Genomic DNA, 72,089 nt, shown 5'->3' with positions numbered 1-72,089 from the left:
GTGTAATTTCACTTCTTTTATTTAATAGCTCTTGCTATCTATGCCAGAAGTCCAGCAGCATCTCGTGCTGTTCGAGACCTAGGCATCCTGCAAGTACCGTGCATCAAATATCTTCAACGTATCATTAGCAAAAATGCTGATGGGCCTGGGATCCATGAAGACTACATTGCTCATCAAAGGAAAGAATATGAAAATTTCTCCAAAATACAGGTTGATACAGGAAAGAAAAGACCATTGGGCATTGGTGTCCTGGTTTTTGATGAGACAAAGGCTAGTAAAAGCAACCATAATAAAGTCTTAATATAAGTATAAATAAATTAACAAATATAGCTGCTGGTTCATGTATTTTTGGGTCTTTTTCTTTTGTTCTTTCTTATAATTATATCAGGCTTTATTTAAAGAAAAATTTTATACGGTAGAAAATCTTTACACTTGTAAAGGTCAGCTAAGTAAGTGCGGAAAATTAAAACTATGAATTTCTGGATTTCCAAATTGGCAAAAGTTAAACACAGGACAGAACAAAAAATTAAGTCATTGCTTTAGTGCAATCATCTTTAGTTCAAGCAATTTAACAGTTACTTCAACAATGTTGCAATAATTAATTTAGTTGATTTTACCTGGAAGCATTTACTTTACTTGAAATACAAGTGCAGTCAAAGATTGTTTGGAATTCAAGGAATGGGACCATTAGGGGCTATGCTATGAGTCCAGAGGAATTGCCTTCGCTACATGATGTTTATATGAGTGTTGGAGGGGATTATGATCAACAGAAACTCTTATATATCCTTCAATTCTTATGGAGAGATTAAACGTCAAAGTTTCATGTTATTGGTCCTTATTTCACCTTATTTCATCTTACTCAGTTCGTCTGGTATACGATCCTTTTGGCATCGCTGGTTTAAAAGCAGTTTTCCCTTTCTGGTAACCTTAGACAGTCAACTGTTGGTGGCCGTCAAGGAAGTAATGCATATACCCTTATTGCTTCGCTGTTTGGCTTTCAGTTTGGCAAACATGGTCTGCACCCTACCAAGTCAGTGGTTTGAAGTACTGGCAATGTTGGAAGGAAATGCTCTGCATGATCTGCTGTTTGATGGAGAGGCTAGAAATCTTGACATAGAAGATGCTGTGGAGAGCTGTGGAGATGATTTTCATATTTCAAGTTCTGATCAAGCCATTGGGTTTGATTTGCAATCAGGAGATTTTTCACCTCTGATTACCACTTTGCAAGCTAGGGCAAGCCGTCCCTTATAAGTTTGTTTTCTTAAGCCCTCAAAATTTCTCTAACCTTAAAGTATGTTTTGTCCTGACCTGTGTGATCACATAATGTCTCCGAGTTCCATACTTCTTACATGAAAATTAATAGAGTCTACCTTTTTTTAGTAATACTAAATGTCTTTAGGTTGTCTCTCAGTGACTGACCAGCTTCAACAACTTTACCAGATTTGGCCAACTCCTTCTCAAATTTTCCTCTAAAGAACTCTTTTGTTCTTGTTTTACATAGTTTGTGAAGTATATCACGGTATATGTTATTAATTACAGAAAAAGGATAAGTTGTAGTTAATGCTCCACATTTTCCTATTGACCATTTGAAAGATTTTAACAATTGCTCATCATTATACACATTAAAGTGAACTACTTTCAAAACATTGTTTTTGTGCTTGTTTAGTTTCCTCTCATTCACGTATTCTCTGATTGTCAAATCAGCATCCCTAACAAAGTTAAGAAAATCCTTCTTCAAAAAAGTCAAATTACCCTCATCAAGCAGTTTTAGAGCCTGAGAAAGACTGTTTTTGTCAGATTCTTTAAGTTTCTCCAAAATATCCAGTTCAAGCTCCATGTCAATCCTGCTTTGCGAAGTGACCTTTCTCTTGCCTTTCTTTTCTGACAGGGTATCTTTTCTTAGTTTAATCATTTGACAGAGAGCTGCCCCTGACATTCTGTACAAAGTAACATCATCCTCTGGTAAAATGCTCTGCTGAACCTGATCTACAGGCTTAGCAAGATTGTACGATTCGGACTGGGCGAAGTCGTAAACAAGAGAGTGCACAATTCCTGTCACGGCCCGAATTGTAGCGGATGAATGGTTAATGGACAAGTCGGTAAACACTGGAGCACATACCTCTGAATTTTTTGATGAACCTTGCAAATAGCTTGTTAGAGTGTTGATCCAGCGCAATGTCAAATGAAGTTTGCGGTCTTTCTTTTCTTCCTCTGCAACTGCAGATACATATTCCATGTAAACCGAAAACATGTGATTCACCAGACTTCGCAGCTCGTTGTAGCGAGCCTCGAGTATTTCCTCGATAAGCTTTCGATGGGTTTCAAAATGTTTCATGACTGGTTGTTTACAAAGCTGTTCCAATAAGAAATTCCAGCACATGGGACGTTTACCCTCTAGTTTCATGATAACTTCGTCTAGTTCCTTTTTTGTCAGCGTCTTTGTTGCTTTCTTTTTTTGATTCCCGCGGCGACTTGGTTGATACTTTTTAGTGTTTTTGTTTTTGTTGGAATTATTGGTCGTGCTTCACTAGTACGGGGAACGACTTTCGGCTCCCTCGACTTTTTTGCGCGACGATTAATATTCCCCGCTCTCTGTTGCCTTTTCGCTTTAGGTTTCTTTCTTCCACCTTTATTTGGTGCCAAAGGTCCTGCACCGAAATCACTGTCGTCGCTGTTATCGTGCGTAGCGCTTGTTGAAGTTGAAAGTTCGCTATCAGCATCGCTGTCCGCGCCGGACCTCAGTTCTTCCTCAAAGTCTGATATTTCATCGAGCGAATCATTCAACTCCAAGGAAATCGTGAAATCAACCTCCCAATATAGATTATCGGCATCATCTTTTAAGATAAAACCCTTCCCGTGGATAAGAAAATCGCTCTCATCGATAAATCTCACCTCCACGCGCTACGCAATTTTTTTCTCACATCTTTTCTTGGGTGACTCTTGACATCACCGATTAAAGTTTGCGGACCTCTCGGAAAACCAACTTCCTATAAATGCAAGGGTCTAAATAACTTTAGTGAAATTCACATATCCCAAGGGCCTGACTGGGTGTTTCCGTCTCTGTCCCAATTATGTAGAGAGAGAGAGAGAGAGAGAGAGAGAGAGAGAGAGAGAGAGAGAGAGAGAGAGAGAGAGAGAGAGAGAGAGAGAGAGAGAGAGAGAGAGAGAGAGATTCGCTACGGTAGCAAATACCCACTTCTGCGTATTTGCTACAGTAGCAAATACTCAGTACAATATCAAATAGTTTTACTATGATAGGACCTTAATTAGTTCTGTTTGCTGTCCATGCCTAATTCAGTATTAAATGTGATTATAGCTCAGTTAGGATGTGAGCTTACTTTTGTATGCAGTGTACTCCCAATTCAGTTTGAAATTCGTGCATAAGTCAGTTCCAATATAGGCTCAGTTTCAGGCTTTAGTCCAGTTTCCACAACACCCAGTTTCAGATGGGCACGTATAGTTCACGAGTTTTTTTTTCCTGTATGACTGCAACACTTAAAAATAACGTACTGCTTGATTCATAATTGCTTGTTTTTCGCCTGATGCTCGATTTATTCACTCTTTACATTTCGTTTTCGTCTTTATTTGCTACGTAGTATACTTTATTTAGATAGCATTTTGCAAGTGCAGAGAAACAAGGCCACAGATAGACGTATCTAACGAGTTTGTTTCCTTTAAGATACATTAAGCAATAAAGTATTAAGAAAAGATGGACGTAGGAAGCTTATATTTTAGGGCTGATTTTACAGGCTGATAGTAATGGAAGCGTCCCTTTTTTAAATGATAAACATCAACCATTCCCTTAATTATAGCGACAAACGAACGCAGTCTTCAACCAACATGGGTATTGGGCACATATCTTCCTAGGTAAGGGTATTCCCAAGCTGGGCAAGGGGGCCACAACAACAACAAGAGGGCTACAACAACAACAACACAAGTAACAATATATTTGTTACTTTACGTCATGCAAATTGATATATCATTTTGATTAAAAACAATCGATTTTTGAAACGAAATTCAAGTTGAAATCTAAGAATAGATTTGAAATTATCTCAAGAAAACATTTCAGTCCTTTAACTCTAAGTCAAATATTATAACACGTAATCACTATACTTCTTATCCCTTTCACTTATAGTTTTTCCCGTTTTTTGTGAACTTCTACTTCCTTTACCAGTGTGAAAAGATGATTTCTTAACAGAATCGATAGAATATTGCAACTATACATATATGGACTAGAACGACTAAATCAATCATTTTACTAAAAATCCACTAGAAGTTCAAACGTTAATAACAACAACAATATTTAGATCTTCTTAAAAAAAAACAACTTCAAAAACCGTGGAGCGCCATTTAGTTGGAATAAGGAGCGTAGTTATATCCAAATTCAGTAAGAGCGGAAATGTAGCTTAAACTTATACCTGACTTTCTGCAGGGTGACCACATATGTCACCCACCTAGCCTCGTAGTAATTTTTTTTCTTATCACGTTATCGCTAAAATAAGAATCCATAAATTAAAGTAAAACTACTTTTCCTACGAAAAAAAGTTATTTTAGTTTTGGCGTCAAATGTACAGTAACATTTAACAGTTTTGAACAGTTCAGTGTATTGTTGTTCAGTACACTGCAGCCCACTGCATAGTAAGATTTAGCAGTTCCAATAGTTCAGTGTAGTGTTCTTGAGTGCAATGCAAAAGACTGCATTGTAACATTTAATCTTTACTATGCAGTGCACTTCACTTCACTGTACCGAACAACACTACACTGAATTGTTCATTGCAGCGCCCTGTATAATAATATTTAAGAGTTTTTCCCAGTTCAGTGTTTTTGCTCAGTTCAGATGTTCTGTAAGTGCCGTTAGTACAGTACCGTGCACTGCTGAGTAATGTTTGATAGTTCTGAACAGTTCAGCATACAATGCATTGCACTGCTTAGAACATACTTAAGCATTTTTTTGGTTGCAACGCAACCTGTGTAAGTCTTCGTCCTTGGGAAATTATTTGTTTATCTCCATTGCAATTTCTCCGTTCTGACAGTCACGTTTAAGATTTCTTGCGTACTGTTTTACTTCAACCATATATCACCTTTGCGCTTTGACATGACAATGCGGACGGTTTATTATGGCACGAACTAATTTTGTACGATTCTCACTATTTTGCTCATTGAAATGTATCAGAAAAATTGCTCGTTCTTCAGCTTCGCATCTTCATTCGTTTTCTAAGGCCCGTGCTAAACGTTCCAACATTGATTCAACATTGTTAGAGCATTTAGCATACATGCTTGTCCGACATTTTTTTTAGGACTAATGTTTGAGAACTTATGGAAAGTTTGGTTAGATACAATGAATATATGAAGTTCATATATTTTGAACTGCGGTATTAGATAGGTATGATGCACGATCCTCGCAGTAGAGAGCGCTATTTATGCAATAGCGAAAATCAGACCTGCAAAAAAATCAGGCCTGTACGGGATTCGAACCACTGACTTCTTCGATACTAGTGCAGCGCTCTACCAATTGAGCTAACAAACAAACTGGGAACAGGCCGTTAAGTTGAAAAGTTTGTCCAACAAAAAATGTTCAACAAACATAGATACCTAACGCCTCAACAATGCCAGATCAACAAATGTTATCTAAGAAAGTTGGAACGTTTAACCCCGGCTTGATACTTCTCCACTCGTGCAAAATCATCTAACGCACGCCTTTTCCAAGGATTAACCTCTAGTTGACATTCTTTAACAGTGCAGAGTATTTTTGTGTAGTGGAGTGCATTTCAGAGCAAAATAAGACTCCGAGTCACACCTTTGAAATGTGCACGTTGTCAACCTTTTCATTAAACTTTCATGTTTCTAGTAGCTTATTGTTAAATCGTGCGTTTACAACCGAAAAAGATATAACACTCTCAGTTGAACTAAAAAGTAGAACGTATACAATGGACATGGATACAGGGGCACCGAGAAAAGGAAAAAATATCTATTTAAAAAAGAAATACGATAAAACGATGTAGATGTGTGTTTTTCAGGTATTGAGTGGTTTGGTAGTAGTTAAAATTTAGTTTGAATATTTGCTACCGTCGCAAATAATCAATATTTCAGTTCATTTAAATAGCTGTTTAAGAGTTGAATAGCGCTTTCCTGGAGACCGTACGCTTTAAGCTTGCATAGAAGTAGTGGTGGGTACAACGAGTCAAATGCCTTTGACATACCGTAAATGCTCGAATTAGCGCCCAGCCTCAAATAAGCGCCCCGCTTCAAATTAGCGCCCCTCCTAAGGTTCAAAATTTGTACTAAGCGCCCCCCTTCAAATAAGCGCCCCCCCCCCTCCCCCGAGAAAAAATGAGTTTCGGTACTCGGTACGATATACCAGACGTCTACGGTCTTATATGGTTCTTTTAATAAAATTGTTCTATTGCAGAAATAAAATACACTTTTTGACGAAAAAGTCTTAAGAACGTTTCGAGTTCGCAAAAAGTAGTTTTCTATAAGGTTTTTGAATTTTTTAATGTTGCAGTTTTGTCTAAAATAGAAATAAAGATAGTGTCATTTTGAGGCTAAAAATTGATAAACGAAATAAGCGCCCAGCTTCAAATAAGCGACCCCTTCGAATTAGCGCCCCCCTCTTGCCTTAGAAAATTAAACGCATTCTTTTCACAGGTGCCACCTCGTCCAGTGCGTCGTTCATAAGTGCATTCGAGTCTCTGGAGGAGGAAATCATGAATTTTACTTTTAAAATTGTATTTTGATAGCCAGCGCACTTCACAAGACAAGCTATTCCAGATTCTAACACCATTTCTTGAAAATGCCCTCTTTTATATATCTAATCTTGAACTTTTAACAAAATAATCACCTCTTGAAGACGATCTTGTCTTATGGGAATGAATATTAGCTTGATAAGTGAATAAGTTAGATATGTTAGAAGTTGACAAATTATTGGATATCGTGCATCAAGATGGCAACTGATTTAAAGTAAAGCATATCCAAAGGAAGAAAACGAGAAGAAACAAAAAGCGGGATTGCATGAGATTTGTAAGCTTAAAAAAGCATTAATCAGTTAACCTTACCTTAAAACAGCTTAAAAAGAGAAAGGCTTCTACCCCTACATGAACACACAAGTTTGATTGGCCTCAAAACTTTGATCGGCCTTTAAATTTGGCTGACTTGAACGGAGCGACAAACGAGCTTAAAAACTAATTTGAACTCAGAGCAGACAATTTGAATGGAAGCTCGTCATGCATGCACTAAATTTGGTTCAGAATTGCTTCATCACAAGGCTGAAAATTATTTTTTCGCTGAGTGAATTCAGAGTTGTTCTGTTGTTGGTGTCGGAATAATGTCTACCACTGAGTCTGAAATTGTTTTTGCCGCTGGCTTTAGAGTTTGGATGTCCACCCTGTATTCGCAATCATCCCTAGACTGTGCAGAGTTGTTTTGTCCGCGCAGGGTTGCACCGGCTGGTTCATTCAAAAATATTTCTGTCGCCACTTTCAAAGTTTCATAGTTTCTGCTGGGTTCGTAGTCGTCGTTGTCACTGAAACGGACTTTTCAGTCGAGTTAAAAGTATTTGTTTCAATTATTGCAAATCATGATTTTGCTCTTGGAAACTGAGGAGTTGTCTTCACGCGCTGGTTTCAAATAAATTAAATTTAAAACCAAAAAAAAAAAAAAGAAAAATTCCGTTTTCTAATAGCTTCGAAAGTTATCAAAACAGTTAAGACCATTAAATTGTATTGCAACTAAGGGAGGGTTTCTTTAAGACTCAAAATCAACCTGTTTCCAAATCTGAAGTCAAATGAGCATAATTTTTCTACTTATAGGCACATTAGGTAGAGCCACAACCACCTTACGTGTCCTTCCTTAAAAAGTAAAGAGCCCCAATTGCATCAGGTCGATTACTGGAACTGAAGTTGGTGCAGGCCTCGTAGGCGTTGCAGACATTCGACCACTCTGTCAGACACCTGGTGATATTTTGTCGACCCCTGCGGTTTCTTGCCATTTTCTGTTTAATCTCGACTTCGAAGGGGTAATGGAGACAAGGGTTGATCACAATAAAAAGAAGCGTACCGTAGGCCCAAATATAAATCAGATCCTTTGAAGTCTTCCAGTGAAGCTCCTCTTGCTAAAATACTTTCGCTAGCAAGGGTGCTATGAAAGGAACTGTTCCTCTATGAATGTCAGTTTCCAGTTCTCGACTGACGCAAAGTATTGGTCTGGATTAGTTTGGAGCAACTCTCGCCAAAATCAGTCAATTTACAAATGACTGGCTCCACGTTCCACGCAATTACAATCTGATCTCTTTCATTTTCCTCACGATAATGATGGTTGCTGGCAAGGACATTTTTGCTAGTCTCAAATCCCAATGAACTATTTCATTTCTATGAAGGTATTTCAACCTACTAATCACATCACTTGCAATTTTTTCCATAAAAGTCGCCCCAACCCCTGGCAGTCGTTCTGATCGAGGCAACTAAGGAAGTTTTTCAATGAGCTTACATTTCTGTCACCTCCGAAAGTCTCAAGGTACACATACTCTAACGTCATTGCCACAGGCTCCTTACAAATGGCCTTGAAGGATACTATGTTCTTGTGATGTAAGTCGTTCAATATTTTTGCCTTCTTTACGAACGTTACCGTAAACTCCTTAGTTACCGCAACTTAGGGAGAATTTGGCTTTTTCATAGGTTGTGGTGCTTCTATTTATACAGTGGACATATTTTTTCCCATAATTTTTTGGGTGAAAGCTAATGTATGAAAATTCCTTTAACACAACCGACAATAAAGTGAAACCAATTGAAATTAGGAACAAAAAGGATCATAACTAATATTAGACATAAGGAATCTTTTAACTTTACATTCTCCCAACCGTTGGATGTCATTGAACCTATGCTCGTTTATAAATACCATCATGTATTCCCACCCATCTCACCGTCCCTGGATCGTAGGTCTACAGTACTCTATACGATATTGAGTTAACTGGCGATCAAATTTGCCATTAAAGAAAACTTCAACCTTGAGGTGGGATTTCCATTGTTGCGTAGTTTTACCTGTGTCAACAGTCGAGAATTTTGACGGATTCACTTGCATAAAATTGAAAAAAAGAGCAACTTTTCCTTGACCGCTTGTTCATTTGGTCGATTTCATTTCACGCTTCTTAAGATTCCTCATTTCAACGATTCCTAGTTTTAAAGATTCCCGCTTTTAAAGATTCTTCATTTTAACTGATTCCCCCGTTTTAAAGATTCCCCCGTTTTAAAGATTCCCCCATTTTAAAGATTCCCCCGTTTTAAAGATTCCCGCTTTTAAAGATTCCTCGTTTTAAGGATTCTCGCTTTTAAAGATTCCTCATTTTAAAGATTTCCCGTTGCCCGTTGCCCGTTGCCCGTTGCCCGTTGCCCGTTGCCCGTTGCCCGTTGCCCGTTGCCCGTTGCCCGTTGCCCGTTCCCAGTTCCCCGTTCCCAGTTCCCCGTTTCCAGTTCCTCGTTCCCAGTTCCCCGTTCCCAGTTCCCCGTTCCCAGTTTCCCGTTCCCCGTTCCTCCTTTCCCGTTTCCCGTTCCCCGTTCCCCGTTCCTCATTCTCCGTTCCTCATTCTCCGTTCCTCATTCTCCGTTCCTCGTTCTCCGTTCCTCATTCTCCGTTTCCCGTTTCCCGTTTCCCGTTCCCCATTCTCCGTTTCCCGTTTCCCATCCATTCCTGATTTTCCCGTTCCCCCAGTCCCAATTCCTTGTGCTTCCATTTTTTATTTTAAAGATAGCCACATGATAAATTCAAATTTTCATGTAACTTCAACGGATAAAACGCAATAAACAGATGATAGCATGATTCATGCCAAAGACATATCTTTTAAAAGTTATCGTGAGGTTGAAAATTATATTGAACATATTTCTTTCATAATGTTCTTTCAATCCTACTTTTTTTATTTTACGATTTGATCCCCACTCTGAACCAAGATCCGGTCCGTGATTCATTTGTGATCCAGTCCGTGATCCAGTCCGAGTTGTGTCGACGCCGACACGGATGCTTTTTTATGGCATGATTATCAAAAATGAATGCAACGGTAGCTTTTTGCGCATTTGAATGAAGAGGTAAGGAGCAAAGGAGATCTGAAGATAATGCGGTGTCAACAGGTAATGATAAAACACAAAATAGATTTATAATTAGCTTTAGCAGTAAGTTGAAATTAATTTGTAATTAACTGAAAACTGTTTAAACAAACTGCTTTTAGTTGAGAATCACGTAATGCTTTACCAAATGGCTGCGTCTGAGCCCTCAATGTTCTTGTCTTCTTATTGGCTTGCTTCGAAATAAAATTGTAGACATTTGAGGGAAAACGTAATTGGATTCTGAAATACATAGTTTTATGCAAAATACTTGTCATCTTCCTCCTCTTTGTTGTTCTTGTCATCGCGGAACGAAGTTTTATGTTTAGCGACCCTCTAATTTGCTTGGAAAGATTCGATTTATTGGCAGAGGGAAAAATTGAAAAAGGTATTATTATCATTATTTTTTTTGTTCTGGTAATCTTTCGTATCACTGAAACATGCTTCATCCTTGTATAATTCAGGTGTTAAATTGTTGATAACGTGCTGTTTATAATTAGTCTTCGCTGATGATCATCATCCATTTTATTTCGATTCTGAGCTGTTCTTCTTCCCTTCTTGTACTTCTTCTTTTCATTTATCGATGATTCTTTTAAAACTTATTCTGATAACACGAGAGGCATTATTTATTCAGTGTCATAACAGTTTATTTTCTAATTCTGGTCTGGAAATGGCTTCGCCGGATAAACTTTAGATTATGATTGTGATGATACAATCTTCACTGTATAAGCACCTTTAGCACAACCCTCTTAAGAACCTAGCCTTTGTATACCTTGTGATTAATGCTTGATAAATTAGCGCTACTCTCTAAGTTAGATCTTAGTGATTGTCAGAGTTAAATTGTTTTGGCGTTTTTGCGTGTTTCACGGAAGTATTTCCTCGTAAACTAATACATTAAAAGAAAAAAAATGTCGCGCCAGCAAAAAAAAAAAAAAAAAAGGATTAAAAATCTCTAGATAAACAGGATATATCCTGCAATTTTGTGGCGTTACCTTTTTTTGTCAAGAGACTGAAACTCACTTAGTATATGCAACTATTAAAAAGACCATGTTGGGGGTGTTTTCTTTCAGCACCTGCCGATTGAATTCTCTATGATGCATTTCATTAGTTTTCATCCGAATCGAAAAAGGAAAAAAACAAAACAAAACAACGAGGTAGAGTATTCTAACAAATGCGCTATTTTAGGATTACAGTTTCCTTTGAGACTTAAGCATTTCGAACAGGACTGAGATGTTCAAAGCTGGGTTAAGATAACCCAGGGTTAATGTGAAATCTGATTTAAGATATAAAAGCTTTAAACGAAAATTTAGTACAAATATTATTGTCTCTTGTCTCCATTTGATGATGGGATGCTCTCAAAAGAATAGGGACAATTACCTGGATTAAAATTTAACACTGGGTTAGTGCTAATCGGCCTTCAAACAACTGGGCCCAGTTTAATATTTCGTTTCTTTTTGTTCTGTCTTGTTTTGCTTTTCCCTTTTCTTTTCTTTTTTTAATCTTTTGTTTGCTTTTGTTTTGTTTTTGTGAATGTATCGATTTTTATTGTGTTATTCCATTCAAAATGTTTAGAAGTTATCGGCAATCGAGAAGCGTTTACCTATTTTCAGAGGCTAGCAGCAAATGAAATTAAAAAGCTTACAATAACTGTCGTAGGCTTGATATGAATCAAAAGCAGGTTGACTAAGTTGTAGCGAGAGGTGAACAAGTAATGGCCTTTGATATAAATCGAACGTAAATGGCATTACAAATTCAGACTCCTTTAAGGTTATTTATTCTGTTCTTTGTTTTTATAATTTGTTGCACCCGTCTGCCCCTTGGCGACGTAGACACCGGATAAATGTTATCAATCACACTCTCACGCTACTAAAGAAGAGATGGTTTAATATCAATGACTCTTTTTTTCAAAATATTCGTATCAAGGTAGCGTAGTTGCTTAGTTAAAACGTCCTTTTTGCTGTAGCGATAATCTCATTATTCCCTTATTCGTATCGCCCATGATAAAATTTGTTTGCTTAAAAAATGTTGTAAAACATACTTTGATATAACTAGAAGGACTCGAAATTGCAATGGAAGTCAAAACAAACTTTGTGCAAATTTTTTCGGGGCAAACAAAGACGTGAGATTTAAGTGACGCAATCCTTTGCAACCGTCCACTGGCGCCGCACAACCTCTAGGTTCATGGTCACTCGCACAGACGGTACTAAAATGAGGCAGCAGGTTAATGTCGGACTCCCTTTCATGATTCAATCGGTTGACTGTGTTTTTTTTGTTGTTGTTGTTATTGTTTTTTCATTCCCTATCATTTCCTATCAGATCTCACATAGCAATTAATTAAACCGATGACACTGCGAGATTTAGAGGAAGTGCCAGCACATCGTTTTCACTAGCGTTCATTCTAAATAAAAAAAATATGAAACAAGAAACATTCTGGCTCGTCCCAAATCGCTTTTATGAGAGAGGGATATCTTTTGGTCGTTTGAATTAGGTTTAATCCTTGCAAAATCATTAACTTTCATTCCTTTTCCACCACAAATCTCTTTTTCGCGAAAAGTTCACGCCAGCTGTCGATTTAGGCGAAAATTGAGCTCGCATCTCTGGGAAAACGTCCTAATAATCGTTACAACCGCGTCTTCCTCATGGAAGCTGGAGGGCCGCGCAGCTTCTTTAAATGTATCATCGTCACAAGAGCATAATTCATGCAGCTAGTAACGTCACGATATGTCACTCGAAAGATCATGCATGGAACATCGCACTTGTTTTCATCGAAATATCACTTGCGGTATGCGCTGGAAAAATCGATGCTTCTGATGAACTGAGCCGCTCGTAAACCGCCCGTAATCAGTGTTAATATTGTATTTGCTAATTATGTTTGACACCTAAGCTGTTATAAACATGGGATTTTAAAGGATGAATTGTTAATCGTAAAACCAGGCATCAAGGGCCTCGAGAACCGCTGAGACACGAATTTATAAGCCTCAGCATTTTTAAACTTTGAAACAATACTGGGCTTTGTGTGAGTCTGCATACCCAAACACTCGGAAGAACTTCTTTAAACAGAAACTTACTCAAGATAAGCTAAAGGATGTCCAAGATAAATGTTGACTTGTTTAAATAGACAATCTTTGGTATATTTATAAAACCATGTTTCTGCCCTCCTCGGTATGTAATCAACATACTCTGTGGTTATTGTCATGTCAATATCACTGAAATGAGGAACAGTTGCAGAGAAGGGCTCTTAAGACCGGAAAGCAAAGTCAGACGATATCGGATTATCGGTTATAATTGAACGCAGGAGAAAGCAAAATTTATTGTTTGTTATCTAAGCGGTGGTGACTATTTGGATAAGGAAGAGTGAAAAATCCTAGAGATCAGTGTCGCAGCATCTGGAGAAATTGTTGACTGAAATACGAAGCCGAACATTCGAAACTATGATCCCGAAAAAAAAAAGCAAGAAAGAGTGATTGATTTGACCAAACGACCCCAGCTATCTATTGGCAATCAAATTTTCAGGGACGTCACACTGATGTAACTCATATAAATAAGCCACGCAAACTTGCCGACTTTTCGAGGATAATTAGTGCCAAGAAAGAGAGTGTGCCCTGATTATGATGAAATCATTTGCTCGTCGTTCCTCTCCATTTGCCAAACGTGATGACGAAGCCGCGCCGTTCGCAAGTGAACTAAAGAAACAACGGCCCCAACAACATGCATCTCCTCAAGAGAAAAACTTCGCGAAGATGAGATCTGGGGACTGCTCATTGTCTCCTGCGGTGGAGGAAAACAGATTAAAGCGCAAGTTCGAAGCCATTGATGTACTGCTCCAGATTTTACTTCATCAAGACGAACTTACTCTGAAAGAATACACTATTAACGATAGCAAGATTAAAGTGCTCGTCATAGAAGATACTGAGTTCTGAATCCGCTTTGGGCGCAGCTTAGGAACAGCTGACAAACCCCGAAGTTCTTTTGAAATTCTTCGAAGCCAAAAAAAGAGCAACAGATTTAATACCTATAAGTGATAGTTGAAGGCAGTTTATAGTATTTAGTCACACGTGGCGTCTCAAGTCTCACGTGTTAACACGAAACACGGATTTCTAAGTCTCTGCTTGACGAGACAAAAGTAACGCTTCCTTTTCTTGTGAGGTGAAAACTTGCGTCATTGAGCGTATTTGTGGCAGATTCGATGAAGAAATATGAGGAACTTAAATTCGCAGCCTGTGCTAAGCATTCAATTACTATTGTATAGCGATATGGCCGCTCTTTCTTTTGTGTCCAGCTTTTTTGCTGGTGCAGTGTTGTCACCTGGAAATACGTAGCTGTCGTGTTTCGGACATACAGTCAAATACTCTGTAAGGAGCTTACCTCTAAATAAGGTTATTTTAACTTCTTAGCGAAGTGAGACAAAACAATAAGAAAATTTAGAATCGTTAAAACAGTTTTGTCATTTGAAACGTTTCAAGGTAATCATCACACCGTCTGTTATTCACATTTGTATTTCACAACATTGTCTGTTAACAGCTACTCCGACTGAGGTGAATATTTGAGAAGTAAAAATATCCTGATAGGAATGACAGGCTTATTTATTGGATTTGTTTTCCAAATTATCCGAATGGTACCAGATGTGTAGCCGGTATCGTTGATAAGAAGTCTAAGCGAAACGCTATATGTGCCATCTCAAATGACGTGCGTGCTAATGACAGCCCCAGTATGTACTAAACATGTAATGCCAGACTTCTATGAAGACAGGAAACAATGTGCAGCTCTTTCAGTGGTTTATGTCAAATCGAATCAGGTTGAATATTTTTTTTCTTTCATCTCATTTTCATTTAGCGGCTGAAATTTGAGTCTATTGAATACGATATTGGAATACTTTACTTTAAAAACATGCGACACACTTGAGAATGAGATAGCCTTTGATGACTTTTTATTAATTACTACCTCAGTGTTAGACGCAGCTGATTTTTTATCACGCTTTTCGCTCTCTCACGCGGTATAAATTTGATGCGTTATTGGTGCAATAGGGGAGCTCTTGGTCTCTAGACGAGACCAAACAACGACACCGAGGAAGAATCAGACTATTCCACCTGCTTAAAAAAAATCACATCTACCTTGATAAGTAATGAAAGTAGCCTGAGTATATAAACAGCATCACCTTCGATGTGATCTATATTTGAGGATATCAGTCTTGCAACCACGAAAAAGGTCACCGCTTCCAGGAGCTTAGGAAGCAAACACTGACCTTGCTGCGGGATCAACAGAATGACGTGCCTTGTAGCGAGTTAAATTTTAATTGGAGGAGGAGGAGGTGTGGAGGCGAGGAGTGGGGCAAATCATTTTAACTACTCCGCCCAATCCTCAATTACTTGCTCTATCACACGTTGCTTACTAGCTAAACGCCTGCAACATGGTCGCAAAATGGGAAACAATGAAAGAAAACTGTTCCATTTCGTGACCCAGTGACAACACACGTACCAGGCTTTTAACTTGTATTTTTTATCGTATTGTTAGAATTGAGTTGCCTATATTTATTCAGTGGTGCGCGCTGACGGAATTTGGTCTCGTGCCACACGACGGCGTTACACTCATACCTGAGATATATAAATTAGGTTTCCTACAACTGTTTGTAATGTTCGCAGTTTGAAAGGTTCTGGCGGTTTGTTCCGTACAGCTTTCAACTCACCTCCACAACACAAATCAGACCCAATACTTTTTTATACTTAAACATTTCTTTTTATGATGCAATCCACAAGAGTGATTTTTCCGATTTTCGAAGGATTCACACTCAACTTGGCGTAAGATACAAGCACGCGTACTAGAGTTCTGTATCTTCAAGAACCTCAACTGTAATCGTATGTCCTGCCAGGCTATAAACTGCCTTTGTGTTGATTATTTGCTCGTGCAGAATACGGTGAAGAACGACCAGATACTCCTCTTGGCTAGCAGCACTCGAATTTGGGGGTCATTCACTTTTTCGTTCTTTCCAATTTCAGAATCTGTTGATGTGTTTGGCAAATCTCTTTCTTCATCGTCATCTGTGGGTTGTTTTACGTTTGCGGAAGACTTTCTTCCTTTAAAGGAGGCACTCAGTCTGTTGACTTGGGAATTCCTTTTAACACCGAGCCTCGTCGTTATAGTATGTTTTAACTTTCGCTAACCACAGGGTATGTTTTAAGCGAACAAGCATCAGTAATGCTTAGAGAGATGTTCTCCGTGATAAGTTAACTCTGATATGCTTGACAGAAACAAAGCATTTAGTAGTGTGTTCCCCTAATTCCTAAATTGCTGAAGGAAACTTGCTTTGTGTCTGTTAGGAATCTGTCTTAATTTCGTTTGTCGTATACGTAACTCAGAAATCTGGGAGAAAGGAAAGCCGTCAAAAATAGCCAAATTGCTGTTACTCTCACATGAAAGCGTAGGAGTTTAAGTTAATACGATTTTCAGTCATCGTATAACCACGATGAATAACAAAAATTTTCTAAAACATCGTATAATTTCTCAGAAAAATTTTATACAAAATGGTGCGTTGTTGTCTTGTTGTTGTTGTTGTTGTTGTTTTCTTTTTTCAGATAAGTCTTAAATCGGCAAAGAACACAAAGGAAAAGGTCAAGAACGTTATTTTCTTTGCTTTCAGCTTGGGGCTGGTTGCCAGATTCACTGACTGAAATTTTCCCGTGAAAGAATATGTTCTTGATAAATGATTTCAACCAAGGTATTGAAACATATCAAAAAGACGTGCTATATATTTTTGTAAGGCTTCTAAGTCGACAACTGGGAATGCTTCATGAAACAACAACAGAAAACAGAAAATTCTCAAGACAACAACAGAAAATTCTCAAGACGCTATGAAAATTGTAAGACAAGCGAGAGACCCTTTGATAATTATTTCAATGATGCAGAATCTAATATTTCCTTTTTCGATATAAGACAGTCCTCAGATTTTGTAACAGCGATTCTTTGGTATGTTATTCAATATATCATGCATGAATTCTCTCAAGTTATAGAGGTTTGCGGTTTTGGAAAATATACATTTTCTTTTGAGGAAACACAATATCAGAATCTCCATCTTCTCTCAAATTAAATGTTTTTTCCATATTTTTTCCATATTGAGCTATTGTTCGACGTAAGATGCAACTTTGCTCCTTGATCTACTTCTGAACCTCTTTTTTTTGTTGTTGCTGGTACGGCACACTAAATACCTGCTTGGGTTAAGAGTAACAAGAATATCTCAACAGCCACTCTAATTTAGAATCAAAGGCTCTGTGAGCCAACTCGTGAATTGGATAAGCCAATGTAATTTGAGTCACCAATAGAAATGGGTGTTTGATTTCCATATTAGGGTATGAATCGTTAGACTGGTAAATGAGCATTATGAGGAATATGATGTGAAACTAAATTAGGTCTCAAAGACAGAAAATATGGCCTGATTGGGATTTAGTGCAAGACAATCACTGTTCCAGATTTTATTGTAAAGGTTTGTGGAATGAAAGTTTAAAAGGGTGCTCTTTTGTTTATCATAAAACTATTGGTCCAATATTGAGCTCAGTATTTACTTGCGATGCAAGCATAGGGATAGGCATGTAAAAGCTTATGCGCTGGATGGAGCGCACGGACATAAGGATAAGCATTTATTATATACACACTGAGATTTACAATGAAAAGCCGCAGAGTAAGTTTTCGTTCGCAAACCGATGTAAACCAATCAAATGTCGCGTATCGCTTTTCCCACATGTGAGAAAAGCAATACGTCCAATCAGGAGCCGCGTATCATGTTTTTTCACGTGTGAACCGTACGGCAAGTTGGAGTTTTCATTCAAGGCTGGTTGGCGCGGTTTCGTACACCGCACAAGCCATCCCTTTGCAAATAGTTTTTATTCGCATTTCTTCCATCGTTAATATTGAAAGTTCCTGTCTCGGCGAAAGCCATGAGTGAAAAGCGTTTCGTTATCCACGATTCATAACTTTTGGATTTTACACACCGCATTTTGTACACCGCACAAGCCATCGCTTTGCAAATAGTTTTTATTCGCATTTCTTCCATCGTTAAATATTGAAAGTTCCTGTCTCGGCGAAAGCCATGAGCGAAAAGCGTTTCGTTATCCACGATTCATAACTTTTGGATTTTATTTGAGCTCTTCCCTTTTTACGATGCTGCTTTCTTTCAGTGATTGTTGTTTGACCACATTTGTTTGAATACAGCTTGTCATAATTTAAGGAGGGTGTTCAATCTCAGTATGTATATAACAAACATAATACCACATGGAAAGTGCTTTGTACGGTGTTTACGTACTCGTTTTGTATCAGAAATCTCACTCGTTCGCTTCGCTCACTTGTTCGATTTCTGATACGCCACAACTCGTGTGTAAACACCGTACGCGCGCACTTTCCATGAAGTATTCTATATATATGCATAAGATTATCAAAACTTTGCCTTCTTTGATAAGCATATATGCATAAGATTATAAAAACGTTGCCTTCTTTTTATGCTTATACTGTCTAGTTAAGACTTGGTTGGCAGAAGCGTAAGGATTAACATAAGCGAAAGACTTTCAGGCAATCAGCAAGCACTATACTGCTTGTACCAACCATGTCCTTATTTAATATAACATCAACTGAGCACTTAAATATGTTGCAACTGTGCCCACCTGCGCATTAGCTTGTTGTTATGTTTATGCCTATGCTTGTGTTGCAACTGAGTACCGCGCTTGAAACCTGTTTCGCACTTTTGAGATAATTATTAGCACGAGGATAAAAACAAGTACAAGGATGTTCACACCACTCTAAATTTTATGTTTTTCGGAATTCTTATTGTAAGTCAGTGGATACTCAAGAGAAGGATTTTTTTCCTTAATTTGAGAGTCAATTCCTTGAAAAGTAAGGATCAAGATTTCTACTTTTAAGAATTTTATACTCTCCAATGAAAGTTCCTCAGTTTAAGAATACCACCATTAAAAATAAGATTTATATTCCTTGTTTTAAGAATTATGACTTTGAATTCACATTTTAAGGGTATTTCCACTATTGAATAAATATCTGAAATCCTTACTTTTAGCAAGTATTCATTCTATGTAGAAAGGTTCTTCTACCAACTAGATTTATGATAAATGCTTGCCAAAATTTCAGAAATATCTGTGGAATTGTGCTTGTCAAATTCCCAAGGAAATATAACTAAATATAATTTAAAAAAAATTTTTACATTAGTTTTTCTTTCAACACACTCAATATCTGTAATTCATGAAACAAGACCACAGTTTTGAGTGTTCCTAGTTTACCCTAAATATAAAGCATTAGGAATATCCTTGTTGCATGTAATTCACAAAAATTTTTAATTTCAAATGACAATCAAAGTGGTTGTCAAAATAAATCATAAATTTATAACTTCCAGAAGAATAAGCGTGGAATGTAAACTGCTACCATTTGTAATTTTTACTTGCAATCATGTGATTATTATACGAAAAATTACTGAACCAGAGTAAAGAATCTCAAACTAAATGTAAACCACTTGATGATAGAAGTAATTATAGTCATACACCAGCAAGGATATTCATCCTTGTAAAGGGATTGTTGTTGTCACTGTCAAATTATTATTGTTTTAATCTTCAATATGATTCAAAAGAAAAGTTGCTGTATCAATTTCTTGAAAAGAATATTTCATAGGTGTAAAGCTTCTACGACAAACATTTAGGTACAGGCAAATCTGTAACAAGACTTTTGACAAAGAGAAAGAGTACTCTTCAGTGTGATTCAAAGGAAAGGCTACTATACCTATTCCTTGAGGAATTTGTGCTTTTCATTGTATCGTTGGTTGGTTGTTCAACAACGCTTTTATTCGCCCTAGATGTGCGTAGTACTAGTTACACGTGTTCAATGCAATGCTATAATAGATCAAGACTTTGTGACAACCGTGACAGCGGCAGGTCACGTTACAGTCATGAAGCCACTATATACTGTTTATTTTAGTATTGGTAAATCTGCATGAAGATTTTTATAGAATAGTTAAAGGCCCATTTTCAACCGAGATGCCTTGCGCGCCCAGATCATATTTCATATATGAAAAATTTTCCTCGAAGTTGCGGAATCGCTTTGATATCTTCTTCCATCTTACTAATTAGGGCTTTCAAAGTTCCATCTTGAATCATGTGCGAACAACAAACTATCTTAGTATCCATATCAGTAAATAGTTTTTAATTCTTACATGTATGACGGTGAAAAACGTCATTTGAAAAGTTGATGCCGCCGAAGAAGCGTTATAGAGGAAGGCCGGGTCTGCCCGACTCGGCAAAGGTTATTCGACTTCGAGTCTGTGTATGATTTATGGAGGGCAAGGAAAACAACAATGGGTTTCGGTAACACTGCAGACAGTGCTTTTGCAGAAATGTTATTGCATTGTTCCTACGATGGAACTAGAGACTCCGGGGAGATTTTTTCGAGGTGAGAATAATTATTTGACTGATTTTTACTTGAGATCCTGAGATATGTATGTAAGCGATCTCATTTGTACAATTCCTTATTCTATAATTGAAATGCGTAAAGTAAATCAGTTTTGGCCAATATTTGTTATTTGTTTATATTTTATTTAGTGTTGAAGCCGAACAATTTCCTTCAACATCAAGTAAGCTTTGTACAAGTTTTATACACAGACTCGATTTATGATTTTTCAGTCTCAAATATTTAGCTGCAAATTTTTTTACTGTGTTCTTCACCAAATCTTTATTTTTCTTTTTAATAGTGTTTGTGAATGACTATCAGAGTTCGCCATTTAACAATAGCGCGATTCCAAAACAAAAACAAACGACTGCAAAGGATCTCGGATGAAAATGAGCCTTTAAAATTTCAGCATATTACGTTAACATGTAGCTGTGCCATTTCTTGAAGAATTGGTGTTAGGTATAAAGCCCTGTCACTTTGCTGTACATTTGATATACATCAAATGAAGTGAGGTGTAACTTAAGTCTTGCTTCAAAATAAAACTTGCTGCTGTGCATGTATCTTAAGTTTAAAATAATGCGGACTTCAAACGATGGAACTCTTTGTGTTCGTTTATGGCATGTCACGTGACCGCGAAGGTGCACAAAATATGAAGATGGTGACCAGCGTGTAGGCTTGCTTCGAGTTTATTCTTTTTATACGGATGATCTAGAAATAATCTAACTGAAATATTATCTTAAGAGGATTCATAAATGATGCCAGGGGTCAACTGCTCCGTCCTTGGCTGCGGATCGTGCAGACGATCGAAGGGAATAGGAATTTTTAAGCTGCCTGTCGCGAAAGACGAGGCTCATCGAAAATGGCGCAACAACTGGCTCGGAGAAGTAATAAGAGCACGCAAAATCGACCAGGATTTGGGGAGCAGATACAAAACGACAAAGTACACGCTTGCGAGAAACACTTCAAACCCGAGGATATTGAAATATGTAAGTATCACTTTATTTTCAGTCCGACATGTTAAAAGAAAGCTATTTCCAATTATTATTGATGCTTTTTATTTGTCGACAGGTTTAGAAATAAAATGTGGCTGACAGGATCAGTGCACAGGCAGCTGGATTTTTTTAAAATGATAATCTATGACAAATATCTCCTTACTCAAATTATTCCAAGTCATTCGTGGTTATGTTATTAAATCATCCATATTAATCATCAATATTTTGTTACAGATTTCAGTTCTTCATCAGTTTGGTTACAATAGTAACACTATTACAATAGAGAGATCCATTTCATGTCAGAGTGGCAATACCAAAGGAAGGAAAGCTGGGGAAGAAATCTTGGGAACAGGTTACCAATGCCAAGTTGCCATGCTGAAAAAAGTCAAACTGTAAAAATGCTGTGTACTAGCATGACTGCCACAGAATTTTTAAATATCCTGACAAAAGAAGAAGAATTTTTGCCCTTGATCATTAATTTTCCTGACCTGTGTCTTGCTAGTCACTCGGCTGAATAGAGCAATTGTTAAAAAATGCACCACCCTGTTGAAGACAACTACAATTGCGGGGTGAGTCCCTTTTGAGGATGCACACGAGTGGAATTCCAGAGTCTGGCTATGCTACTGTATTTAAGCGAAAAAGAATTTCAGTTTGCTTGTTAGAAATTTCATTGTCAGCAAGTATGCTGACACTCAAAGGCTGAACAGATCCTTCGTGAAGACTGCTGTGTTTCAAACTTCTGCGTCGTTTATAACCTCCTTTGAATTATACTTTTTCCCACAGTCTTTGCAGATAATTTCATGTTGCTGGACCTACAACAACAAAGAAAAATTACGATTCGTGCAACATATTGATTCAACCAGCTAAAATTCGATGTGATACTCTGAACTCAGAGCTGTTTCCAGCAAGTACTTCTCATATTAAACGAGACATTCAGTGTAAAACATATTCTTAGCTTCTACAGAAACACTGATCAGTCGTTGCAGGTGGGACGTGTATATCTAAGTAAAATTTTTGGATGTAAAAATTTTTTCGGGTGACTCGAGTAACTTGCCATGCCACAAATATATAACCGAGTGAACGTTTTGGGTCGGTAACAAGAAATTAGACACGTAAATTAGCACAATTGGAACTTACATTGTTAACTGTTGCTACAAACTGATTGACGGTTTCATCACCTTCTAAAATGTCTAAAATAACTTCGAAATCGTCTCCCCATAGCAAGAGATCGTCTACTTCATTCGCCATCTTGTTTTGAATGTGTGCACCTTCGCGATCACGTGACTTGTACCTTCAACCTCAGAGGGCTCCCATTGTTCTTATCGTTTGAAGTTCCCCGGCTTTCATATCCAGTTCCCTCTATTAACTCTGGTTACATGCAAAAATATTGATAGAAAGAACCACTTCTTGGAGTTAAGATCCTTGTCTAGAGAACATAGGGATGATTTATTATTTAACAATCGTTGAGGAGTAAGTGCTCTCTTTTGAGATCTTTACTTATTTTGAAAAAAAATAGGTCTTACTATGAGAAACTTCAGTCACCTGAAGGTAAGGACTCTGCTGTCAGTTTTAGGCAGTATTTGTCACTCACTGTCAGTGCATATTCCTTGTTTTGGGAACTGATAATTACACTCTTTTTGAGTGACATCAATCCTCATCTTTCGAACTTCCTATTCCTCACTCCAGGACGCATTTTTAAGAAAAAAATCCTTAATTCAAAGTATCTGGAAACATACAAACTTAACAGTGCACTAATAATATAGGCATACACAATGCGAGTTACACCATTGAAGAAACAGCATATCGATTGATTGAACTTATGCTTGAGCTTCTTTCGATGCAGTTCCTACTTGTGAACCACTTTCCAACGTCGATACAGGTTACTGCAGGAATACCAAACAAGCCTCAAACAAGTCACTTTACGAGCAGTTGGCTGTGAGCGACACTTCAATATCGGACTATCGGCGAGCAGCGACTCGAGTCGTTTGAGCCTGCGGTTGAAATTACGAAAAGATCAGCGTTTTAAATGTAAAATTTATAGTTAGATAAAGTTTCAAAGTAACTCTTTAACTTATAGCTTATATCTAATAAGAAAGCGTAGTGAACGGCTCAATTTTTCGGTGTTTGTTAAAGCGTGGAATATTACATACATACATATAGGTTAATTGACCACTCCCCGTGGGGGCTTTTCAGGGCCAACACCCACCCATCCCACCCAGTGGAGGACATCCACCACACAGTTATCTCGTGCGTGGGAAACTAACGTCCCCTACCCCTAACCCTGCAGGAGACGGGACCTACGGTTAATTCGTCCTTATCCAAGAGGACTAGAATATCTATCCATTTCTTGATTTTAGAAAGGTAGCAAATTCTCCTCACTTAATTCAAGACCATGAGTATTGGTCCGGCTGGGGCTCGAACCCTCGACCTCCCACGCAATACAATCCGGCGCTCTAACTAATTGAGCTAACCGGGAGGCGGTTATATTCAACTTTGTCTAGACAAACTGTCGCGCTTCTTCATTTACAGTCATGGGAAATCTGTAATGTCAAGCACCGAATTTAATTTGAACGCGCGAGAAGGCAATACAAACGACATTGAACAGGATTTGAAGGAAAATGCGATTTAAGGTAGAATGTACGCGCAGAAACATAAACACCGTAATGTGACGGTGTGTACACAAACTGGCATGTTTCACGCTTGAACAAATACGTAGAAAGCTGAATACTGTAAACAAGAATACTCCTCGTAACACGCTTCAAATTTTGAAACTTTATACACGTTTACGTCTCCAAAAAGCTTTTAAAACATTTCTTAGCTGCTTTATTGTCTGACATGAAATGCTCACCATAACAGGACGGCGACTTTTTCTTCAGTTGGACGATCAATAAGCAAAATATTTTCTCTAAACATTCTAGTTCTTTGTTGAAAAATTGCCAGCAGGTGTGTCAAAAGTTCAGGCTGCCGCTGGCAGCCGGCTGTCATTTGAACCCTGAGGATAATACAGAAAAACCATGTCGGTAAGAGTGTTCAATCATAATTGCTTATAGGGCGTGATGGCTGACTTACCATTCAGGCTAATAAAAAAAGTTATAATCGTTTTAAAGATTCCCGCTTTTAAAGATTCCCCGGTTTTTAAAGATTCCCGCTTTTAAAGATTCCCCGCTTTTAAAGATTCTCCGATTTTAAAGATTCCCCGTTTTTAAAGATTCCCCGTTTTAAAGATTCCCGCTTTTAAAGATTCCCCGTTTTAAAGATTTTCCGTTTTAAAGATTCCCCGTTTTAAAGGTTCGCGCTTTTAAAGATTCCACGTTTTAAAGATTCCCGCTTTAATTAAAGACTAACCATTTTAAAGATTCCCGCTTTTAAAGATTTCCCATTCCCCATTCCCCATTCCCCATTCCCCATTCCCCATTCCTCATTCTCCATTTCCCATTCCTCATTCCTCATTCCCCATTCCTCATTTCCCATTCCTCATTCCCCATTCCCCATTCCCCATTCTAGGCATTTATAGATTATGCTAGTAAAAGTGGCATATTATGCTAGTAGCATTGCTTTTTTTTGGCCAAATTATGCTAACATTATGCTCTTTTATCCAAATTATGCCACCGTTTTTTTTAAATTATGCTCTTTGAAAAAATGCAAATAAGTCCAAAATACATACTAATTAACTAGAAGCCGTTCGTCTACAGGAAAGAAACACAACAAATCCACCATGAATTTCAAATATCGGCTAAAATGTGACTTCCGGTTTCGGTGCACCTCAGACTCGGGCTCAGTGCTTCACAGTGAACTACAAATGCTACTAATTTAACTAAAACTTTAAATATCGATTAAGGTAACCAAATTGCTACTTGGCAGAAATTATGCCAGTTTGCTCGAATTATGCCAAAAATTATGCTAGCATAATCTATAAATGCCTACCCCATTCCCCATTCCCCATTCCCCATTCTCTAATTTCCCATTCCTCATTTCTCATTCCTTATTTTAAAGATAGCCTATTTGCAAGGTAGTATGTGGACAAATGTTATTTGTTATGGGTTTCCTTTCTTATGAAACTATCTAACATGACATCAAAAATTCAATTTACTTGGTAAATACATGAGGCAATTTTTCATTTCATATAAGACCAATTTGATTAACTAAAGTAAACGATGAAATTTTTTTTTAGATGACAGAAACTCAAAGCGTCGTGTCATAAAATTGCTAGTTTTGGGTTTCTTGTAAATCCATTGTAAAAGCGGAAGTCAAGTTGTAACCGCAATTCCAATTTTTTGAAAAAGGCAAAAGCCAAATAACACAGATGAAGCTGAGTAAATATGAATGACAAAAATGTCATCCAGAAGAGCGGTGTGTGAGCGAAGATATTACGGAGTTAAAGGTGATTTTAAACGAGCCAAAACTGGAATTATTTTGGGCGCATTTTAGCAGCACAAAATTCGGTTTTACGACTGAGTCAGAGAAGATCAAAAGCACTGTCTTCAGACAGGTAACCATTGGTTTAGTATATCTGTGTTCAAATTATGTTTATTTTTACATATTTGATTAGTTGCACAAAAAGCGCATTTTACCCACGAAAGTGTTCCTGTTGAAAATATGCACTTTTTTTTGTCTCCAAAAACGTATGTTTAGTTTTAAATGCAAAGTTTTTTATAAATCCATCGAATACCCTCATAGATCCTAACACGGTTTAAGGAAAGAAGCAGCGTCCTTTTAAATTTGATAATTAAATCAGACTGGCCGAGGAAAAAAGAGGGCAGCCTTGAAGCTTAAAAAAAAAAAAGCAAAGTTCCCATTTTTGGTTATTACATTTAGGATCCTCTCCTTAGTATAAAGTTTTAGATAACGGAAAAGTCTTTAAAGATTGCCCTTGAAGAGTTCCATATAGTTTAGAAGAGAGCTTTGTTATGAAGGATATATGAAAAAAAAAAAAAAAAAACCTTTTATTATCATGTGACATCAGTACATCACCTGCACCTGAAGCTTGGTGGAAAAACTAACACAGATGCAAATAAAACTCTAAGAAGTAACTTGTCCCAGAATACGCTATGTTGTGCAGTCAAAAACTTCCTTGGGAGCGCTGGGTTTTTGAACAGGTGGAAAATTGGAGAAGTTGTTGGAAAACTTACTGAAAGAAAAAAAATACAACTGTAGCATTATGCCACACTGTAGCATTACGTCACGAATCGTACCCAGGCCTCAGTGTTGGGGTACAAGTGCTCTCTCTACTGCAACATCCCTGCTCCCGATGTTATGGAAGAGGACTGTGACGATGATGTTTGTATTGTTTATTCTATAATTTCTTACTTTTTTATGATAACCACGTTTAATTTCTAACTTTCCGCATGCGTTTTTGTTGGGAGGCAGCGGCGTCAGCTTTATTAAATCTTTATGTCCTTCTTCAATACACTTTGCATAAACAAAGAAAAATTAATTTAATAAGCCGATGGGAAACATTACTCAAAATTATAAAGAATAATAAAGATAGTAAGTTTTTTGCTCGGTAAAGAAATAGAAAGATGTTTTTGTCCCACGCTTGTCACAAGACGAAAAAGCATCTTTCTATAATCCAACATTAATTAAGTGGACTTCAAAGAATGGGTGCATGACTCAATCATCGCAAAATTACCACGAAGTCAAATGATCGAAGAGATCTGTCGCAAATAAAAGAAGATATTTTTTCCGTGGCTCATCGCGTGCGATAACAGCGAGCAAGAGTTTATTACCCCTTTCAGCGAAATATTACTTTGCCTTTCCTCTCTGGCCATTAACAAAAAAAAGTGACATGTTTCATCGTAGCTAATGGAGCTGCGACATTTCGTCTTTTTCAATCCATTTAAATGATATCTAAACTGTTCAATGGACACTTATGATTGACTAATGGCGCTGCAAATGTTGCATGATAGCTATCATAGACACAAATTGAAAATGTTGCCGGATACGAAACATCAGGGATATGTGAGTTGTTCTTACTGCTTTAAGCAGTGTTAAGAGAAGGATACTTTTTGTCCATTGCTATTTTGTATTATGGTTTGTAAAAGAAGTTAATAAAGAATATTTTATGAATCCATGCAAATATTTTTAAATCGTCTGGATTGTTTTTTTGAATAAGGAGGGCAATCATAAGTTTATCCTTTTTATCAAGCAAGGCAATTTACATTTACCATGGACCTTCTTATGAAACCTGAGAACCAGTCTTACCGTTGTAACGTTGACGTACGTGTCTCAGAAATATATACTCTTCCTAAAGAGAACATCTATAGATATCTTATTTGAAGAGCCTACATGTAATCATAATTGCTGTTAAGTGCACATGGAGTTTAAGTTAATTTGATTGTCAGTCATCCTATAACTTCTCAGCAAAATTTGACCAAATAAGACAGGTGTTTTTTTTTCCGATAGGTCTGGTATCGGCAAATAAAAAAAAATATCTTCTTTAATTAATTTACTAAAATTGTCAAGTGAAAGGAAATGACACGTATTAGTTTTCCTGATTAATTATTTTAGTCTAAGGGTCAAACACGTCACCTATTTTCATAATACTTGCAAGGCGACAACTGAGAAATCTAGATGAAATACAACGAGGTAATAGAAACAAAGAAACGCACTGACGATTAGAACTATTTGGTGGTTTTACCATAGTCTTGGCGACTTTCCAAACTCTGTCTTTGCCCAGTCGGGTACGGGTGGGGGTTGAGGGGAAGGGGGGAGGGACAGGGTAAAAAATTCTGCTTATCTGTTATATTTCCTTCCCTATTTTCATTTCAACAACATTTGAGGACGGTTTTTTTTATCTTGGATTTACTACAGACAAGACCAAACCTTTTCTTCCAGCTGTTATTGTTCTATGCTTGGAAATTTTGAATTCGTTGCTTTGTACATCAAAATCTATGGTTAATTTGATTTTTCAGGTTCTACCTTCGCTCAATGAAATATACAGCAAATGTACTTTGTTTTGTGTAATCATTGGTCTTTGCTCTGTACGTCACACCGTGTGATTAATAGGGGCCGCCATTGCCATAAAATGTTTGCACTTTATAATACCTGTCGCACTTTGTTAGTAATAACGCCGGTCGCAAACGTATTCTATTGATAAGGAAGGAAACCAAGCCATTGAGCCGATAAGAGAAACACCTGCTGATCGTATTTGCTTACCGATCTAGAAAAAAAAGTTTAGATGTGCCAGGAAATAAACTTAACAGAGTAGCGTAAAACAGCAGCAGCTGCAAAGAGCTGAGTTTAAGATTTTGAAATTCACCGTCCGATTTCGTGCGTGACCAAAACTGCAGCAGGAACCATCAAAATATGATATGGAGTGATCTTCCAAAATTAGGCGTCAGTCAATATTTTGTTGATCGTACCTTCAGTAGCCTGGTTGAGAAACATGCCTACTTTCATTCCCATGAAGAAACGGTCTCAAAAAACCAGTTTCAGTGACATGTTTATCTTGTAAACAAGAGAGCTTACCTTCCAGGTTCTACGTGCGTTGCTATAGTTTTCTTGAACATAAAGCGCTTTTTTTCTAAATGGAAAGTAGCGCCTTAGCTCATCTGACTTCATCTCCATCTTCAGCAGTGTCTGGTAGATCTTGGCTGTCGAAACCAAACTTTATGAATGGAGACCAATGGAGTGGTGGTTTTTGCACTTAAGTTGAAAGGAAAATGTGTTATTAAGCGCATTTCGTTCGCCTACATATTCTTTCGGAATTCGCAGAGAAATTTGTTTTCGAATGAAGCCAAGAAATAGCGTCTGCGATGATGAATCGCGACTGTAATTCATTGTATCTGTGGACAAGGTTTTATCGCCGGTTCAAACGCAGAAGAAGAGTTGCCAAGGTGCACCAGCGAAGAAAGAAGAATTTTTCCAAAATTTTAATCACATATCACAAACAAGTTCCCACCATAAAGTTGAGTAAGCCAATCAAAAGTCTATGATTTGTAAGAAAAACCCAGAGAAAATTTTACTGTGTGTACATTTTTGTAGACCTTGTCGGGACCAAATCAGAAATTTTCATTTGACTCTTAAAAGGGCCATCTCAGGGTTTGAAAGGGTCTAAATGGCACCTTTCAGACCCACCCGTGACGGGCCAATTTGGTCGGCTTCGGTTTCGATTCGGCTCTTTTCATTTTACGATGTACCTGAAAATTTTCCATACTGAACAGATGAATAAACACTCACTTAAGCAAGACTCGAGTCAGTTGGCGTTCTCAGTTAAGTCTCAAAGGATTTGCACCTCACTAATGAGGCCTTACTCTAATTTTGCGAAGACGAGAAAAGTAGGTTACCGCGCGCGGTGTCGGACATTTTCAGCTTGTTGTGTCTTCAAAATCTTGTTGTTTCAGCTTGGAGGTCATACTCTCCTCTCTCTGTTATTAATTACGACTAAATAACAGCAGTCTTTGCCATTCGAATGTCCATCAAACCAAAGGGAGCATTTTCTACCAAATGTTTGGACAGATGTTTGGTGTTACGCGTTTTTGCCCTTTCATCATAATGTGACAGCACCTGCAATTGACAAGTTGTGGAAAAACTTACAAATATGTAAATAGCGTTTAGAAAAGTTATTCTCATAGCTTAACTTTTTATGATGAACCGCACTCGGAATCAAGAATGCCCTTTTGTCGTCGGGCAGAAGTGGTCAGTTTTAACAATCGTGTAGACTTTCTTTATGAAAATTGCATCATGAGAGAAAAGTGAAATTGGCAAGCAAATGGGAAACATTTCCCCATAATAAAGCTTCACTAAACTATCTAAAATTAAAGAAGAGGTGACTCGATAATCAATAATGAAATAACTGGGAAGTCAAAAGATCGACGTGATCGGTTGCAGCTAAAAGCAACCAGTTTTTGTGTGCTTCGTTGCGTGTGACGATTGTGAGATATTGCTTTTTATTTCTTTTCAAGTCCAATATAGTCCCCACCCTCAAAGAGAGCTTGGCCTCTTGTTGTCGTTCTTTTCTTTTGTCACTTACACCTTTAATTTCTGCACGTCTTTCATCTAAGTCCAATATAAGCTCCTCGCCCTCAAGGAGAGCTTGGCCGCAGGCGATGCGATTGCATGGTTGTAGCACAAAGTGCAAAAGAAAGTGACCCTCGTAAATAGATAATCGAAGTACTTAGAAGGATAAAAATCAGCTGCAATTCAGTTTGGATAGTGATTAAGCCGAGTTTCCCGGTTTACAGATGAGCCAAGATCCAATGCTTTTTTTATTATTTTTCGTGTAATTCGTATTTATTTATTTCGTCCTTTCTTTTTTCTTACCTCCACATTAGTGTTTTCTGTTTGTTTGTTTTGTTTGTTTATTATTATTTTACAGAACATTACAAGCAAATTTACACAACCCGCAAATAGCATTAGCTAGTCTTGGCGGGTATTAGAAATAAATAAGTAAATACTACACATTGGAAGCTAAAGAAGTTTGATTACCACAATAAACCAAAGAGATTTTACAATAACCTAAAGAGATTTCATTACTACAATATTATTGGGGTTATAAGCCATGCATTAGTTTACTACATTATAAGCTAAAAAATACGTACAGTTGTCATACAAATTAAATACAATAAAATTACTAGTGAGTTGAAACAAGACATAATAATCAAATACAGGCAGAGCAGACTGGAAAGTAGAGAGGAGAGAACTGTGATATACGGATGTGAGCGAAGTACTACAGTTATAATTTTCGATAATCATTGGTATTGAATTTCAATATTAGTGAATGGGCGTCAACATAATAGTCCTCAATCCCAAGTATAGTCAAAAGCAACTTATGAATTTTCCTTTTAAATGTTCTTTTCCTGAGCTTACGCAAGTCAGGGTTTAGACAGTTCCATAACCTCGTACCAAACGCAGAGAAAGACTTAAATTCAGCGTTTTTCTTCGTCTGTTACACCTTTTTCTCACGTTTCTCATACCGCCGGTTTTTTTGCATTTCTTTTGTATTCAAAGCCAGTTTCTTTTATAAATAATGACGTTTTTCAGTCAGTTTACCTACAGTCGCGCTTGGCCCCGCCCTCTGTTTTAGAAGTCTTCAAGTTACTCGCTGTTGCAGTTATAAGTTATTAATTATAAACGTAAGTATTTTTTCAATGTAAGTATTTTTTCAATGTAAGTATTTTGTTTGCGAAAGTGTTGTCAATCGGTACCTCAAGCTGAACCGTAATGAGTACCATCCCCTGGTTTCCTTTTCAGACACTACGTGTGTGGTTGACACGTTTTTATGTGTGGGCTGTACTGCCTACTAAGTCCGTGAAAACTCTCGGCATTTATCCAGACGTGTGCGTGAGCACTTGGTTGGTGATAGGACCTCTCACATTTTCAGACCTTTACAAAATTCTCAACAATGTCACACTCTTAGTTCTAATAAATGTTTCAGCATCGTAGATCACGCTTCTACAACTTTCCAGTTTAAAATAAAAGAATCTATTCACATTCAATGGGAGCAACCTACACTTAATCATCAACTTTATCCTGTTAATTTGAAAACTTCCTTCTAGTTGCATACATTGTTTGCTTCTACTGTTGTTTTTTTCCCATGAGTAGTTTATTGTACACTTCAAATTCAACTTTGTACTTTGTATAAATTAGAACTGAAGATGACAAGAACTGTCGAAACGTGTTTTTAAAAAATGCCGTATATTTTCTTAAATTTGCGACCTTTTATTGTCATGCAATATATTTTATGAAGATATATTAACAAAACCGAAACGTTACATCCTCCTTTAAAGTTAATGGATTCGCGAAATTTTATCTTTCTTTTTATTCATGGAAATGTCTTAACTGTTCAAAGAAAACTGAGCATGTGGTCATTGTAATGCAAATTTTGCATTATAATAATCAGGAGGACAATTTGAATTTACTTTTGATTATGCATCATCAGCTTCATACAGCTTTTTTTAAAAGTAGGATGTACATATAAACAAAAATATAAAGCGATTTTGGCTTTACCACGCTCCTTCTAATGAAAGTTTACGTGTAAGGCATTAAGTGACACCGCGTTTGTTTAGAATATTCATTACTCACGGATGGAAATACACAGAGTGCGCCTTGGTTATCAGCGGTTTTAATTTTCCCGTTTACCTCAACGATGACGGGTAACCAGCCAAGCAAATTTTAAGTGCTTTTTCCATATGGTGCTTATACTCTTTTCACTTTATTTACACGGTATCAATCGCCTATTTATCTCAGAAACCAAAGATTTCACATGGCAACGGATACAGATATTTTCATATTAGTATTCGACCAACAGGATTTTATATTACATTAAGCATAACGTTAATGTTATTGTTATGTCATACATATCAAGTGTAAAGTTTGGTGCCTTGACTCAAATTTACTTAGATCGTATTGCCATCCATGGCAAAAGGAATCAGGTTTTAGGTTTTATTTTACCTCTTCCGTTTTATTTTTATTGTTATTTATTATTATTTTTATTATTATTCTTTAATTTTCCTAAACATGATTGGGAACTGTCATGCTGGGCTAAGAGCAAATAAATGAAAATTAAAATTTCGTCAAATTAAAACTTCTCAGATTATTGATATAAGTGCAATTGATATTTCTTTCCAGAAATACAAAATGGTGTAAGAGACAAAAACTTTCTCTACCTTAACTTTTTGGGTGTTTTGTTTTCGAGTCTGTTATTCTTTCATTCGTTGTTCAGCGGCAAGTTCCACTAAATACGTAAATTGGTTATAAGTGCTTGTAGCTATTCGGAAGTCTTAAAGTGATAATGGTAATTTTGCTTTTATAGATTGGTTAGAAAAAATGATTACATCCGTTATTTTCAGTTGCAAATATCAAACCAATTTATTTGCTAATAAGATTTTATCTTGAAGATGTTGATCATGCGCTGGTGAAAAGTCCTTTCAGTGAAGATCAAGGAAAGTAAGAGGATCACCAAACAGCCTATAGTTGGCGAAATGCCATTTTACAACTATTATTGGAGAATCACTTATGCCGCTCTGTTCTTGCTAACTCTGAGGCCTCTCTTGGCGACTAACAAAACAAGAGTGCTCTCGCCAGGTGAGATTATAAATCCGATAGGCAATAGTACATTTCAGTATCTAGGGGCAGACAGGTTATGGGAGACATTTAATTAGAAGTGGCTTCCACGTAGTTTTCTTGAAAGAAAAATAAAGGATCAAAATAGAAAGCTGATAAAGAAGTCATCAGTCATGGTGTACATTAAGTTCGCAGGCACATTCCAACCACTATGTCGCACAAGAAAACGCTCTCTAGCTGTTTGGCAAACAGTTGGTCACGAAACAACAGTCGGAGTTATAACTATACACACGTTTTGCTTTCAGGAGCTATATATTTTGATCATTTATTCAACGCAATTGCCAAAATCGTACCATTTACGTTACATCTGCCAATCTTTGTCAGTTTTAATCAAATCAGAAGCCTGAATTAAGACACTGTTTATTACAATAGGCCTATGTGGTCATAGATGGTTAAATTTAGAACTAGATTTCAGACTTATTCACTCATGACACCTCAGAGAGATTTTTCCCTTGCTTATTACGTGCTGTTTAAATGCAGAGTACTGCCTGAAACGCATTGAACAGAGCATTAATGTCAGTCTCCAACCTGTTATTATCCAAAGGTTAAAAGTAGGATTGAATTTTGAATTCCTCCTCTCTTGATAGTCGCTATCAGCATTATAGATCACAAGAGACCTGCCCACGTAAGAATGTTTACCTCAATAATTTGCATATTGCCATGGAAATGTTAAAGTGAGGCAATATAAACTGCGGTTTATAATCTCTTGATTTAAAAGATTAATTTTGTTTCTGCAATTCAGATTGCGATTTCGATAACTCTACTTTATGTGATTGGGAAAATGACAAAACAGGGATGGCACAGATTAATTGGATTGTACAGTCAGGAAGCACGCCAAGTCAATCGACTGGACCTCAGTCTGACGCATCAGGTAACTGCTGAAAATAGCACAACTTAAGAGAGAATTCAACTTTAATAAATGCAAGACATATATCATCTTAGACTTGCCGAACTCAGCTATGGAGTTATACATTCATTGCTATGTAGCCTTATCCTTTAATAAGTAAGTACCATAGGTCACGTTTGAGATTTGCAGGGTCTACGATATCTCATTATCTAAGATTAGTGTAACTGTTCCGATGATTATAAAGACGTGTACGCTCTGATGGGTCGAGGATTACGTCAAACCTCGCTAAATCACCTCGCACGAGGTGATTATAGCAGGAGCGCTAAGTTTCAAAATGGCTGCATTCGTCTCGGGGAATTATGAAAAAATATTCTCTTTCGCTTTCGGCGAATAATTGTTAATTATTGTAATAGATCTTGTATGTGATCAGCTCGTAAAGGCAATATCATTTGATGTCAATTTCTTCATAGCCAATGGAATGTATGCCTACATGGAGGCCAGTGGTCGTAATCATGGTGACAAGGCTAGACTTGTAAGCCCCAAAATGCAAGGTCCAAAGTGTTTATCAGTTATGTACCACATGTACGGCAGTTCGATGGGGAGCCTCATTATTTACCTGAGGACAAATGACAATGAGACGGTGCAATGGATTAAATCAGGAAATCGCCCAAACCAATGGCTGCAGGCCGCCATATTCGTTAATTCATCCGTTGAATATCAGGTGAATTGTTTGTCATTCTCTAAAGGTCGATTTCCAATTCCTCTGACTTCTTCACCTGAGCTGAGAACTCCAACCCGGCAAATCCCTTTTTGGTTCTTTTTTAAACGATAAATTGTGCTTGAGTCTTCCATTCATCTTTTAAACAATACATGGTAACAAGATATGCGTTACAGTTATTCTGATGGTAAAATGGCCATACCTTATTTATTGGATATACATGTACATGCATGAGTTAAAAATGTAACACGTGCCCGTGATTCATCGCTACAATCTGATTAAGATGCACTTTACGTTTCAGATTGTGGTTGAAGCTATCAGAGGATGGTATTTCTCAAGTGATATCGCTATCGATAATATCTCTTTTTCAAATGGAACATGTCAAAATTTAGGCAAGTGAAATTATTGAAAATTCTGATTATATCCTTTGAAGAAGACAAGGTAAGGTCTCTTGTTGTTGCTGGATGAACACTAGCGAACAAATAATCAACCCGTTATATTTTGATAAACGCTACTTTCTAGATAACTGATTAAATCTTGTTAATGTAATCCGAGATGTAAATCAAATTGAAGTAGAACTCCATGATCGCTTCATTGTTTTTGTCGGTTAAAAAGCTTTGTCTGAATTCTAAAATGCCACAATTTGATGGAGTGGGTGAATTGAATTAAATACACCTTTTCTAAGCCTACAAAGTTCGTTGGTTTTAAATTTGTACGTAAGTTACGTCTACCCTAAGGTAATTCATTGAAATTGCGCCGACGAGGTTATCATTTTTTCTTCTATTCGCTTGATTTAGTCACTCAAAGCTTGCATGCATACATCAAGACCGATCCTGCAAAGGCTGTGGCTTTCAAGCTTGACAGAATTCCTCTTCATAGTGACTGGATTCATCAGTTCACAATGGAAGCTCGACAGACCAGAAACACGTCTGCTGACATATTGTATTTTATTTACCCGGTGGATTCAGCTAATTGTAGAAAGAGTATATCTCGAAATATTTCATTGAATGATCTCAGCTGCTTTCCTTTTGACTTCCTTTACTCGTCAAACGCTTACCAAGAAGGTTACCGTAAAGTGCTGCTCATTAATCGAGGTCAGGATTCACCTCTCGGAGTTACCCTAGATGATTACCAACCTTGTTGCGATCAGTCGATTCAAGAATGGTTTTTCGCGAATATTTCATTACACGGTGAGTCGATTTGCAGGGATGATTGACTGGGAAATAAACGTTCGGTGGAAACGAGATTAAGTACTGAACTAAGTAAGTAAGTAAGTAAGTAAGTAAGTAAGTAAAGGGTTTATTAACAGTGTTTCCACAGAGTGGTTCTTCATCTGTCACTAACTAAATAACTAAATACATTATAGGATCAACTAAAACCTATTTAATATTTGCAATCATAAATTTAAAATAGCAAAACATTCCAGTCTATATATACTTAAAACTTAAAACTAATTTAAAATTACTAAAGGCGTGCCTTCGCCCGGTATTTTAAGTATTTAAATTAACGCGATGTAAAATATGAAAGTCATCACAGGTTTTCATTGTAGAACGATGCGAGTCCAACTTCAGAAAGAAGAAATGGATTCTCTATCCTGAGTATTGTAAAGCTTTGTTTGTTAGCTGTAAAGAGGTTTTATGTTAAAAAGTGCAATCTTGACCTTCCCAGAATGGCTAAAAAATCTTTTAAACCCAGAAAGCAATCGCATACCACGTAGGAGAGATCATTTCGAGGTTGCTGCGGTGATTAATTAGAGCTACTTTAAATTTTTCAGAACAAAGCACCTGTCTTCCTGGGTGGCGCATATTGAATTCCAATTCCTGTCTCCAAGTACACTTGACACAGCCGAAGACTTGGGATGACGCCAAATTAGACTGTTACAACAGAGGGGGGCACTTGGCGGTCTTAAAGGATACTGACATTGCTCGAAATATAGCTGAAGTCCTTGATGAATATCTGAATGAATGGGGATTTTATTACGTTGGTGCCCACGCTATTAGTAGTAGCCAATGGATAACAGTTAGAAATGAGATATTTTCTCTCGATAAATTCCAGTCATTGTGGGGTCCTTACGAGCCATCTGGAGACGGATGGTGTGGTAATATGATAAACGGGGAAAAATGGAATGATGCCTGGAAAGGAAAAGGCTGGCGAATTAATGATGTAGATTGCTTATCAAGCCAGGGATATATCTGTGAAAAGAAAACCTCCATCTCCGGTAAGTAAAAAGTTTTGTATCAAACTAAAGGAAAACGAATCAATAGTTGCTAATCAATAAACAAGACCAGCATAGAGTGTGCAGCTAACTCTTTTCAGCCTGAGCTAGAACATAACGCATTTCGCATGTTTCTTTGTAACTGAAAAGTGAAAGGAATAGTCAGATATCGTAAGATCGAAACAAAAGCCTCTTAAGGTAATTTTGTAAGAGGAAGTGGCAAGTGCATTTTTCTTTTATTTTGCTAGGAGCGTCTTGTGAAGATGGCTGGCTTGAAGTGGAGAAATCGTGCTTTAAAATATTCAGTGGCGATGTTTTCGTGAACTGGCAAATAGCCCGTCAAAATTGTAGAACACATGGAGGTGACTTAGCCATTGTGGATACCGAGATAAAGAGAAAAGCAATGAACACGCGCCTTGCCGAAACAGATCAACTTCTGCCAAATATTGATATACAAGTCTTTATAGGAATACAACGGCTCGGTTTGTGGCAGTGGCTTGAAAATGAGCAAATCTCAATAGATAGTTGGCACCGTGGATACCCTTTTGTTTCTCCGCTTCAAAAATGTGGAATTTTGGGAAGGCTTTCGCAGTGGAAACTTTTTCAAAGTCAGTGCAATTTCCGAGAAAGTTATCTGTGTGAAACAGAGGAGAGTATGTATATCAATACCATCATTTTACTGTATTCCCCAGTTGTCACCTAAGGCAAACAGTTGATTATACATTCCCTCGTGTTCCGGTCGCTTCTCTATTTTAACGCCTTAAGTGGCAAGGGCAAGAGTCGCCTTGAACAAATCTTAAGAAAAAAAAACCAAAACACAGTTTTGGTCCTTTTTGTTTTTGTCTTTACTTTTGTTTAGTTTATGTATTGTTTTTATTTTTTATTTGTTTTTGTTTTTGTGTTTTTATTTGTGTTTTATTCGTTCATACTCATTGATCGTTTTGTTTTAGGAACATAGGCTCACAAAATTCCTGTATCAAGGGTAACTTTCGCCATTTGTTGTTGAATTTAGGGAATTACATTGCTGGGCGACCAACAGACAAAGCGTTGCACACAGATTTCATTGGGACGTCTGCTCAAGTGGTTGACGGAAATATCGCTTCCTGCTTTACGATGAAACGACTAACAGTATGTAATTTTATTCATGTCAAGTAGTTGATTACTAGTTTGCTTTGCTATATTACACTGTAGGACTAGTGTTAGCTGGGTTCCTCACAGAATTAGGTAAAAACCAGACTTCAATGATGTTTTTCTTCAGTCCAACGACGAACCCCTTTGGTGGAGTGTTACTCTGGAAAGGAAGGCATTTGTTTACAAAATGTTGGTGTACAACAGGCCAGACTGCTGTTTAGAACAATTTTCTAACCTGCATGTTACATTACGAAATCATAAGGAATTTGCAATAGCAAACTGCGACGTTTACGATTGGAAGACGGAGCATAAGAGATTGATGATATGCGAACCGTCTATTATGGCTACGAGCTTAACCATATCGGCTCCTGATGTCGCCAGTTTAACCCTCTGTGAGGTTTTGCTCACAGCGACGGGTAAGGTGTTTTTTAACTATTGTGAAAGTAAAAAGTTTAGAAGTAAGAGAAGAAAAGTCTGAATATGCTATGCTGCAGTAATCTTCTGAGAAACCCACTTTAGACAGTATTCTGTATCCTTTATATCGCTACTATTTGTTGAGTACACTTACTAATATTCTAGCCATTATCAATGGAATTTTTCTTGGCCGTTTTCATCCATAAGAAATGGCTTTCAGATATAGTTTTTGAGCCTTTAACAAATTTGTCTAGAAAATGGGTGAGCAAAACTTATGCGTTCTTAGATTTTGATTATTAACAGAGATAGGAGTTTATTTTTACAGTTGTTGCCGCTTTTTGTACAGGATATGAGATAACTGCCCATGGAGTTCGTCAAGAACTTTGGTATCAGATATCTTCTGCAGCAGTAGAAAGCTTGCGGGATGATAGGAGGTTTCCGAAAAGTGCAGATGCTGTGAGGATTCTTCAAAATCTGGACGCTGGGAATAATTTCCACTATAATTACGGACAACGCCTTGCAACATACCTTCAGGTTTGTTTTGAAAATTTTTTCAAATTTATAATGGCACAATGAATAACATTGAATGAATTACCTTCGTTTTGAAAGCTACAAAAAAACTTGGGGTCTTAATTATAATGGGCTTCATCTTCGCATTTGTATGTATGTATGCATGTATTTGCGATCTTTAGACAGTCTGGCCAAGTTCAGCTCAAGGCTGGCTTAAATGGGGACCTTTGCAAATATTGACAAGGCCAGACTATTACAACGGGAGCTACGACAAGTGTGTCGGTTCTTTCATGTCTCCTGCTAACCATATTAAGAAAGATGTAGGAGACGGGGCCTACGGTTTATTGTGTTTCTCCGAGAAGACTAGAAAGTCTAACCATTTGTGGATGTCACAGCATTCTCCTTGACCTCCCTTAAGGCAGTCCGGCGCTCTACAACGTGAGCCAACCAAGAAGTATCTCGTGCATATGCTATTTTCTCAAAAGGTTCCGGAAAATGGAAATTATACATTTTACGTTGCTTGTGATGATGCGTGTCAGCTATGGCTTCACATGCCTCGAGTAAACAACTTGGTGAATGAAAACGATGAAGACTCGGGCAAGAAGCGTATTGCTGAACTAAAGACGGGCTATTGGACGGACTATCATCAGTGGGATAAGTAAGAACTTCTTTATTTTCATTAAGTATTTCACACACGATTGTGAGGGGATTATTACATTGTTGTTAAGCCAGGGATCTGATAAGTGTTTGTTTGTTTTGTTTGTTTGTTTGTCTGTTCGTTTTTGACACTTAGACTGAGGAATCGATGAGATTAGAGGAACCATCAGCATTCTCTACTATTGTATGACAAGCAGTTTATTTCTTGGGAATTGTTTTCACCATATTCAGGTACCCTTCATCGCAGACGTCTGAAGAAATTTGGTTGAGTAAATGCCATTTCTACTTCATTGAAACACTCATGAAACAAGGAGGTGGAAAGGACTGTTTGTCAGTGGGAATGAAGTTACCAAATGGCACTTACGAGCGTCCCATTCAAAAACCGCGCTTGTTTTGGGTTCGGCCAGGTAAATTGGATAAACCAATGATTACACCACTGGTTCTTTACAGTATTGATTTTCCTTTATCAGATATCAAAGTAATCTTAAGACAATTGCTTCTTATATGAAATGGTAGAACAATCAAAACTCCCTCTAATGAAGATTGTGCTCTACCGAAATTTTCAAGAAGTACCTTGCTTGCATTATAGCATCGAGAAGAAGCAGATGAGGCAAAGCAAGGAAAATATTTTTTATCCATTTATTTTCTGCTTGGTTTATTATTGCTGAGTATGAAGTGACCGGGTTTTTATTTTAGGAGTGACTCATGTAGACTTTAAGACGAATTCCCTTCCTAGAGTTGTCAGGACTGGTCAAGAGTTTTCTATCCAAGGTAAATAGATACGAGTACAATCCTCCCCTCCCCCTCCCCAATGAAAGATTGCAAATGGGTTTCGCCCAGATTTTCACTGTGGGTGTAGCTCAGTTGGCAGTAGCGCCCGACAAGTATCTGGGACTGAGGCACGTGCTCGAAACGCGTTGAAGCTTGGATTTTTCAGGTTTCCTTTTGAAATCGCTTAAATTTATTTCACATGCGAGGATCATCACCTGCAAAATAAATGAAATTTAATTCGTTCAAAACTGTGACGAGACATGGTGTCGAATATGAAGAGGTTTTAGCATTTACCTCCATTCTGGTAGAGATACACGAGAAATAATGAAAAAAAGGAAACAAACATGGCCATCTGTGTTATCTGACCATGGGAAGAAGTATCAAGTTTAGGTAAACTTCATAGCAGATTTTCTTCAATAGAGTGCCACAATTATACAGTCTGTTGAAACTAAAGCGAGGCAAAAATTGTATTGATGTCAGAAGAGGCCTATTTTGTAAATACCTTGTAATTAACCCAAATGGTATCATTGCTGTAGAATTTACTGATAAAGATACTTTGATAAATATTATAATGTCTATTTTGACTTCTACCTTTATACAGCTACTTACAAACACTGTTGTCGTGGATCACATTGCCCCACATGTCCGATTCAGCTTTACTTTAAATTTGCTGGAAAAACAAGTCTGATTCACAGCAGCTTGAAAGTCGATTGTCAAGAAAACTATTTCAATACTACAATCGAAACTGTGCTTCAAGAGGGAATATATACCTTAAATGTAAGTAAGGATCAAAAGGGGTAGATCTAACTTGTCATGCAGTTTTTTTAGATTTGGGCAACATGAGGGAGAATCGTAAAACTAACAGGATTCCTGCAATCTTATTGGCTAGAATTGTAGGTTGAAAGCCAAGCTGAATATTATCACATCGTTTGGCAGCACACTAACCTAGGAAAAAAAGCCAGAGTGCATGGCGAGCAATGAATTCCGAACTGAACAGGAGAATGGCTGCCTCACTGTACAAAAGAATAAAAGTTTATTCGTTTTGTGTTTTGACCTTAGAAAGTTTAGAGGCCATCAATTTATTTAATGGCCAATTTTACTGTGAACTTAAATTCAAATTCTTAATCGATTTTTCTTTTTAAATTCGTGTTTTGTATTTGTTTTCGGTGTCGTAGCTGAAGTCAGTCCCGTGTCTATGAGAAGTTTGATAAATCATAGACATCATTGTTTAACCGGATGCTACTTCATCAATCGTTAGAACAGATAAACTGATCTGTGAAAACATCAGCCTTTTGGAATTACTACTTCTCGCCGCCAGACAATTTTTAAAAAGAGTTTATTAAAAATAGTGCAGTTGGGGAGTTAGATTAGCAGTACAAATATTCTGGAAAGTAATTTCGCAATTGTGATAGATATTAGTTCACGTGAAATCTGACTATACATTTTATTCTAATATTCCCTCAAGCTGAAAGGTTTTCTCTGGCGCGTTGCGGAGTAAGTGAAGTGCCTTAATTTGCAGGAAACCAAAGCCATAAAATGCGTTTAGGAACCGTTTGAGTCTTTATTAAATACATTAAGTGTTACTTTTGATTTCACAATCTTTTCCTTAGATTTCGTATAAATTCGAAGCAGAAATATCTCATTCAACTGAAATAAATAGGCAAATCGGTGAGGTGCATATCAAAGGTAACACAAAACGTTTTGCTTGAATAAAAACAAATAACATTTCTTATCTTTTTCTTCTTGCCGTTCGTGCCCTCTCAGTTTGTTACCGGTTTATTTTTTATTTTTTCGTTTTCTTTCTTTTAATGCTTAATAGGGTGGGTCTTCTCATTTTTGCTGAGTTCTTTTTTGCTTCGTTATTTTTGTCCATCCATTTCTTCAGCGTTCTTTTTTTTTATGATTTGTGAGTCTCTTTAACCACGCTGATCATTTCTTGATTTATATATGTGAATGTGCCTTTCATTGCTGATGTCAATTTTAACATGGTTACTTTAGTAATGATATTACGTTAATTAAAACAGAAATAATGCTAATTATGACGATGATAATTTTGACACAGTAATGATAATAGTAATAATGATGTATATAAGAACGATCCTTCGCAGTAAAGCACTATTTGAGCAATAGTGGAAATCAGACCTGAAAAAAATTTCAGGCCTGTACGGGATTCGAACAGGTCTGATTTCCACTATTGCTCAAATAGTGCTTTACTGCGAAGGATCGTTCTTATATACGTCTCATAACCGCAGTTCACTCATATGTTTCATATGTTTGTTGTTGTTCGATTTATCATCTACGGGTTTATATCGAATTAACTTGATGGCCTGCTCCCAGTTGGCTTGTTTGCTCAATTGGTAGAGCGCTGCACTAGTATCGCAGAGGTCAGTGGTTCGAATCCCGTACAGGCCTGAAATTTTTTTCAGGTCTGATTTCCACTATTGCTCAAATAGTGCTTTACTGCGAAGGATCGTTCTTATATACGTCTCATAACCGCAGTTCACTCATATGTTTCATATGTTTGTTGTTGTTCGAGTAATAATGATGTTAATAAGAAAAATTATAATTTTTTTTATTTTCCTCTTCTGAAAAATCATCTTAATGAAGATATCACATCGTTCAAATAATATATTTAAATTGTTTCGTCCCACGAATAGCTTTAGAAATCGAAGGCTGCAAATTCACTTCCGACTTGTGTTCTTGGACAAATAACGATCAAGGATGGAAACCTGCAATTGAGTCAGGTACAAAAAGAGACATGAAGCTCGTAAAGCCACCTTTTGGTGGGAATTTTGTTCTTGTATTTATAGATATCAGGTTATTTTATTCCTGAACATGTGTTCTGCATCAAGTTCTTCTTCCAAGACACGTAGTAATTTTGATACATACTTACTTTTCTCAATATCTACAGGGATACTTGCTCACGTGAGTAACAGTCCTGCTCTTCTTGAGAGTCCTTTGATAATAACCGATTCCATAAGTCAGAGTCTTGGGATATGTTTGACATTCTCTTACCTTCTTCCGAATGATTTTGGATCTCTCAGTGTAATCGTAATGACAAAGGGAAATTCGACAATTTGGAGTGTCACTGGGTACCAGGGCAGTTCTTGGCTCAATGGAAAAGTACCATTAATAACAGACGAGAATTTTAAGGTATGGCATTTTTGAGCTCATCAAGTTGTTTATGCATATAAATCCACCAAACAAGTGAAAACTTCAGTGTTTTAGCGCCGTTTGCCGTAAAAAGGGATGTACTTGTAACTAAAGTATGAACGTTTGTCTCAAGATGTAATCACTTCCGATAGGGATAGCAACGTTTCGAGTACAGGGGGAAATGCATCTATCTGCAATTGAACAACAGTAACAATAAAAACAACAAGTTCTCGAGCTTCCTATCCAGTTCTTGAATAAGGCTATTTTTTTAACTCCAGGTAGCGATAGTTGGCGAAGGAAAACAATCATCAAGTTTGCACAGAACAGCTGTTGATAATATAACAATTTCTACTAAAACATGTGAGCGATCTCCTCCTCATAGTTCACCAGGTACAGAAAACTAGTTAATTGCTGATAAATATTCTAATTGTGCTTGTCAACTTCCAGTGTATGACCTGAAATTTTCACATCTTTTAAAGTGCTACTGCGACCAAAAATGTACCTTTTCTTTTCTCCTAAGAGGTTGAAAGTACTTACCCTAAGTAACGAATTTGCCAAATCTTAAGGCAAAACTCCATCGAGAAGAAATATTATTTTCCCTGTAGATTCGCGATTTAAACGGCCGCCATTCTTCGAACTACAGAACTCCGCGCGAAGAAGAAGAAACTGGGTCGAGAACGGAAGTGACGTCAACGACTCAACACACGTGGCTAATTTGGTATGCCGAGAGAGTTGTTTTTCTGGTTCCGCAGGAAAGAAGGAATAAAATTCGAAAGAATTGTTCTCCAGCTTTCTTTTGCGTATTTCTTGTAAAGGCATGCCTTCGCGACGTTGTCGAAGTGAGACGATGACGTCACAACTAAAACTGCTGTAGTTATTTTCGCGGGCTCTTCAGTGTGTTGCTCGAGCAATGGTGGAAGAATTTTTAATGTCTTCGCGGCGCTGTTTTTAAGGAATAACGTTGTCAAATTTGAGAAACTTATGCTTATTCTTATAGTTTAGGGTCTAAATGTGAAGTTAACACCAGAAAATTGGGAAAATAAAATGCAAAAATTTCGTCGCAGTAGCACTTTAATGGTTTTACATTTGAAAAGAATCATTTAGTTTCGTTTGAAAACTGAACCAACTTTAAATTAAGACGTTATTTGTAATTAGAAACGTGAGTTGATGCTATTTCTAATAGGGAGTTTTGAATTGTTTGATGCAAATGATCGTTCCTTGTTTGTATTGTGCTCGTCTGCAGACTTTACTTGCACAGCTGATAACTTTCAGTGTGACAATGGACAATGTGTTCACAAAGCATTGGTTTGCGATGGTGATACTGCATGCGTGGACAACTCAGATGAAAAGAATTGTAATTGCCTTACTACTCAGTTTATTTGTCCAACTGGAGAATGTCTTGATGAAAATGAATTATGTGATTCCAAGCGGGACTGCGAAGACAACTCTGATGAATCCAGATGTGGTAGGCAAAGGCTGCTTTTAAAATGTCATGTTTTTGTGGCTTTTGTTTTTAAGGTAAACAAGTTTTAACTCACTTCGTGCCTGATCCACAATCAACTCTTTCTAGAAATGAATAATATAATAAACTCTTTCTAGGTTTATGCCATGAATTATATAGTAACGACTTTGCGTACCATTTAAGTCACGATTCGTTTGTACTGTAAAACGTTTTTCCTCTTCTCTTCTCTTTGTTTTGCACCCGGTCTCTTGGCATTTTTTACTGTAAATAACTCCTAGATTTTTTCCTTTTTTAGTGTCCCCAAATTAGTAAGGGATTTTTCCCTAGCTAGACGGCTCTTGACACTTTTAATAAAGTTTTACTACGACTACTACAGACATGCGCAGGCTGTGAACTTTTTCCATTGATTTACCAAAGAAATAGCTAAAGGGCTTGTTATTGTTTTCTTCCTGTTGATATAAATTTATTTTGAAGAAGGAAGAAACTGTCCCAAAAATAGTTTTTCGTGCGCCGGTGGTGAATGCCTTCCATGGTCTTTGACATGTAATTTTGAAAGAAACTGTGAGGATGGTACTGATGAACCATCTATATGTGGTAAGTGTTTCCTTTAATGCGTATTCAGGTTTGCTTAAAGAATGGTGGACGATGCTGATTTGTCTTTTCACCCTGTGCCGTAAAGTTGGGTGACTATCATTATTTATTTGAGACAAATTAATTACAAATACTTTGACATACTTAGTAATTTCCAGTGGAAAATGAATATGAAAACTTAAGTATCACCTACGCTCCTTTTCTGTTTTCGAATTTCAGGTTATTCAAACTGCTCACTCCTTGATTTAGGGTGTGCAAAACCTAACTATACTCACCACACATCTCCGCACGCATGTAGTGGGAACAGAGGTAAGATGCCAGGGTTTTCGCGGAGGGATGCCAACAACCAATTACATTGTACAAGGCAGTTTTCTTACGTGCGTGAGGGAGAGTTTCTCTTAAGAAACTGTTTGAAATACAACTGACTGTTGTAAGTCATTGCTACACCTGCTCACGATTAAGAATAAATTGCACTTGTTTAAGTCTACCAGCAATGCCATGCTGTCGCCAAAGAACAAACAAATAAACAAATACATAAGATTTGAATTCTGTGATATATTTCCAGTTAAGAAGGGGTCAAAGCAAAGCTCGATATTCTATATGTTCAACTCCTACTCTGCTGATCTTGACAGCGGTGTAGTCTTTACCTAAGTATTAAGTGTTAAGACCAAAGCGACTCCTCGCTGTATTCTGAATTTCCCTTCCAATCGTGCTAGGCCAGACAGCCCACCTTGAAAGCAACCACTGGTACAAAGTTTAATCCTTTTAGCCCTCGAAAATTTCCCTGTTTCCACATCTTTTTTATTTGTTGTTGTACAATGTCTTATATCTATAATCGTAGATCTATCTATAATGTATCTATAATGTCCTATTTAGCTAAGTGCGACTTCCAGGATGGCCTCTGTGGATTGACAGAAGATTCTAAAGTTCGATGGAGTATTGGCTCAGGTTCAACACCCACGAAGAATACTGGACCGGACTATGATCATAGCACATATCGACCTGAAGGTGGGGACTGCTGAGAAGAAATTTAGCTGTAATCACCTTTGCAGTTACTTTATAATTATTTTATTTGAATTTCATTTTTTTTTAATAGGAAGGTACATATATCTGGAGGCATCAGACTATGATACTGGTGACACTGCTGTCCTGACTAGTCATGCTATTGCCGCTGGAATAACAGCATGTGTGCAGTTTTGGTATCACATGAAAGGAAAAGATGTTGGCAGCTTAAATGTATTGATCCTAAGGAATGACTCAAGGATGATAATGTGGAGTCTAACTGGCCAGCAAGGTCCTGATTGGCTTTTTGGTCAAGTTGGATACAAAGACATTTTTAACAGCTTTAAGGTCTGAGTTTCGCTACTACTGTTCATGTTTCAAAGGGAACTTCCGTCATTAGTTATAATAAACAGGGATGGTCTAACTTTTTCCTTGGAATACAAACTCACATTATTAAGCTAGCTCTACTATATATCAACTTTAGCAACGATGGGTTTAACAATCGATGGCGAAGAATTTTAACTATTAAAATCCTGAAAATTGCTGTCACAATTATCTCTTCTGTAGATTGTAATAGAGGGTGTCCGTGGAAATGGTGTTTATGGAGACATAGCATTGGATGATCTTCTCATCCTGGAAGGAGAAAATTGTCAAACCGTATATGGAAATGGTCAGCCTTCTATTTCACCCTATGTTCCTTAACCTGATAAACTGTTATCACACCAAGACATTTAATGATTTACAACGCGAGTACTTATTTTATGTATTCTATAAAATTATCCAAGATAAATCTAACGACTTACTTACAAACAGGATGCTTACTGGGTGTAAGGTTTCGGTTTTTAAGTTGCGCTTCACATGTACCGTACAACATCTCCTAGATCAAGTATGCAAAAAACATTTCATATTATCGTTAATTTTTGTTCGTCAAAATGGAACAGTTCTTACAATTTATAAGATTTAAGGCTACACAACGTATTCCTCTCTCTCTCTTTTCTTTTACTTTTAAAGAAAACCCTGGATGCCTATTTGAGCAAGATCATTGTAATTGGACGCCCAGCGGAACATGGCTTATAAGCAAGTTTTTCCCTTTGAGATTCTCGTTAAGGGACTGGCAAGGCACTGGTGGTAGGTCAATAGTTATAAATGATATTGATGCATAATATTTGCTCAAAGAAATGAGTCCAATATTTTGGTCCTATTCTTTAAAGGAAGTTTTACTTATGTCAAGGGCTGTTCAAGTCTGGCCGACGAAGGGGCAGGATGTTACGGAAGTTTAACAAGCCCACGTATCTCCGCCAGGGCGGGTTGGAAGTGTTTGCAGTTTTGGTATTACATTAGTCGAGGAACACCTGCTTCTCTTCAAGTGACTGTAATCTCTAAGAAGAGAAATAGGACATTGTTGACCTCTACTAAAGCTGGAATCTGGACCTTTGCTCGTTTACCCATCATTTCATTTTCAGTTTCCTATCAAGTAAGTAAAGCAGATTCAAATTCAGTCCAGGTTACTTCTAGTAGAGGTCCTAACGGTCATTTCTTTTGGCTTAACAGATTTTATTCCATGGAGGGAAGTCTTTAAAAATGGCGACAATTGCTTTAGATGATGTTGTATTTCAGACTGACAGTTGTGAAATTATACCCTGGAAAGGTTTGTTGCTCATTACGACAGACTACATCTTAGGACGCAGTAGCCTTTATAATTTGTTTCGGTATTCTTGAGTTATTATAAAGATTTGTTTGAGGGATTTCTTTTCTTGAAGTTTCGTTGCACTTCAACTGTGCGTCATATGTTATTTCTATGGATAGGCTTTGGTGAACTACGCTACTACATTGCTGGTGGTGACGTTTCTAAGATGCCTATTGTCTTGATATTTTTATAACCATTTCAAATGGTTTATAATGTCAGCTTTGCCATGATTTTATCTTTAATTTATCCAAAATGAAATAAAAAAGTGTAATTTATTCAAAGAACTCCCGTTTTCCCCTGACTTAAAAGTTTACCGGTTTTAAGCTGCGCAATCAGCCATGAAGAAGTAATGGCTGCAATGGTATGTAACGCGAGGAATTACGGTGCTGTTCTACAACAACAACTTTATTTGCACCCTGAATTAAATTAAATTTACATTACAAAAAAGTAATAAAACAAATGAAATAAAGTGCATGGCTGCCCAAAATAACCACCAGGCTAAAATTGAGCAGCAATCCTTAGGATTTTAAATACTGTAATGACTAACGGTGTCAGGTACTTAAGACTTTTTAAAGTAACACATACAATAAATACAGAAACACACAAACAAAAAACTAGTTACAAGCTAAAAATACAAATTAGCGAAAATAAGAAAGAAAATACAGTATGTATAGGCAGATTAACTAACGGAAGAAAGAAAATGCATGGTATAATTAAGTCAGTTAGTAAGTTGCAAGAATACCTGATTTTAACTTTTTATTAAATTGTTTAAGTGATAGAAGCTTAATGTCATCACTGATTGCATTCCAAACCTTAGTGCCTTGATATATAATATTAAAAATACCATAGTTTGTTCTTGTCTTTTGTAGTGTATGCGGTTGGCTCTTGTAAGCATGCGCACGTGTGCGCATTATTCATTCCATGTGCTTTTCGAAATAAAACCGAATACATGACATCTTTGGCAGAGTATAAGTCATTCTAGAGGAAAGCCTTGTATTATGATTATTAGTTTCTTTTACTGAAGTTAAAAAAGAAAACATTAAAATTAGTGGGAAGAAATTGGTTTTTACTCAAATAATTATCAATTTAAATCTTATTCATAAAAATATTTTTTCTGTCGCAGAGGAAAGCAATGACTACGGTGAAAATCCATTGAACTCTGGTTATTTTTGGAAACTAGATGGCACTGATAAGGACGTAAGGTATCATGCGTGCAAAGAACTATTGTCTACTTAGTTTTGTAGGGGGATTCAATTTAAAGTAAAAAATTGATTGCGATTGAGGTAACCGTAAATAACACATATCTACACTTCTTACCTTGGGTGAGAAAGTCACGCATCCTACTTGTGAAAATGCATAATCTGTGAGTCCAGTGCACTGGTTCTGTATTACCACGTTGATGGAACACTTAGTTATCATAATTTATAACACGTCAAAATGCCACTATTCTAAATGGTGTAAGTTAAAAGGGATAGAAAATAATTTAAAATTATCAAGTTTTTTTAAATGACAGGATCTGTAAGAGTGTTTTGTAAATTTACAAACATATTTTCAGCCAACTGCCATCCTAACAGGGAGAGGTGTAAGCTTGATTTGACTAATGCTTTCCTTCGTAGGCTACAAGGTACGGCTGTTTACAAAACTGAAAATGAAATAACATCTCTTCACCTCGACGGCCAAGCTGGTTATGCCGATATTCCAGCAATTAACATACGTAAAAGCAACTTCAGTATATCGGTCCGTTTTCATCTTCAAGACATTTACTCCTTGCAACACATTTTATCTGACTGGTCTGCACCCTTTCAATTCAGACTGTATGTATATGACAGCCGGGTGCATGTTACATTGCGACGAGGGGGAGATGTACAAGACCTGTTACTTATGTCTAGTTCCGGGTTTGTATATCTTTTGGTTTTTTAAGCTGTCTATTTGTTCCTTTCTTTCTTACCTTCAATGTACTTGTTTATTAAACTGCTAAATTGTTTTGGCCTTTTTTGGGTGTTCCGTTTCTATGTTCTTCAAGGACCCCAAAAGCGACGTGCAAAGGATTTTCAAAGCCTGTCAATTGAAAGGAAGAGTTTTTCTCTCACATTCTTCTGTCACTATTTTAATTTGAGTACCGGAATTGGAAATCGCACTGAATGCTTTTAATTCTTGCTTTTAAATTCAAGCCTCGCTTGTTTTTTATTGTCACTTAGCGGAAAATGTCAATACAGCTCTTTTAAACTACAGATACTAATCCTGAGTTGGCTGATAAGCGCCTCAGGATGCACAAGGAATCAACCTGCCTTCAGATTCAAGATTTACGATTTTGAAAGGACGTGTAGATAGGAAGTCAAAATCACATATTGTTTGACTGAGATGCAATCAGATTAAGCGATATGTCAGGGATCAATTTCAAAATGAATCGAATAAATTAAAATGATAGACAGTTAAAAAAGGTTGCATATGCAATGATCAATAAATTTCCTATTTTCATTTTCTCAAAGAAATATTCGCAAAAATGAATGGATGCACTTGATATTTATTTGGAACCGCCAAGACCTCAAAGGAAAACTTTACATTGATGGACAAAATTCGGGAGAAATAACTTCCACGTATACAGGAGCGGATATCGATCTTAAGCTGACCAATCACAAAACATATGAAATTGGTCTAAAGAAAGACACAGGGGAACTACTGCATGGCTCACTAAGGGATTTGTCTGTGTTTTTACGCACGCTGTCACCAGGGGATGTTTTCAAATTATACAGTAAGTTTTATTTCCTGTCTTGATTTATGAAGATAATGATAATGATAATGATGATGATGATGATAACAAAACTAAGGTAGATATTCCTTCGACCTCTGTATTACTTAGGACCGACAAGAGCTTTGTGTCCAGTACAAAGTACCATCGATGGATATTGCTGCGAATTCTCTTTTTCACACAACAACAAGCAACGCAATTCCTGCATGGGTAAAGAGACATTGAGGTGCCAAAGCTCTTCAGTTGACAAATTTTCAAAGTGGAGCCAGTGTGCCTGTGAGTAAAGAGGCTAAAATAGTTTCAATACTCTTGAGAGACAGTTACAACTGATTGAACACATTCTATCATTCCTTCATATTTCTTTCCATCTCTCAATCCATCCATCCTTCCACCCATCCATCTATCAATCAATCCACCATCCAGCCATCGCTCAGTTAGTTATGATTTTTCCACTCTTCTTTGGAAACCCTTTTTTTTCCTTTCCTCAGTGCTTTCACTTCTTCCTTCTTCCGCATATCTATTTATCCACGCCTCCATTTTCTTTTCAATATATTTCCTCTTCGTTGAATTAACGTCACTTCAATAGATTGAAAGGTTGTTTTGTTTTTCATTACTTCAAGTTAACGGCGGCTGTTTGGAGTTTCGTCAAGGCTTTTGTGGATGGGTGAATTCCAAGACGAGCACTACACCATGGGAACAAACGAAGAGAAATGTAGATGGAAGATTAACCCATATTAACCAAGGTTAATACAAAGTTTTTTTATTTTTAATTCACGTTTTTAAGTTGCATATGGTAGAGGAGTGGTGTATACTATGAACCATGAAAAACTTTCACAAAAATAAGAATTTTTGTGGAGTTCTACCTGCATGCAAACTTGGGATATTTCTTTCTTTTTTCTCTTTTTTTTACCCTTCTCCTTCTTTATGACTTTCCTTGTTTAGAAATATTTTCTACCTAAAGATGACAATTTTCTCGTTTACTTACTTGTAGGCGTTGAGAAAGAAAGCAATTATCAATTGAACTTTACCGCTAACCATGGTGGCTATGTCAACATAACTGATTTGCCTGATCTCTTGGCTTTCACCGTCTGTCTCTGGATGAAATCGTCAGATAACAACAGCGCAGGCACTCCACTATGGTACAGAGTACGCTATGAAAACAAAGGGAAATATGTCACTGCGATTGCACTAATTGACTACAGAGGATTCTATGTCTACATCGGCGAGGCAAAATCGTACGTTTCCACCTTTCATCTTTGATGACCAAGGCTACAGTTTTACAAATGGTCAATCGATTCCGGTACCTTTTGAATCTGCAGTCTCCTTGAAGAGGAGTTCGCCTTTCTTTGTTAACTACAATCTAAACAATAAGGAAAGAAACATAAGTGAAATAGAATGTCTTAAAATTGTCTCGACTAAGCTGGAAAAGGTTGGAATGGGAATGAGCTTTTGATCTCCAAATCACAGAGACAATGACATTATGTAACTCGGGAAAGAAATACCGATTGTAAGTCTCCATTTCCTATTTGGGTTACTGACCGAGACTTACAATCAATTGGTGTGTGTTTCTACTTGTCATGTATGATACTGGCAACTATAATGCTTTGGCATTAACCCGCACGAGCTGAGATGATCTCTAAGTTGGAATGACCATTCTAATCTCTAGGAGAGCTTATTTTAGACTTGAATGCTCGAATGAGTTTTAATTTCACGAAGGATCTGGTTTGACTGTACAACGTTTTGTAACTTACACTTATGATGCCGAGGGGAATGGGTAGGATACTGAGAACAAAACGCGGTTTCTGTGGCAGCCTCCTGTAGGTAATTTCGATGCATACCTAAAGATAGAAGAATGTAGAAAAAGCCCGATGAAACAAGGAGTAAAGTCCATTAGGTCTTCATGACAGTTACTTGTAATAGTATGGTATACTAAGGCTTACTTTATTGATCTCAGGTTGACAACAAATGCATGAACAAGCAGTACTAGGTATCCAAGAATATAAGGTAGAGAATTACGCCTCTAGATAACAGTTTCCATTTTCATCATTGCATACTTTATAGGACAAAGACAAGTGTCAAAGCAAACGACGGTAAGTGGCATCATATCTGCCTGGCGTGGAAGTCCCCAAATGGAATATTGCACTTCTACTTTGACCAACGACAGCTTTCAGGGAAAGGATTTTCCCCAGGGGAAAACATTCCAGGTAATGACCGTGAAATATAATACTGCGTTCGGTTCGTCCGTCGTGACCTTCAGCCAAATCTTTTCCCGTTCGTTCCTCTCACTCAGTCAATATGAACGTAATAATAAAACAACCTTGAATACCTCCGGTAAAACCCTGGCTAAGCCCAGCATCCAGCCCACGAAAATCTAATGACAAAAGGCACAATCGATCGTGAGGAAAATTGAAAATAAGGCCATTTACTTAAAAATAATAGATAACGGTAAAACCAAACCGTACCTATACTCTTTTTCAACAGGTAAAGGTGAATTTGTGGTTGGACTAACAAAAGATCAGGCAAAATTAGACTCACAAGCCGGTGAATTCATCGGTATTATCAGCCACGTTAACATATTCAACCATTTTCTCGATTATTACGTGATAACGTGGATGTCGCATGGCTGTGGTGAGGATTTGATGAATGCCATTGTTCCTTGGTCCCAGTTTACGTATGGTTTCACTGGACATGTCAATATTCAAAGACCTGCAACGTGCACGGACAGTGAAGGTCGGTGCATAAATAGACTATCGGAAAAAGGACAAAGTGCATGCAACAATCTTGAAAGGTGATCTGGGTATCCGGTATTCAATGAATTTTGATAGGTGAAACAAATAAATATGGACAAAAGGGCTAATGAACAAGGTATAAATACCAACATGCGCGTGAATGCGAGAGGAACAATAACAAAAATATACACTATTATCATTTCTTCTTTAGGCGACTTCGAATTCGCTCTCGTTGAGTTTACATCGCTTTTGTTCATCAAGGTCAATTTGCTCTTCTTTCTATTTTTTATAAGTTATTTTGGAACTAAAATTCAGCTTTTCCAAAAAAAAAAACATAAATTCATCAAAATCCATTATTCCTAGGCCTGTTCCTTACAGCGAGGTCAAGAAAACGTGACCTGAAAACTACCCATAATGCCCTTCGGATTTGTCGCGCGCCCTTGGGCTTTTTCTGACAACCTTTCTGTTAACAGCTGTTCGTATCATGGTATATAAAGACTAAACCAGGACTTGGTCCGGATGTGAATTCCGCACCTCTCTAACTACGAGTAACTTTTGAAAGTTATTATTTCACACAAATATCGCGTTCACACTTGTATCTCTGGTAGCGATATTCATTGGCTACCCTTTACTGACATTTTTCATTGTTATGTTGATAGTTTGGCTGATAGCTTCATATCCCATGGCAACCAAAGCTAAGGACGGTCTACACTAAAATAAGAAACCACAAATCCTATTTCAATCCACAGGTGTCCGCAGCATTGTATCAGCAAACCGAACATCTTCATCTCGACGAGTATCCGTGTTCGAAAGTCCGTTTTATAAACGATCTTATAATGCACATAGCATCTGTGTATTATTTAGGTATATCATACAAGGCTCTGGATTACGCTTCCTTCGTTTTTTTCAACAAATGGACCTTGCCAACCATACGAGAAGGTTGATGTGGGCAGCAAACGAGTCTAACAACACAGAAGGCATATGGAAGTATGGCAGAGTAGCCCTGCCTAGTATAACTGAATACAGAGTGAGTAAGAGCACGACATCATTACTGATGCCCGTAGAGCTTACAATGGAAGTAAATTATTGGATAGTACTGAATGTCAGACTGAAAATAAAAATTCTTTTATCATCTCTTTGGGGGTGTAAAAATTGAGGGTATAATGTATACGGTTGTCGTCCTTGATCATTGTCCTGAATTGAGGCTCCTGTCTTTTTTTTTTCAGTTTATTTTAGAATGATAAACTTAAAAAAGGGAAATCAGTAGTGACTACTGCGGCTAGAACATTTTTAATGCCACAAAATATTGTTCAATGCCAATAACTGATTGTCCAAACCAATGATAAGTTTTAAATTTCAAGTCGCAACTATTGTCACATTTCTCTGATGATCACGTTGACGCCGAGGCAAAATATTTAGCTGTCTCAACAATATGCGTCAAGTAACTACGTGTACTTAAATTGTTTCCTACAGCTGCCATCTTTCATTAAATACTATAACTTGCCTTTATATTTTATGATATTCAGTTAGCGAGTGGTTACATTTGCAGGTTTCTTTTGAAGCGGATTTGGGTAGACACCCTGGTTTTGTTGGTGTAAGGGGTTTGCAAGTACAGCCTGGATACTGTCATCCCGTCCCACTTAAGGCAACGCAAGGTAAATGATGCTGTACTTTTCTTCTTATTCTCCTGTACGTGTTTTTTTCTCTCTTCTCTATTCTTAGTGCCTACTATTTAATATAAAATTTTTATCTGTCGTGTTTGACTAAAAAAGTTTCTCATAGTATAGCTATTTCCTATTTTACGCAGTGTTTCATTTCAAAGGCATATTTATGAAACGTTATGACTGTCCCTTTGAGGTTAACACCACCACCTTCAATAGCTTTATATGGTTAACACAACATCTTTTATCTCGTTGTCCTTTAGAGTGCAATGGAGACTTCACCAATTCAGCGGGGTTTATTTTCTCTCCACACTTCCCTGGTTATTATCCTCCTCTGACTCTCTGTCACTGGACTATAAAGGTTCCTCCAGAAAATATAATAAAGCTACGGTTCTTGGAATTCCAATTAGAAGATCACCCAACTTGTTACAATGATTACATTGAGATTTATGATGGATATGAGGCTAGAACAAGAAAATTTCTGGGGAGATATTGTGGCCTGCGATTTCCAGCCTTCCTTGAGTCATCATCAAATTTTATGGTAATTAAGTTTCTAAGCAACGACAAAGTTACAAGTTCCGGTTTCAAGATGCACTACACATCAGAAGAAGGTAAGGGTCGTATGAAATTCAAGCGCAAATTAAAAGACCCTCCCAAAAAACCAATACATGACCGTTTGGCAAATTGAGAGACAGACTAATTGGCGATTGTTGTGATAGATGGAGATGATGAGAAGAACGATGCAATACAATACACGTTTTATTTGATTTTGATCAATAGCGGAGGTTATTTCATCAAAAAGATAAACAAGCATGTTTTTTTTTTTTGATGTGGAGTGATTCTTCCGAAATCCATATTGATAGAATAAAAGATTTCGCTCGGCGAACTCAGTCAGGCAATTATACATGATCCTTTCAAAAAATTTTATGAAGTTAGGTAAAAGAGTCATGGGTCTGTGGCAAGAAAGCTTTTCATGTTCACCTTTAAAGACTGAGATTACTTTGCAACCTGGAGTTTATATGGAAACACACCGGTTGTGAGCAACAAGTTATAGACATACACGAGAGGTGCAGAGATGAACGAAAGCATGCTCTTGATCAGATGCATAGGGATATTATCATGGCCTAGAGCTTTTCCTGAAGTAAAAAATATTAAGGTCTCTTATTTCTTTGATAATAGTGGGTTTTAAAATGACTTCTTCGGCAATTCTGTCCCCGAAAAAAGAATTAAAAGAGAAGGCTGCTGCTGGTATCTTGTCAACTAAATTCCGACCAATATGGTTTCGTGATAAACCTTGAAATGAATTGTTTTCACTAACTCCTTTATTTCCTTTATCTTTTTCTTCTTTTTCCTCTAAAACACAACAACCTACTGCACCTTTTTAAACAGTTCCTTACAATCTTTCTAGAAGATTCTACAGATTTACAACACGACTATTTTTAGTAACATTACATCCTAGAATTTTCCAGAATTTACGGTAAACAAGTCGAGTTTCTACAAGAAGACGTCACGTACTCAAGCCGGAACTACTAGAACTTTCCTAAAGGACTAAGCAAGAATGTTGTGGAAATCATAGGATAATCGATAAACGTGCCAAATAACATGTCTTCTGTCCACAATATTTATAAAAAACCTAAAATTAGCTTTCTGCGATCTAAAAGGTTCAGAGATTCTTCGATTGTCGACTTTAAGTGACGTTGGAAGCTGCTGCCGACAAACTATTTTGTTACTAATCTCATAAATGAGCTTCCACGTCTTCTTTAAGTCATTCTTTGTTTCCTCAAAATTCTCGCCATAATAACTTCGTTTTGCAATTCTAATTAGATGAGATTATTTATTTTACAATTAAAAATTTTTTCAGACAACTTGTTTTTCTTTCATATTGAGATTAGTCAATCATAGGGCTCTGTTATACACCTTTCTACCCTTAACTGGCGTAAGTGGAAATGAAAAGATAAAAGAGTCTGCTGAATTCAGAGGAGAAAGCATTGTGTAAGCTGTTAGGATCTTGATCACTTCAAACACCAATTAATTTCCGAAAGTATCGTCTGAAACCTTTCCGAATTCCTTTTATCACGTAAAATTTTTCCATTTCGTAGTTTACAGGGTAAGTGTTCTTGTTTTAAAACAGCAAAAACAGGCAAGTGGTCCGAGCTATCGTTAAGGATGATGGCGTTGTAAAAGTTACGAGTAACCTGATTTGAAAAAATGATATCGATAAGGGTGGCAGAATAAGCAGTAATGTGAGGGGGCCTCGCTAAAAATGGGAGGAGCATGTGTAAAAAAAAAACAAAATAATCCATAAATTCTTGAGAGGGTGGATGCTGATCATAAGGAAGAAGGTCAAGGTTGAAATCGCCTATTATATAGCACTATATATAGCACTATATAGCATTATTTAGCACTGTTTATCATCTTTAGAATTCATACAAACAGTTGTGTTGTACTGGTCAAGAAAATCCAACACTCTTTGACTGGAAGGGCGATACACTACAATGATGTTTCAGCGAATTTGAATAAATGAAAATCATATATGTTCCCTGCGGTTTCATGAAATGTATGAAAGTGATCCTCGTACTAATGAACACTACTTACGTAGTAGTGAAAATAAGGCCTGAAAAAATTCAGGCTCGCATGGGATTTGAATCCGTTACCTTTGCGAGACAGGTGCAGTGCTCCACTAACTGAGCTAACAAGCCAACTGGGAGCTGGTTTTAGTAAAACCGTACTACACATATATGATTTTCATATATTTAAATTCACTGATTTGTCGCTTCGACGGGTTTAATAGGAAACAATTTCAAGTTCGCCTCCTTCTAGTCTGCCCCCTTTGTAGCAAAATTAAGGTCAAGAAAGTAAATAGAGAAGAATAGTACTTGACGATAATTTGTTTTCCTCCTATAGCCCTCCATGGGAATTCAAACTGCGTCAGCTTTGAAGGTAACGTGGAGTCAAAAGATAATGATTTGAACCAGTGGAGCCCCGAGGCCCTCTCGTTTCAGTCAAACCTGGACACGACTTTGAGTCGTGACGTTACTGAGAGATGCTCGCTGCGGATAGATTTTCTCGCTTTATCCTTCTCAATGTTATTGGGGTTGTACTAAAAATGGCAGAAAAGTTTATTGAACGTGTTTTGCGTGCAGACTTTATACCCTCGAATTGATAGTCTGCTTCTTGTTCCTCTAAAGTAGCCTAAATTTCGCTCACCAGGTTGCCCCTCTAGCTGTGAATGTAGTATCATTTCATCCAAGCGTCATGACATGGTGATTACAGCTAAAAAAGGAAGAGAGTTGAAGGCCATACCAGGAAAAATACCATCTAATACAGCTGTCATGTAAGATATGAAGTGCTCCGCAAGCGGTTTGGTGCTTTCATCTTAAAATAGAAGTTAAGAAATCAGAGATTAAAGAAATGTTAAAGCTATCTTAACGTATGAAAATCTATTTTCCGCTTATGGAGGAAAATTGCAGGTAAACATTTTTCCCTTTTAATCCTGGAACATTAAAAAATACCCATTGATATCTTAGTAAGGGTACTTGTGTTATAATGATGAAGCTTATCATATTTTTACCTTGTAGTCACTGCATCCTTGTCGCAATGTTTGTTTATAACTTGATTTTAAGCTGTCATTTGTTTCACGGCAGGTTGTTCCAGAAAAATAAGATTTCGTTTTTACGCACGAATCAGTTCTCTGGCCTTTCGATGTTGACTTACTTGTAAGTACACTCTAAGGAAATGCTGATATTTCGGAATGGGACTTGATTATTTATTTTTATGAGTTCTACTTGATAAATCTAAAGAGTGGTAATTAGAGTCGCACAAACTGATGTATTCCTTAAATGACAACGAGTTAAATTAATGTTGGCTGACATACGGGTGATAACCGGGAATGGGAGAGGGGGTGGAGGATCACTTTTTTATCACTTCTTTGATGAAAAATGAAGAACATGAAAATAGAGATACGTTTGACCGGGATATCTAGTTTATTTTTCAACTGAAGAAAAAACATGATGGGAGGCTCTGAAGGCTGCTCTTCATACGAGGATCTACCTCAGATAATATGAAATTTAAAATACAAGGGTTGAATTGTTTAAGGTATTGTAAACAGTGATGAGTTAAGACAAACCAAGTCAAAACGTGTATCTTTTGTTGGGCCTCTCTGCAGGGACTTGAGTGAAAACCGCCTCTTCAAAATCAATAAACGTGCATTTGAAGACGCTGTTTCATTGCGTTCTTTGTAAGTGCGTTCATCTTGTCATCTTTCAGTCAGTACGTGCATTATGAATGGTCAGTTTACCGGGCTGTATTTCACTGTACAGCCTGCTAACTAGAGCTGAAAAGTCTGTATGAAATGAAAGCCGTCATAATTAGCTCTTGCTTTTAAAGAACATTAAAAAGAATAATCATATAATTCTTTTCTAGGAAGCTTCAAGGAAATTTCATAAGGACTTTATCAGGTGGAATTTTCCATAATGCGTCAAATCTTCAGACTTTGTACGTATGATAAATAAAGAACAAACAAATGATCAAACACAATACAAAACTAATAAACAAGAGACCAAAAACATACTCGTAACAAAACTTGTACTGATCCTCTGCCTTTTGTCTTCTCTTTGTTTGTGCTTATTTAGGGACTTAAGTCTAAACTTGTTGGAGGAAATATCTTCAACAGCGCTGGCTTCCCTGATGGCTTTGACAACTTTGTAAGCAGACTTTCTCTAAGGCAGGATTGCCATAGAAAATTAGTAGATTAAGCGAAGCTTAAACTCGGAGGGTCTTTTAGCTTATTTGTGGCGCCCTCATTCTCAATTAGAAATGCCATCAGTATTTTGAAGAATATATTTTCAACAATTTAGCGTCCAGTCATTATTTATGAAGGGGAGGGGGAGAACATGCAATAAATATTATCGACTGCACGGCCCAACAATAGTGCACCTTGAATCTAAATATTTTCCTTTTTTCATAGGAGCCTCCGAGAAAACCGGATAACTGCTATTGATAGGGATGCTTTTAAGGGTGCCCGCAAGCTACAATACTTGTAAGTTGTCCCGAAAACTCCTTAGTCGGTAATCATAGTGACCTGGTTATTAATTTGTTTATTTCTGTTGGGTCTGAGTTTTGGTTTTTTTCAATTGTTTTATTTTTTTCTTAAAACTCTATATTGATCTGCCAATTATTCGGCAGATATCTTCAAAATAATTTACTGGAGGAGCTACCTGATAATACCTTCTTGGGCTTATCAAGACTTAAAGTACTGTAAGTGAAATGAGCCGCTCTATAAATTTGTTTTTGTTTCAAAATTTGTCTGCGTTTCAAAATATGTTTTTCGTTGATTTTCTTGCTTATGAAATTTCGTTTTCTGTTGTTTTGTTTGTTTATCATTATTTACTAATATTGTTACCATTATCATATTTTCTATTAATAATGCTTTTATGACTTCAAAAATGAGCATCCACCAAGTGAAAAATGCCATTTTGTCGGAGATGATTTTATTTGGTATCTATATAGTTGTTCGGGTTATGCTATTCAACAAATAAAACTTCATTATATACGTAGCACTAACGGTTTGTACTGAAATCATTTGCTTACCAGATTATTTTTTGTCTCAGTTCTCTACACCACAACAAAATAAAAATATTGACTTCCAAGACATTTGCTGGGCTGTCCTCTCTGGAAAAATTGTAAGAATTACAATTGCTCTTAGAACTTCGATGGCGACCTAATGTTTTGATTTGAATTATGTACAAAAATGCAAACATATGATGATAATAAAACTGCTCCTACATCACCATGACAAATTCCAGGTTATTAAATATATTAGCAATTTTGTTCGTAGTTTAGGTTTCTTCATTGTTTCTCCCTTTTGAATTTTCTATTCATATCTTAATATTATTTTAAACAAATATATCTTTGTTTTAGAGATTTACAGAACAACTCCATCAGTTTGAGAGACTTTGCACCTGACGCCTTTAATGAACTCCGCAGTCTACACGAAATGTGAGTCCTTGTTACGTGGATTAATAAAAACTCAATTCAATAAAGTGAATCAGATGTTGACTCGCGGATGAAATACATGTAAAGAAACGATCCCCGTAGATGAACTGCAATTAAAGAAATCGTGGAAATGAAGTCTGAAAAAAATTCAGGCTTCAACGTAATTCAAACCTGTGCTTTCTGTTTACTAGTTGGGCACCACTAACAACTGAGTTACGAAGCTTGAATTTTTTCAGTATTGCAGGCTAGGTTTCTTTCAGACTATAAACCTTACCTTAACTTTCAAAAGGGTTCGGTTATAGTTAAAGTCCCTATTCACCCCCAGAGGTTTCTATATATTTCCATTCTTTGCGTTATCAGGATTAATCTCCAAAAAAAAATTTTTTTTGATTGATTAAATATTCCCCGAGATATGCCGCCTCAAAGTTCGTCCTTTGGCCACGCCCTTTTTATTTGGCGGGCGAAGTTAATACTGGTAACTAAAAGTCCCTTATGACGTCACAGCCAGAACGTCTTTCGATCGATGTGCCTACATTCACTTGACTACGCGAAGCTACATGTACTTGAGACTTTTACGACTTTCTTGTTGTTTTCTGAGATATTTACCCATTTAAAAGCACATTATAAAGAGAATATTAACATATCTATGGATTCGACACAAAATTCCGAAGATTACGCTCCATGATCGATGGTGTTCCTGTATCAACAGGTGGGTCAGGAGGCACTTCAATTTCAACTTCGCATTTTTCGATTTCTTCTCTTTCTCTGTTCTTGTGCGATTCTATTGCATCTCGTACGATCTAATTTCCATTAATAAAATACAACTTCACCTCACGATCGACAAAAAAGACCAGGCACTACTTTAATATAATTTCTTACCTTTCGGCGACTTCGATCAGACATATCGCGTGTTTCATTTTCATCGCAGGCGTATATACGCGGAATAGCAGACGTCCCAATGTGGTCTTTTACAATTTGAGGATGGGTCTTTATAAAATCGAATCGCTGACAGTAGTCTTCAGGCGAAAAATTACGAGCGCATATCACAGATGTTGCTGAAGGTTCAAACTTGGCGCGCTTTCTCCTCACAGAGTCGATCTACTGCTTTCTTCTTGACCTAGCTTCAAGGCGATCATCGCCATATAACGGTATTATATGGAGGAATATGCCTTTAGACGAATCTGGTGTATTTGTGCAACCAGCGACCACGCAACGAGTCGGCATTTTCACATCATTTTACAGCAGTAGACATATGTTCTTATAGAAGAAGTTAACATTCGTTTTTGCTGTCACTGAATGTTGGGGAGGTAGTAGGCTCGGCCCAGTAATTCTCTCCCGGCCAAGTCAAAAGGGCGTGGCCAAAAGATTAACTTTGAGGCGGCATATCTCGGGAAATATTTAATCAATTGCAAAACATTTTTTCGGAGATTAATCCTGATAACGCAAAGAATCGAAATATATATAAACCTCTGGGGGTGATGATAGGGACTTTAAAAGCCGCATCTCTCTATGGCTAAAATTCGAAGCACATGCATTTTGATTTTATTATTGACAAAGGTCATCTTGGTGATCATTTCCAATGATGAGTAACAGTTTGTGTATGGAAACTGTATGGATGTATGGAATGTATAGAAAACAACTCCAAAATTGTCTTTTCAGCCTCCTCGACGAATTCATTCTGTGTTGTTATGCCGAAAAAGCAGCCCCTGGTGTCCGATGTATTTCACCGAAAGATGAATTTTCTAGCTGTTCTGATCTGATGAAAAACAAAGCTGTCCAAGTGTGTATTTGGATTCTAGGGCTGTCTGCTCTTGTTGGAAATCTTTTCGTCATTTTAATGCGAGCAGTCGTGAAGGAAGATAACAAAATGCATTCATTTCTTTTAACGAACCTTGCGACTTCAGATCTTTTAATGGGCATCTATCTGCTTATCATTGCTGTGAAAGACGTACAATGGCAAGGCGAGTACTTTAAACATGACATCAAGTGGAGATCAGGAATAACGTGTGCATTGACTGGAGTGCTGTCTATGGTATCAAGTGAAGTGTCAGTGCTCATGTTAACACTCATCACCACTGATAGACTAATCTGTATTGTTTTTCCCTTCAAAATGAGACGAATGGATCGTGCGGTTGCTTACCTTACTGTCGGGGTCATATGGATCCTCGGAACGCTGTTATCTGTCATTCCAATGTTTGGGTTGAATTATTTCTATGATGATACACGACACGTAGGATTTTATGGAAAGTCTGCAGTTTGTCTTCCTCTGCAACTGTCGTCAGATCGTCAAGCTGGGTGGGAATATGCTGTGGGGATCTTTATTGCTTTAAATTTTGCTTCATTTGTTTATATCCTCACTGCGTATATAGTCATGTTCTTCTCTGTCAGAAGGGTCGCAAAGAAGATCAGGTCAACGAAAATGAACAGAGAATCGCAAATGGCGAGGAGAATGATGTTTATCATTCTGACTGATTTCCTTTGTTGGATGCCTGTCATTGTAATCGGAATCTTGTCACTTATCGGGAAATTTCATGATCCTGGAAGGCAAGCTTACGTGTGGATTGCCGTGTTTGTCCTCCCCGTAAACTCATCTATTAACCCCATACTGTATACATTTTCTACTCCCTCGGTAAAGAGAAAAGTGACCGAGCAGAAGGATAGGTTGAGAAGTTATTTTCAAAGAAGTGTATATCAACAGCAAGGATCTCCAGGTAATTGTCATTTTATCCAATGTTTTTTCACTATGCTAATACGAGTGTACTATGTTTAAACTAGTGAAGGTATTCGGCTGTCTATCAAACATACTTGCACCATTCAGTTTCATCACAATTTATTGAACATATGAAATAAATTTCAGTTAATCAACAACCCTTGCTTCTATTTTGAGCTATGAGCTTTGCTGAATTCCAGCCTTTGTCCTCGGGGGATCCCACGTGAGAATCCTGAAACCATCCAATCAGAGCGAACTTTGGCATCTCGATACGTGCTTGCTAACTCAACCACGGTCTTTTGTTCTCACACGAAATAAGCAACAGCGTCCACTTTACCAAAAGTTTGCTTTTTCTATCCCCTCCCTCCCACCCAAAAGCTCTCGCTCACTCTTATGCAATAATAATAGTTACAGTTTGCCAAAAGGCTTTTCTCACCTCCTAGAATTTGGTTTAAAATCTTAGGGCAACTCAGTGTTGCCCCTAGATTGTTATGTACGCTAATGGAACTCTACGCATCAGTACCTCTTCTGCGTTTTCTCTGTGTACACTTGAATTAAAATTACCTTAATGGACATTTTATTTTTTAAGGAAACTACATTCCACATTTAAGGTGGTTAAGATGTGTCATTTTGAAGGAACATTACTTATTTCAGACACTAATCATTTACCTAGGCCTGTTTGCGTTCAATTTAATTATACTTAACAATTAATGCTTCCATGAACAATGTAGATTCCAAGACGTCGATATTAATTGTCTGAACAAACTATATAAATCTTAGAGAAGCTTAAGTACCTCACTTAGGTTTAGTTTAGTTAGGTTTAGCATGTCGGCTAACTATTCACACAAACATTTGATGGCAGATCACTTTGCCAGTAAAGTAATAGCTACTTTAGGTCATGGTTACCCAGTTATCCTTTGAAGTTGCAGTTACCTTTCTTAACAAGTTCTGTTTCAGTTAGTCAAATAAACACGGGAATGGGGATGAACTGCTCCTCTCGTCACACTCTTGCCCCCATAGACTCGAATTTCGGAGGCCAACTCCCTCCTTTGTACCCCCTGGAGCTAGATTAGTGGAGGCCCACTCCCTTCCGTCAGAAAGGAGTCCCAACTCCCTCTTCTCTACCCAAGAATGTTCACAGTGGCCCTGAGAAAGGGCCAACTCCCTTCTCTTCAGCCACTGTGTACATCCCCTTGGGCTGTAGGTTTTCTTTTGTTGACACTCCAGGGGTCCGCGGGGCTAAAATATTAACTGAGCACTTGGTCACCCGCTTCCCCATTTTCAGCCCCTTAAAGTTGTTGTTGTTGTTGTCCTCATTCCAAAGGTAAAGCAAGGGACGGTTGATTAAACATTGATTGGCCTTTTCGTCTTCTGATTGGTCATTGTCATCAATTATAGGAAAGGAAGAGTTACATTGTTTTTTTGCAAACGAAATGACGAAAATGGGTGCAAATTTTTTAATAGATAATGAGGTACGTACTGCTGCAGTTAAATAGCTAGAATCTGTTCAATCTCCCGTTTTAATAATATAATCAAACTTATCTTTTATATAAAGTGTAACTACGATAAGAAAGGTTTAACATTTAAGTCCCAATATTATTGTGCATAGAATAAGTAGGCAAAGGAGTCAGTTATCACAAGACAAAATCTTCCTTTAGGGCAACGAGGCACTTCACTTGGTTCATTAGCTTGTGGAAACACGATCGTCCCAAGTGAGTCGCAAACAACGACTCTGTCAACCTTCAGCCTCTCTCCAGTTCCAAACGCTTCTACTCGTCCAGTGGAAGAGATACCAGAATGCGAAAGACCTGAAACTGATTTAAACCTGATTGAAACACCAAGTATCTTCTCGGATGAGACCTCACATTCGGTGGTATGGCTGATGAGAAATGTCTGTCTTTGATCATACTTGTATTTTCATCTCAACTCCAATTAAAAAGCCAAGGTTTTCGGAGATTGTGATCATTACCGACAATTATTTGAGAAATACGTGTATTTATATTGATATTGGAGATCTATTTTTTAGTTGATTTTATGATTTCTATTGCTCGTACGATCCAATCATCTCATGACCTTGAACCCCCAGACCCAAACCAAATTTAAAGAGACAAAGAGCCTCCTTTCATCTGTCATAGGAGAAATCCACTCGACTCCATATATAGTAAAAAGAACTTTTACACGTATTATTACACAAAAATATTGTTAGAGAATACGTATCTGCTATTTACCCAGAAACGTGACCATGAAAAACTGAAGTTCTAGGTTTATTAATCCTTTCAGGGTTTTGCTGTGGTGTGGTCGGGAAAGAAAAAAGACGCGTCTTTGCGATTGATTAAGCATTTTTCAAAAGCCGAGGAGGAAGCTTGGAAGAAGGAGACAGATATAGTCAAGCAACTCAATGGTGATGGCGAAGGGCATCCAAACATCATCAAATATTGCTGGAATTCTCGAAGTATGAAGACCAGCGCTGTTTTTTCGAAAAAAAAAAAGGGCAGTGTTATGTTTATTTTTAGATACTATAAGGGACAAATAGACTGAAAAATAGGAGACATTTCGAGCTTTTAACAACTATAAATGGGTATGTTTGATAATAGCCACCGCTTTTAACATTATTCTGAGGTTTGACAATTTTTGAAGGAAAAACCCATAATTGAAATGATCGTCTCTCGCAGTCAAAGGGGGTCACTAAGGCTTTAAAAAGCTTTTTATTTTATCGTATCATTTCTTACTTAGTTAATTATGACAATACATAATTGATTACTGATTCCAGAATTTTCAATTTCTTTTTTATTTTAGCTGAAGAATGCAAGTTACATTACAAGCAGGGAAAATTTCTTCGATTAAAGAAAAGTTATTTGTAAGCTAGATGAACTGGTAATTTGTCACTCCCCCACTCCCTTAGAATAGGACTGTCCCTTCCCCTACCAGTGTCCGTTAGCTATTGCAGTTAATTCAATTAATTAATGGCTACTCCATTCTGTTTTGGTACGATTTCAAATGTGGACAATTTAAACCTGAAAGAAATTGGACCCGCCAATTTTTCAAAGCGGAAACATTTGAATAATTCTAAAGTTCCAAAAAGTACTCTCTACGAATTATAACTGAAATGTTGGTATAGACCCAAAATTTCAAATAAAATCCTATCATTAGGACACTGTCTAAGGGCTAAGAGCTCCTTTAGTTAGTACAGGAATTATGTTCCTAATACTTATTAATGTTATTCATCTCGATTACAGTTTGCTGTGCTACGACTTTACGTCAAGTAAAACGTTGGCTGAGGTTTTGAATGACAACCGAATCACTCTAAACCTGAACCTTGTCTTAGTTATGGCCATTGATTTGATTTGTGCCATTGAATACTTGGAACAAAATGGTGTTGTTCATAACAAAATAACAACTTCCCATGTGTTGATAGGAAGAGGACTAAGGGTAAGATATATTTTGAACTGATTCGTAAAATTTGCGACTCATATTAATGAAGTTTGGATGTAAGTTATCGAAACATCAGTATTTATCATAGCACAGATGCGCGCACCGCAAGCTACGAATTCATACCGGCCAATGAAACGTTCTTCTATGGGTCAAAATACGGGCGATAAAAGGTATTACATTAAACGAGTTACGACATCAAGAGTCCACCTATTATCTTTACAGGCTCTATTTAGGTGAATAATGTTCACTTAACCTTTGTATGGAGAGTACATAGTGACCGTAGTTTGTTTCAGTCATCTTACCTTGAGCAACTACAAGGGTTACCTGACGAAGTTAGGTGAAATTTCTCTTTCCAACACTTGAAATAGAACTACATTAAGCCGTGTAGTCTAACTTTGATCAAAATTATATCAAATTCAGTCAGTTCTTTCCTGTATTTACAAGTTTTTTATTAATGGTATATTGCGTATGTTTGTTTTCGTTGTGTGCAGAGGGTCCATTAACTTTCACCACCGTAACATTCAACAACTAGAATGCTGCATTATCAATGAACGCTAATCCATAGGTTCTACAATTGTCACGCAGATGCCGCCGATAACAGCTGTTCTTGGAGGATATGGTTCGGCCCAGTTGATATCTCGAGACTTTCCTGAATCTGCACAAAGTGAGCATGAAATAAAAGATATCTTAGGGAAAAACATCCTTCAATTTGCTTTTTTGTTGAATGAATTAATAAAGAGCTGTGACGTGGAAGAAGGGCTGGCAGAGGTACGTTGAACATTCCAACTTTTCGCTGCAAAAAATTCATGGTATTATTTATTTCGGGCTGATATTTTACTTCTAGTTAATGATATCTGAACAGTTCTTTTTTACTACAGACCATTGTCTGGCCGCTAAGACAACTAAAAACACACCCTTAATGTTTAAGTGTATTACCACAAAAAATTTGCATGGATTTTCCTTCGTGATCCACAGGGTAAAAATAGCCTGCATTTAAGCTTAAAGTAACCATAAAGCTCCTAACATTTTTTCCGAATACCAAAAAAATTCTGCATTTCTAGTATGATAAACCCCTAGCAGCAAAAAATGGCACTGTACGTGAAGCTTAAACATTGATTTTTTATGTTCTAAATTATCATCTATCTATAGTTATCTTAAGAGCGTTGAGGGTGAGAGTCTATCATCATCTTTGACAGTCTGTGGGTAAGGAAACAAAATACACTCCTCTTTTTAATTATTTTTTCCTATTGTAGCTTCGAGAAGTGATACAATTGTGCTTTGAACAAGACCCGGATGTTCGACCAAAAGCTCCACAACTCCGTGACCTTCTGGAAGATCTGCGGTATCGTAATGATATCTGGGATACAAATTTGTGATTATTTACCTTCGATCGATCAGAAAATTCTTGTACTTCGTGTTGACATGTAAACTTTCAGTTTTCCCTTAACCTTTAATGGGGTTTTCATTTTTATCGGCTATCATGACTGCTGCAATCAATTATCAGTTTCGCTTTGCCGGGACTCAGACTTAGCTAACGTTAGTTACGGAAGGTATTTTATTGTGCGTTCCTCATATATCTATCTCGATAGTTTAGACAAGAAAAGAGAGGGAGAACATTTTAAAGGAAAAAAAAATTGCCATGCCACGGGTCCTTGTCTAGTGAATCCGAAGTTATTTCTAAAGAATCAAAGTCATTTCAATTTTCATTTTATTGACTATAATCATTGATCAGGTCAGGTGAAATTAAATATACTTGTAACCAGAATTGTCTCCTCTGCGGTATTTCTGTTACAGCATGCGCATAACTGAGCACTAAAGAATTCTTTGTATATCGGCTCTTAAAGATTCACATTGTAAGATGATACTTTGCACAATTTTCTTTGTAATGACGACAATCATTGATCAGATCAGGTGAAATTAAATATACTTGTAACCAAAATTGTCTCCGCGCTATTTCTGTTACAACATGCGCATGACTGAGCACTAAAGAATTCTTAGTATATTGGTTCTTCAGGGTTCACATTGTAAAATGATGTCTGAAAAATTATGAAAAATGATCTAATTAGTTTTCTGTTCCTAAAGAAGTCGAAATGGTTAAACTGTTGAAGCATGGTTCTATTTCGTGGGTCCTTAATCTGATAAAGGTATTCATTCCTATTTCTATATGTCTTGTTCTTTCTATAAATCCAGTGTCGCCATTAATTCAAGGTTCTAATTTAACGAATTTGTAGAATTTGTGTTCGTTAGGATGAGCGTAGGGCTGACAGAGACAGACGTCTGAAAAATGGAAACAAAAATTTCGGAAAAGAATTTCCTGGCGAAGGGACTTAAAAAAATTGGTGCTTGCACGAACGATGGCTGCGCGAATGTTATCCAACTGCATCATTTGATCAAGCTGATCCAAAGCAAGTTGTGTCGTTTCTTGATCATCGTCCAAATCATTTAGTTCAGCGTCTGACTGGTACCACGTTATTATCATTTCGCCATCAAGGACATTGCCAAGACAAAGCGGATAACTTGGATTAGTGCGTAACGAAGTCTCAAGGTAGCTTTCTAGAGTCAGCTACCTACAGTGATGACTAACCTTTGAAGTAGATTCAAGTACCTTCTTGGGATAACAAAATGAGAAATTTTAGACCATCGCATCTTGAAGCTAAACGCTAAAATGTGCTCAGAAGAGGGTCAATTTGTAATAAATAGCTAATTTAAGAAGACTGGTCGATATTCGCCTAAAAAAAAAAACAGTCAATCTTGCACTTAAGGATTGATCACTGTTTTCATGATTTCCCCTCGAAGAATGCTACAATCGACTTGGGCTGTCAAGAAACTTCATGTTATGCAGTGATGAACTCATTTGTACATGAATAGTCTTCTGCTAATCGTAACACGCCTTTTAATGTATTTTTTTTTCTGGAGAATTTTCGTGTGCGAACATGGCTACATAAAGCTACTTGTTATTGGCATTCGTTAAGGCTGTAATTTGAAGTTGTTGACTTTTCCTTTTTCTACTTTGAAATCTCGTGTGGCAGGTTCTTCTGATATCACAACAGATCATGGAGACATTGCTTGACGAGCAGACGTAAGGCAACATATATAAACCTACTTTTAAAATAGCAAATGTCATCTTGATTTGTAAAAGCAAGAAAGTTACTTACATGAAATAAATGAATTTTAATACATAAAAATATGGTCGTATAGATAAACAACTAAACTTCCCCAAACTACTCCCTGGAAGAATCATTCTGAGTTAATCATTAATATCAGAACGTTATATAACGCTGGAGTTGCTGCAAATTTTCATCAGCCTGACTCTCTGAGGGCTTTGGAGTAGCGACAAGGAAAACAGCCTTATACCGTAGATGTGAGCCGCGTGGCACAGACAGGCATAATTTACAGTGCTAAACAAAACTAATGTTAACGAAGATCGTGAATACCGCGCTTTTTTCTTCCGCTATCTGACTGATGCAGTCAGTCAGGTGCAATGAGGGAGGAAGAGATTCTTATGAGCGTGTCCACGAGAAAACCGGGCAGAACCGAGCAGGGGCGATAAACCTCAAATCACCGATTTGGCCAAACTTGGCACAAATGCTGAGTATTATGAATTAGTATATACACACTCAGTGATCTTGGCGTTTCAAGCAATCTGATTGGTTTGCTATCTCGGGCTAATCAACAATGTACACCTCCGAGCGAGTGGATAATGTGAAAAACAAAATAGCGGGCGTAAACTCGCGTTTCGCTAAAGTTTCAGAAGCAGAAATTGCCTTTAAATGGCTTCCTTTTAATTTTGTCGAGATCACTTCGTGTGTATATACTAAAACAATTATTCTTTTCAATCTCGGTGAATAGTGGCTTTCGGGAATATTTAGCCACTATTCACCTCTCTTTCAAAGGATAATTGTTAATTATCAAATGTGGAAAAATAATAGGTCAAAATATTTAATTCCCTGGGAGATATAGGGTACCCCTGGGAAAACCTCCATTTCCTTTAATTTTTGCATAATTAATTTGCTAACTTTGCATTGCTGCTGTGACAAACTGAAAATCCATCTGCAAATTCAATGAACTGGGTTGTATTTAATATC

The 72,089-nt window shown here is 37.2% G+C and overlaps 3 protein-coding genes and 1 long non-coding RNA gene across 6 annotated transcripts; 3 read left to right on the top strand and 1 right to left on the bottom strand.

Moving 5' to 3' along the window:
• Positions 1-21,167: 21,167 nt before the first annotated feature.
• On the top strand, positions 21,168-21,904 carry LOC148725127 (uncharacterized). The gene is made up of 2 exons (XM_088729479.1): positions 21,168-21,502; positions 21,743-21,904. Exons 1-2 carry the CDS (start codon positions 21,269-21,271, stop codon positions 21,902-21,904), a joined length of 396 nt encoding a protein of 131 aa, XP_088585605.1. The 5' UTR covers positions 21,168-21,268.
• Positions 21,492-24,491, bottom strand: LOC148725126 (uncharacterized). 3 transcript variants are annotated; one of them, XR_015990361.1, is made up of 4 exons: positions 24,357-24,491; positions 23,278-23,499; positions 22,646-22,876; positions 21,492-22,320 (listed from the first exon to the last, which is right to left on the bottom strand). It is a non-coding gene; the product is annotated as an uncharacterized LOC148725126 (long non-coding RNA). The 3 variants fall into 3 exon arrangements; XR_015990359.1 differs by having other exon boundaries at positions 22,646-23,499; XR_015990360.1 differs by lacking the exon at positions 24,357-24,491 and having other exon boundaries at positions 22,646-23,559.
• An 8,849-nt stretch (positions 24,492-33,340) lies between these two features.
• LOC148725125 (MAM domain-containing protein 2-like) lies at positions 33,341-35,536 on the top strand. The gene is made up of 4 exons (XM_088731449.1): positions 33,341-33,532; positions 34,314-34,442; positions 34,889-35,139; positions 35,438-35,536. The coding sequence occupies exons 1-4, from the start codon at positions 33,430-33,432 to the stop codon at positions 35,534-35,536; spliced, it is 582 nt and encodes a 193-aa protein (XP_088587575.1). The 5' UTR covers positions 33,341-33,429.
• A 397-nt stretch (positions 35,537-35,933) lies between these two features.
• LOC111335718 (uncharacterized) lies at positions 35,934-71,189 on the top strand. The gene is made up of 51 exons (XM_088730722.1): positions 35,934-36,326; positions 36,911-37,354; positions 37,600-38,004; positions 38,364-38,479; positions 38,610-38,898; positions 39,243-39,430; positions 39,892-40,064; positions 40,295-40,470; positions 40,760-40,834; positions 41,436-41,611; positions 42,445-42,520; positions 43,492-43,578; positions 43,746-43,987; positions 44,266-44,377; positions 45,231-45,452; positions 45,924-46,043; positions 46,260-46,349; positions 46,917-47,048; positions 47,137-47,390; positions 47,610-47,712; positions 48,054-48,170; positions 48,254-48,516; positions 48,594-48,690; positions 49,853-49,931; positions 50,346-50,624; positions 51,219-51,481; positions 51,590-51,754; positions 52,099-52,221; positions 52,470-52,713; positions 53,540-53,682; positions 53,960-54,208; positions 54,957-55,234; positions 55,757-55,862; positions 56,132-56,479; positions 58,773-58,808; positions 59,079-59,202; positions 59,513-59,584; positions 60,034-60,105; positions 60,291-60,362; positions 60,500-60,571; positions 60,835-60,906; positions 61,053-61,124; positions 61,478-61,549; positions 61,788-61,865; positions 63,522-64,573; positions 66,231-66,445; positions 66,853-67,024; positions 67,369-67,429; positions 67,809-68,001; positions 68,590-68,772; positions 69,258-71,189. Exons 1-51 carry the CDS (start codon positions 36,038-36,040, stop codon positions 69,378-69,380), a joined length of 9,264 nt encoding a protein of 3,087 aa, XP_088586848.1. The 5' UTR covers positions 35,934-36,037; the 3' UTR covers positions 69,381-71,189.
• The last annotated feature ends 900 nt before the right edge of the window (positions 71,190-72,089 follow it).

The sequence above is a fragment of the Stylophora pistillata genome, chromosome 8 (assembly GCF_964205215.1).
Source record: "Stylophora pistillata chromosome 8, jaStyPist1.2, whole genome shotgun sequence".
Lineage (NCBI taxonomy): Eukaryota > Metazoa > Cnidaria > Anthozoa > Scleractinia > Pocilloporidae > Stylophora > Stylophora pistillata.
The sequence above is the reverse complement of the archived record's forward strand: the minus strand, read 5'-3'. Positions and strand labels throughout refer to the sequence as shown.

Bases quoted from the DNA above. Each gene is read 5' to 3' on its own strand.
- LOC148725127 (XM_088729479.1), top strand. From the start codon at position 21,269: ATGATGCCAGGGGTCAACTGCTCCGTCCTTGGCTGCGGATCGTGCAGA. The intron at 21,503-21,742 runs GTAAGTATCACT...ATTTTGTTACAG, and splicing joins ACCCGAGGATATTGAAATAT to ATTTCAGTTCTTCATCAGTT.
- LOC148725125 (XM_088731449.1), top strand. From the start codon at position 33,430: ATGCCATTTTACAACTATTATTGGAGAATCACTTATGCCGCTCTGTTC. The intron at 34,443-34,888 runs GTAACTGCTGAA...ATTTCTTCATAG, and splicing joins ACCTCAGTCTGACGCATCAG to CCAATGGAATGTATGCCTAC. The intron at 35,140-35,437 runs GTGAATTGTTTG...TTTACGTTTCAG, and splicing joins ATTCATCCGTTGAATATCAG to ATTGTGGTTGAAGCTATCAG.
- LOC111335718 (XM_088730722.1), top strand. From the start codon at position 36,038: ATGGAAGCTCGACAGACCAGAAACACGTCTGCTGACATATTGTATTTT. The intron at 45,453-45,923 runs GTAGGCAAAGGC...TTTATTTTGAAG, and splicing joins CTCTGATGAATCCAGATGTG to AAGGAAGAAACTGTCCCAAA. The intron at 68,002-68,589 runs GTAAGATATATT...ATTGTCACGCAG, and splicing joins TGATAGGAAGAGGACTAAGG to ATGCCGCCGATAACAGCTGT.